The sequence below is a fragment of the Bidens hawaiensis genome, unplaced genomic scaffold, assembly GCF_021521415.1.
Source record: "Bidens hawaiensis isolate Kalapana, Puna unplaced genomic scaffold, B.hawaiensis_p1.1 tig00053798_1, whole genome shotgun sequence".
Classification (NCBI taxonomy): domain Eukaryota; kingdom Viridiplantae; phylum Streptophyta; class Magnoliopsida; order Asterales; family Asteraceae; genus Bidens; species Bidens hawaiensis.
This window is the reverse complement of record NW_027499660.1, coordinates 3,003-75,091: the sequence shown is the minus strand read 5'-3', so window position 1 is coordinate 75,091 and position 72,089 is coordinate 3,003. Positions and strand designations below refer to the sequence as shown.

Genomic DNA, 72,089 nt, shown 5'->3' with positions numbered 1-72,089 from the left:
ATGTCATGGTGCAAGACACCATGGCTATGGCAATGATCAAGTCCATTAGCAGCTGTTTCATGTAGCATTTGACCTGTAAATTAATAAAATAAAAAGCTCAGTAATGATCAAAATATATTAAAAGAATGATCGATATGACTATGTAATAAACTAACAGTACCTGTGGTTCGGTGAACTTAACGCCAGGTAGTGTTACAAGTCCAGTTAAATCATGTTCCATATACTCAAAAACAAGATATAAACTACAAGAAGTTCTTGAAGTGATCAATCCTTCAAGTTTAATAATATTCGGATGATCAAGCCTTCGCAAGATAAGAATCTCCCTCGCCATAAACACAACACTCTCCAAATCTTTATTATCAAACCGCACCCGCTTCAAAGCAACATACTTGTTGCTTATTAGATCACGAGCTTTGTACACACTGCTATACGTTCCTTGACCAATCTGCAACAATTAAAAGCTATAAACACAATAAGCAATGCCATCAAACAAGTATATGTTCGATGAAATCCCATGCACATACCTTATCCAATTTCTCAAATGTATCTGCTTTACGTGGCAACCATCCGTTGATCGCTTCACCTGCCACCTCAGCAAGCCAAGAAGGCCAGCCTGCAACTACCTGTTCACCCACTACAGACTTTGGAATTGTCCTAATACTTGAAAGACTATCAAAATGATCATCACGCACGCGCCGAGAAGAATTCAGTTTTTTGTCAATCGACCCCGTTCGAACTTCAGCTCGGATTTTCACCCGAAAACTTTCTGCCCTACGGGACTGCGATACCCGTGACTCCGATGACAGTTTACTTGACCTCCGGTCCCACGGGCTCCCGCCAGACGGCTTAACACAGATCCCGCCCATCGATTAATCAACAAACCGAAAATTATCCTGCTTTCTTTGTTCTTAGTTCTTACAGAACTGAAAGATTATGATTTCACAATAAATTAAAAACAAAAAAAACCCTCTTTTCTTACTCAGATGGCTAATAATTCAGTTGTATCTATTCAATTTGAATATGAAGTACTAAAATGGATGCTTTTGAATATGAATTGAAGGAATTAAAAATACCCTTAAGCTGATTCAAGTGAAACACCAAGATTAGGGTTTGGGCGGCAGAAGCAAATAGCGGAAGTCAGCCGGCGGGACTCAGTCAAACAAATGGTATTCAATTGGAATTGGATGGTTTGGATATGTGGAATTGGATGATCCGAAAGGGATGAAAAACAGAGAGATGATTATTATTATTAAAGATATAAAGAAAACCCTAGATAGAAAAGAGGGTGTTAATGGTGGCAGTGAGTGTTTGTGTCTGGAATCAATTATGGCTGTTTTTTTGTTTAGGAAACCAAGATACTTTCTTTCTTGGCATGCCAAAAGAATCTAGTCTTCTCCTTACTAAAACATTTTTTTATTTTATTTTATTTATTTTAAACCAAAATTCAACCCTTGTTATTGGTGGATATTCTACTAAGAATATTATTATTTTGTTTAATTAGAAATGTTTTAAACATATGCAATAACAATTAAGTGTTAAGAGGTTGTTTGATATTTTTTTAATTATTTTATTTAAAAGTTATATATGAATCGCATAGACGTAGAATATGTTTGGTTTAATGAAAAGAAATCTTTTATACTGCGTTCTCAGGTTTAAAATATAAAGAAAAGAAATAATAAGATAGGATAGGGGAAGAAAGGAAAAGAAATTATATATTTAAAAGACATTCTCGAGTTAAAATAAAAGAATAGAAAAGAAAATGTTGATTAAATTCTTGAGTTAGATATGAAGAAAAAGATAGAAAAAAAATTGTAACTTTACAATCATATCCTTATTATTTAGTTAGATAGGGAAGGAAAAGATACGGTAATTAGTATTATTGTACATGACTATAAATTTTCCTTCAGAATTAGGCCATATTTGGCTGGAAAATTTTGGAGGAAAAAAACCCTAACTTTTCTTTTCATTCTCTTTCTTTTCTTTTAACAAAAAAACTTAAGAATGAAAAAAAAATTTTTCTTATCTTATCTTTTCCAAACCCTTAAATAAAAAACTCAATAATGTAGTATTAATGATTCATAAAGTCTAATGGTTAAGTACAAAAACATGCTAAATGATCCAGATGCTATCTCTTAATCAGTCAGCCATCTTAAAGATACAATACAAGGTTGTCAAACGACCCTTAATCTTGTTTCAAAACTATAATTATTGCAATTTTATTTTTAACTAGTTTATAATTGTGACTTAAATGAAACAATTTTGAAAATTATGTTAATTTTTTACTTCATAATTACTTTACGAATCAGATTAATATTAAAAAGAATAATCAGTAAATAATAATCAAGTTTTATAATTGTTTTATTTAGTCACTTAGTTTTAAGATTTATAAAAGTTTTCACACCGGTTGAATAATATTAGAAGTTGAGCACCTTTTAATTTATCAAGATTTTTAGTTAGTTTAGTGAAATAATGTAGAAACTTGATTACTATTAGTTGTTGTCGCGTTATGTTTAAATAATAAAGCTATAAATAGAACGAGTGTTATCAATCTTAAATTCTTAATAAAAGTTATCAATATATATGTTTGAAAAAAAAATGAGTATTTATAATTATCTACTTATTAAGAAATGAGTAACATAAATTTGGTAAGATTTTGACAGCAATTGATCTATTTCTTAATATCTGCCTTGGTTTTAATAAATAATATTATTAAATAGAAAATGGTCATTAAAAACAAATTGAGTGGTTCGAGCGGGACCGAAGTGGTTCGTCCAACTTCAATTTCAAACTAATTCAACAACGTTTGATCATCTACTTAGAGTTGAATATGCAATTAAATAAAGTTATTAATTAAAAAAATAATCTAAAAAGTACTTGAAATGAAAAGGTATTAGTTACATAAGTAGACAAAATGTTTTTGTGTTTAAGATAACTGCAATAAGACATCTAACAAAGTATCTTCTATGCATTCATTGGATTGATAGTGGAACCACGTTGAATATAAAAGTTAGCCATTCATGATACAACTTGAAATTTTTTTTGTAACCTTAAAAGTTAAAAGATCTCCCCAACTGTAATTCAACATCAGTCAGATAGAACTACAAGGCAAACAAACAAGAAAGTAGTGGGGTGGTTGTAAAGTTGGTTAACAAGAGAAGAAATATGAAGACCCAAAATAGACTTTAAAACAACCGTCCCACTAAAATCAAATTATCATCTTTTTTATGGATATTGAATTTTTTTTTTACGACCATAATTCATGCTTTCTAGTTTTACTCCTAAATTATACATTTTTTTTTACCATTACAATACCTAAAACCGCATCATAAAAAGTTTAAACCTTATCCAACATCTTTATGCATTTATATTGTCTGGGTCAAGACCCTTTGATTTTTATGGTTTTAATATTTGGGTTAAAAGTTCACAAGATGCTTGGCAAACATATAAAACTCATAAGCCCTAGATTATGTGATTGACCACATATTTGAAAGCTTGTTGAATAGAGATCTCTATTGAGGTTGCTTCGTGTATTCATTTGTTAAGTATTTTTCCACTATCTTTCTAGCAACCTAGGATACCAAAAAAATTAAAAAAAAAATCATCAAAGGGGGTTTGATCAAGCAATACCAATGTGTTAGATAAAGTTTTTTTTTTTCTCAAATAGTGAGAGTTTAAGTCTCATGGTTTTAAAAAAAATAAATATGTTATTAAGAAGTAGAGTTAGAAAGTGTGTAAATTGTCGTTCTAATGAGAGAAAAAAAGGAAAGTAAAAGATCCACCTAAACCCCCAACCACCTCCAGACCTTTCGCCACTCCTATAGCCACCTCTGGCCACACTCTCAAATGCGCCACAACACGTGATTGAACCTAATCACCGCTGAGATTTCATGTTACAATCAAAATGCTTTCATATGAGTGTTTTCTTATGGTTAATTGACATTTTAGCTCATAAGTTTTCTACCCCACTTTCACAATCTAATCCTTCAATGAAGACACTGCCGAAATAATTATTGTGGCCAAAAAGTGATCCACCTAAAGGCCAAAATGTATCAACTTCTTGTAAAGAAGTTAAACTTGATGTGGCTATGAACATAACAAACCAGATGGCCAGGTTCAAACCCAAACCAAATGGTCGTATTCACACAAATAGACAAAAATTCAAATCTCAAACTAAAATAAAGATGCAAGTTTCAAAGTAACAAACCAAAACAAAATGGTCAAATTCAAATCTTCTCCAATGGTGAAATGATGTAGAAATTCAAATATTTAGTCAAACATGCATTAGTCTTCATAACTATAAATATATGAAATATCATATATACTCAATTCAAATTTAAAACATCATTGGTGTCTTTGAATTATTAAGTAATTAACTCATAGTTGTCATAAGAATTTAGCCCATATTTAATGTTGTTTTTTAGTAAATCTGATTATTCTAGATTAGTATGAGCATTCTCATCCTATCCCCCAAAGTCTTGTGAGGAGAGTTTGCAAATTATAGGGTGAGATTTTGAGTAGTTGTTAATGTAAATTATAGAGTGGAGAGAGAAAATATAGTGATTTCTTGTAAATTTGGGGAAACAAAGTTTGCCCCTATTTATTTTTTAATATTTGTTGAATTGGTTGTGAGTAGAAAAGAGAAAAAACTATAGTGATAAAAGTATGAATATTATTTAATTAAACAGTAGAGAGAAATGTAGTGTTTGTAATTATAGAGATGGGGATGGAGGATAGGTTGAGAATGCTCTAATGGTTTATTTAAGTGATTTACAGGTTTTGATAGACAAGAAGAGATTATAGGAGCTTTAGGGTATCAAGAATCCTAAGCCGGAGGAAGTAACTAAGCAAAACAGTAAGACAGAAAGGGTCGAAAACGTTATAAATGCATATCTCGGGCTAGGAAATAAGTTACGAGAGCCATAATATATGGATTTTAGGTATTTGGGTGATCGGAACCCCAAAATGACCCTTTCACGGTCTATACACATGTGTATGGCCGTGCATCCCAAAAGTCATCAAATTATCCGCTGAGTTATTTTACGCACCCTGGTCCACAATAATCTGCACGGTTTGTGGCACACTTAGTGGAAACGAACCGTATTTCAGCCATCTATTAAATCCCACGGTCATTAAAACTTATAGGAGATTGGCTTTCGACTATCTTGGGTCGATTTCATACGCAAAGAATGAGCTGTTAATGCGTGTGAAAATCAAGAACGAACTATGAGCTTAAAGATTGCAAATTTGGACCAATTATTTGCTACCACGGATCATGCGAGTTCTACATCTACTGTTTTTATCTTATGTTCTCATCAAAACATGATATTTTTGTATGATTTGTTTTTGTTCATTATGTCCGGTTAAAGCCTTAGTAACTATTTTGATGCGATAATTCTAAGATGTTGTGGATATTTTAAATTTTGATTTGTTTATGAGTATAACTTTGGTAGTTTTGTTATGATAATCGTATGACGTATATGTTTGCATGTGATTGTTTATTTTCTATCGAGTGTGTGGTTCAAATCAGTCTTTCTTAGAAGCTATGCTAACTATATCTGGTTTGTTCTATTTCTAGGTTATATTAATGCTTATTAACTTAGGGCTTAAATCCTAGCGAGTAATAGGCAACATGGTAGTCAATTGGTTTAGCGTATGATTTGCCTTCAGGAAAGATCTAAATAAAATGGCCCAGTAACTGGTTAGGGCTTTCTTTGAACCGATCTGTACATGTTTAAAGCCGCAAGACTTTGGTCTATACGAATCTGATTAAGAGGTCTTGAGTCATAATTGTTTGTAACCAAAAAAAACAAAAAAAAACTAGCTTCATTGGGATAGCTTTTAAACATAATATAGTGGGATGTGGGATTAACATGGATATTTTAAATTTTGATTTGTTTATGAGTATAACTTTGGTAGTTTTGTTATGATAATCGTATGACGTATATGTTTGCATGTGATTGTTTATTTTCTATCGAGTGTGTGGTTCAAATCAGTCTTTCTTAGAAGCTATGCTAACTATATCTGGTTTGTTCTATTTCTAGGTTATATTAATGCTTATTAACTTAGGGCTTAAATCCTAGCGAGTAATAGGCAACATGGTAGTCAATTGGTTTAGCGTATGATTTGCCTTCAGGAAAGATCTAAATAAAATGGCCCAGTAACTGGTTAGGGCTTTCTTTGAACCGATCTGTACATGTTTAAAGCCGCAAGACTTTGGTCTATACGAATCTGATTAAGAGGTCTTGAGTCATAATTGTTTGTAACCAAAAAAAACAAAAAAAAACTAGCTTCATTGGGATAGCTTTTAAACATAATATAGTGGGATGTGGGATTAACATGGGTGTCTATGATCCATCTAGCACATTATATGTAGTTATTGATAAGTTATCAGCCATTCTAACAAATATTTCTATCGAGGCGGTTCCATAGATAAATGTCATTAACTCGTGTCAGGCTTGTCTTAGATGATTCAATTCCTGAATAGTTACCCATGCGTCCTTTGAGTTTCGTCAATTCATTTCTAGTCTTGTCTTTAGTTCCTTTCTTAATCTTAGTTCATTTATGTTTAGAGTCGTTTTGTAACACCCGCCGAAAATTTCGTAGCAAATTTGCCAACCTTTAAAAGTTAAAGGGACCAAGATATAATATTTTGATCAAAGAGGAGGCATAAACATGCATAAAGATAATGTTCGTACCTTCGTTTTGATGCTTTATAAGTCAAGAGACCAGATGATAGTTAAACAAAAGTTTAACTTAAGGGTTAAGAATGAAAATAACCAAAAAAGTTGGATGTGTTGCATTAGAATGAAAATAACCAAAAAGTCAAGAGACCTTCGTTTTGCTTGCTTAAGAGCAAGCAAATGATAAGTGTTGAGATGTGATGAATGGGTAAAATAATCAGTTTTAAATGTCTAGTATTGTTTATTTTACTTATTTATATATATCAAACACGATTGGTTCGAATTATGTTTGTATTGAGAAGGTTATAAATAAAAACGTGTTAAAAAATGCAATTATTTTATATATGAGACAAGAAGATTTTTATTTAGACCTGAACTTAAGCTACTTGAATATAATAATTGTCCCAAGGCTCAATTTCAGAGAATAATCATATTCAAAATTTAATATTGATGACACGTAATATAAATAATATCGCTTCTTCGTTTCGTTGATTTGAAATTAATTTACATTGTGTAGAAATAATAATAATGCATGTACTTGATTTAATATGAAGAAGGCGGAGCCCACTAAAAATACAAAAAAGTCAAAATGCCCACAAAGTACAAAGTGTACGTTTGTTTACGGACTCCAGGTTAATTTTTGTAGTGGGCTAAACTCAATATACCACATGGTGGGCCATAGAGAAGAAAGGGCTGAATTTGGAAAACAGGTAAAAGGTAAAAAGGATCGCATAATAGAGGAGGGGTCGGATAATTTGGGATATATCATTGCGGCAGAGGTTTCGCACGAGGGTTCAAAACGACAGCAGCCTTTGGGCTAGCTGCTTTGGTTGTGCATGATGATCGAGAAGAAATAATGATGACGACGCAAGGGTAGTCTCGTTGTAACTCTCTTCGGGTGGACGATTTGTAGGGTTTATGTTAATATTTTTCTCAAATTTATACATGTTTGGATTTGTTTTTGACATTGACAACGTTGTATGAACAATTTGATGTGCTAGTTTATTTAAACTAGTTACATGTGTTATTAATCATTGCTTTACAACTTGTTCGGTTGATGGCAAAACCTAGGAGATTGTTGGCTGACACAGAGTACGTTGATTCACATTAGTAAATAGGTAATTGAACTATAAAAGTCTTATGACATATACCTATTTTTTATTACCAATTAAATTAACCAACTTTCTAACACCATGTCTATGTGGTGTCCAAATAATTGATTAAATTGAGTTTTGTGTGAAACCTAGAACTTGAAATTCGGTGGGGGTTGCATTTTCCTTAAATTGTTTTTAAAATCAAACTAGTTTTAAATTTACCTATACTAATAAAAGAAAATAATTCTGAACACATAACATTCTGAGGTTCATTCTCACTATCAAATTCCCGTCCAAATCACTACTTCTATTGATGAAAAAGAAAAAAAAATATCTTGGTTCTAAATATAGTATTGATTATAAATTCAACATACCGTATTAATTGGTCAATATCCATTGATTGACTTATTAATGCTATAATTATATTTTAAACATACTTAATATAAATGTGTGTGTGTATATATATATATAATTACGTGTCATAAAAATATTATCCTTAAAATTCAAATGTATATAAAAGAGTTTATGTTTAAAGAGTACACTAACATTTAATTTTCGAGACATCTTCATGTTGAAGAAAACTATAATAATTTTGTTTGTTTTTTACAAATATTCAATGCTTAAATTAGTCTTAAAAACCATAGACAAAATTTTCATTTTTTACATTTAGTATAAGACTATTGTGACAATTGAACAACAATGCTTTTATAAGGACATCATGAAAGAAAAATCTGGTGTCTTTTTTGGTTTATGATTTAGTGTTTAAGGTTTAGGGTATGGAGTGAAAATATTTTTGTGAAAGGCTTTAACTACATCTTTCAGATCTAAATGCCTCATTGTTTTAAATGTTGCTTCCAGTGGCATTGCTTCATTATTGTATACCAATGGTAGAATAACCCATTCTTGATTTAAAATTAAATGCAATTGATGATATAAAACGACCATATTTGTAATACAGTTTTTACATAATATAAAGAGACTTAATTATCTTTTATTTTATTTGTATTAAATTATTCATTGTAATTTATACATTAATTTATACAGTGTAACACACGGGTTTCTAAAGCTAGTATATATATAAATGAAACATCCCTAAATTCTCTCAAGCCATCAGATTGTTTTATTTGTAAATGAAGGCTTCTCATGCATTTGACCCAAATTCATGGGTATGGGTATCACCAAACCCAGATAACTTTTAAACGGGTTATAACATCTCATTATATAACAATTAACCTTATCAAATATTTGATATGAAAATCCTATAATAGGGATACGCTAAAAATTAATATCCGATTCTTTTTTTAAGATATTATTTATAATTACTAAAACAATTTTATAGTAAAAAAAGCGGGTCATGGATCTCACAAAGGCCAGATAACTTTTCTTTTAAAACAGGTTATAACATCTTATTTATCTGTGAAACCCTTTCATCATCAAATCTCAAGTATATTATTAACTTCTTGACAATAAATAAAATTGAAATCCTAAATAATATATAAATATTAGAAACGAATAATGTAAAACCCCTAAATTTTCTCAAGCCACCGGATTGCTTTATTTGTAAATGGAGATTTCTCATGCAATTGACCCGAATTCACGAGTATAGGTCTCACCAAACCCAGATAGCTTTTAAACGGGTTGTTACATCTCATTAAATTAAAAATTAATCTTACCAAATATTTGATATGAAAATCCTGTAAAATCGGAATATACTAGAAATTATCCAATTTTTTTTTTAAAAAGATATTATTTATAAGTAAGAAACAATTTTATAATAAAAAAATAAGCCGGGTCATTGGTCACCAAATCCAGATAGCTTTTAAATAGGTTATAACATTCTATCTACTACATTTAGAATTCAAAGCACACCTATTTCCCAACCATTTTCCCAAAACAACTATAAATTTTAATTTAAATTGATTCACATGCCATATTCGTAAGTTTCAATTTGTTTCTCATTTTTAATTTAATTAATTTGTTTTCCCCTCTGGCTTTTTATCTATAAAACCACACTATCTTTTTAGCCTACATTTCAATTTATTTCTTTATCTAAAGTCTAAACACACTGCCATCCTTTCATCAAATTATTAGAATTAGAATATAATAATTCGGTATGTGTTGGATAAGGATAACTAACCGACGCATCGTTTGAGAATTCTAATTCTTATCATGATAAATGTTTTAACAAATAATTAAATACAATAAAATCGAATCAAGTAAACGTAAATGATATTTCTAACACCATTTTATTATTTGCTTAACCGTTTGTGTAATTAGCCACTAACCGTCTTTTAACTGTAATAATCGACAACCGCCATCCCTCCAAACCTATAAATACATCACCATCCTCATTCCAACTACCAATATGATTACAACCTGCTATGCAAATATAACTTATTATACATTCAATCATAATTACAATGGTGGCCGGTGGCAATCAAAGGTGGCCAGTGGCGATCACATGACATCATCTTCGGCATTCCTCCACCCCGCCCCTGTACCAGATATGATACCGGGAGCGCTGGCTACCTTAAGTTACGAACCGGCACCGAAACGTTACAAGACTCCGGACCTTAACCGGCACGTGCTTCTGTTTATTGTTGTCATATACGGGTGACGCCAACTGCCCGCTGAGGCGAGATGATAAGCCGTTTTTATAGAGAGGGCCGTGTTGTGTGCCACAATCTAATTTGTCTTAACCCAAGTTCTCCATGCACATATACAACACAATCATGCAACTCTTGGTAGTTTTCTTTAAAGCAGTGGGTAGTTTATTCGTGTGCTCAGTTTTTTTCTTGAAGGTTCTATATAAAGCCTATTTTGTAAGTAACAGGTATATGACTGAAAAATGATGATTTGCACAGTCAAAGTCTTTCTAAAAATCTATGATTTCTAATATGGTTTCTATCTATTTTTTTTTGGGTCATTTGATTAACAATTCGGTTCGTATCAGGACGATTGATTGATGTATGTGGTTTCACAGAGATCGTTTATGATAGTAAAACACAAAAATGTTGAGATGAAATTTCGGAATTCATTTGTTGTGTGTCGTAAATCCTAAAATAATAATTGCGATGAAAAGGGGGAAAAACAGACAAGCAAGGAAGAAGCAAATTGTTTTAATAAATTGTACATGAGTTTAAACATGTTATTTGACGTCAAACGTGTCTAATGCATGGATTTCTGTTTAAAGTTTGGATTTGGGGATGTTATAGGAGTTGGGAATTTGGTTTAGGATGAAGCAATTATTGAGTAACAAAGCATAAGTAGGTTTTTATTCAAATGATATTTGCTCAACATGAAATATAATTATAGAGTTGTATAATATTTAAAATGGGGTAGGAATTTTTGCTTTTTATGGGTTTTTTTTAACTTTTATGAATTGTCATAATTATTCAATTCAAATATAACTATATTGTATGTAACATATATAATATTACGGTGAATGTAATACCAAATAAAAATTATGTCTTTCACCGAAAAAATTGCACTGTCACAACGCGCGGGTAACATTGCTAGTATCATTTATTTATGAAACTCTTTCATCATCAAACCCTAAGTATATTATTAACTTTTTTACAATAAAAAAAATATAAACCAAAAAGTAAATATTAAATAACGAAAAAATATAAAACAAATCCCGTAATACGGGGGGATAAAACCTAGTTTGATATAAAAATCCTATAAAATAGGAATATACTAAAAATTAATGTCTGATTTTTTTTTAAAATATTATTTATTATTAAGAAACAATTTTATAATAAAAAAAATAAGTGGGTCATGGATCTCACCAAACACAGATAGCTTTTAAGCGGGTTATAACATTTCATTTGTTTGTGAAACTATTTCATTATCAAACCGTAAGTATACTAATAACTTCCTTATAATAAATAAAATTAAAATCTAGAAAAATATATAAATATTAAAAACAAAAAATTGTAAAACAACCATGTAATACGAGGATAATCACATAAAACCAAAGGATACTTGCATAAAAGGAAATGTTGTTACTTTATAGCCTTAAAAAACTCGTCTAAGAAATAGTTCCAAGAAATAGTTCCAAGAAAACACTTCGCCAAAAATTCATTGGATTTGTGCACTTAATGGATGACCCACCAAAAGTGTGATTTTGACTCAGACCACGCAAACTTTCTGACTCACTCACTCACTATATTCATCGCCTTTCTCTCCAAGCCAAGGATTTACCACGAAGTTTCTGGTTGAGCTTTTGTATACATATATAACCACATGATCATAAGTTATCTCAAAACAATATAAATTCTCACAAAATGTACACCAAATTTTCAGTTTTCATTTTTCGTACCGTCAAGATGGCGATCATGTTCGGTTTGTTAAACTGTTTCACGGGTTCAAGTAGAGTCGCCATCGAGAGAGATCAAGGTCAAATTGTCGACGATGAACACAAATTGAAGAGCAAAGGTGCAGCTATCCCGGTGGCTTACTTTCCCATTGGTTCAAACCTTTCAAGATTGTAGAAATGGTATAAACAATCTGTGTGACAACTATTGATGCAAGGAGCAACGATGGCCAATAAATTGATCCACACTTAGTATATGTAGTTTGTAGCTTTTTATGCAGAAGATTTTGTGCTCATTCAAGAATTATTGGCCGCTCTATATATCATTTTTGAGTTGTGTTTTTCTTTGCTACCTTTTTCGGCTTTTACGATGAAATTCGACTATAAAAACATCCACAAACAAATCTAAGATTTATTAGGGATGCAAACGAGCCGAGTCACTTGCGAGCAACCTGATATCGAATCGATAAAAGCTCAAAACGAGCTAAGCCGAGCACGAGCCTCAAATAAAACTCGTTTAGTTATCGAGCCCGAATTCGAGCGTATGAGACCATGAGAAGATAGTTTAGGCTCTTGTTGAGCTTTTTATCAATGTATAACTAATTTTACATTGCATAGCCGAACTCAAACCTAGTTGAGTTGGGGCTTGTAGGTCTCATTTATACCCCTAAAGATAATGAAACAATATACTAAAAAGGTGACAACCCAAGCCTCAACAAGTTAAAATGGTTACGTTTCGTTTACCACATAATTATTCATCGAGCCCCCATCAACAACATTTTTATCTAGGGCAAACCTAAAAAACTGAAACAAGTTTTACATTTTTTTTCTTGTTTTAACAGAGTCAAGGCAAAAAGTAAAACAAACATATATCATTTTTAGTTACAACTCTTATTCTACAAGATTCAATAATTAAATACGTAACAGTTAATATGGTTTTACTACTTTCCTACACCACTTTTTATACTATTGTACTAGCTTGATAGCTTGAGACTCGTGTACTACATGGGTTTTCTGATAAAAGGCAGATATAATAATTAGATAATGAAAAGTTTTACACGAATAATCATAAACATACACAAAATACAATTAACTAAAATATCATTTATTATTATTATAATCACGCTTTACATGGTTATAAATTTAAAGTATTTGCAAATAAATAGGAATTAAATATTTAATTAACTTTTTCAAAACAAAAATGTAAGGTTTAACATCAGAATAATAAATGCAAAAACTTGCATCTTTTCATTAGAAAATAGTCAAATACAGATATAGATTAACTCTCGCTGGCCAATTTCTTTCCCTTTCTACCCAATCCAAGAAATTACTTCGAAGTTTATGGCAAATTATACCAAGACATTTTCTTTTTTTGTAAATATGATAAGAAATAAGTGTATTGGTTCACCTGCATCAAAACAAAAGGAGTTAATTAGGAACGTAGATTATTTTTCATTTGAATATTTAATACATAGATTTTATGATCGATCACGTATTCAATATTCATTTTTGCTCGTGTAAGACTTGATCCGATTAATATATTTTTTTAACCCATGACCTTCTGTTTCACACTTTAATCATTTTACCACCCTATCAAAATGAGAGTGGCTCTTGATCCTATTAATATAAAATACAAATATTATATCGATATGAATATATACCATACGTGTAAAATTATGTATCACGATTCGCTCATTCGATATTAAAATAAATATAATATAACATTACTAGAAAAGAGTTCTTCAATTTGTATATTGTGAACTTAATTGCTAGTATGGTTTGGTCCGTATTAAGTCAACTGTGCAAGACTCAACTGGTCTTCGCTTTATCATTAAAATATATTTTGGATTTTCTCAACACCATCTCGGGTAGTATAAAAATAAAGAGGAAATTAAAAAGCGTTATTTTGAAGGTGACATGGTGATATATTTGGAAAGTCCAAAACAACAATGATAGTGGAAAAACGATTGTTCATCTATCAATTGGTTTAATTGGTGTGATAATTATTTTTCGTCATCCAGTAACCTTTCCTTGGTGCCCAAGGCTAGAAGCACTTTTCAAATGCTTGACTCGTGAGTCTCAAAAATTTCTTCCGTCCCACGCCAAGAATACATTTGGGAACTTCCAAGAAGCTGATTGATTTTTTTTGCATATTGAAGAAGCGTGGATCGACTTACTTGTATACGATCAACGTTCCTCGGGTACGAGTGTGCTATATCACCGATGGTTTTCCGAGATACGAGTTCTTCCACCTACAAAACGAGCAGCACCGTGAGCTTACCCCTCAGAAAGGGACAGAGGGGTCCTCTTTGGGGTAACCCTCCGGTGTGAGAATAAGATATTGTAGGAGAAGATAATCAGAATGCGAAAATGAGTAAAGGATTTAGAATATATTTTCTTGTCTGCCTCCAACTGTGGAGGTGGTGTGGTATTTATAGTATTAGGGTTTCCAATGATTGGGCTCAGACCCAATTAGGGCCTTTTTGGCCTCCTCCTATTGCTTCGCGCCACGTGTACTTAGGACACCTGGTGCTTTTTCATTGATTATTCTCTTACCAAGGTATTTCATCTGAACCCATGTGCCATCACGTGGTGGCACATGGGCTTTGCTGAGTTGTCCACCCTTCATTGGCAGCTGTCAACATCAGCACATTCTTTATTCCTTAAGAGATACCTTCTGGAAGGTTGTCTGATGAGTACAATCATGGTTGTCCTTATCCTGATTTGGATAAGGACGTGGTTGGTTGTGTGCGTATGTGATATGCGCCACGCGCAGATGTTTCATGCGCAGATGTGATATGCGCCACGCGCAGATGTTTCATGCGCAGATGTGATATGCGTGAGCATATGTGATGCGTGAGCATATGTCCACTTGCGCTTTCGCTTGTGGGTTGTATGGTGTGTATAAATCCATATCAGCTTTGGCTCCAGGTGCTATGTGCATGTGTGCGCGAAGCTGTGAACCTCCTGCATGAGTATCTCGCGTCTTCTTCATGCTGTGCACCTCTTTCTCATCACTAATATCAGCTTGTTCGGTGTGAACAGAATGACCGTCTTCCAGCGTTCGCGTCTTTTTTGTTGTTCCCTGAATGGTTTGTTTATCAAATGCGAGCCTTTGCGTTAAATCGGCTAACTTTTTGTGTTTTACCAACTCATTGTATTTGTCCATTAAACGCCGTTGTTCGTTTATGAGCCATTCTTTAGGGTCATTGGTTTCAACTTCCGGGCCCATTGGTCCTTTTTGTTTTGCACCAGTCAGATTTTGGAACGTGAGATCGTCTGGAGGAGTTTCAGTCTGACTATGAGGTGTTGTGTTGAAGGGATGGTTACTGGTGGTGCGCGCAGTGTCACGCGGCGCCCTCAGAACTGATGTCCCTCATTAACATCATCAAGCTCATTATCCTCCAGAACTTGATCATTGTTTCGAACACCAGAAACCATGGTGAAGATTTTCAGAGAGAAAATTGATGAAATAGTGGTTTTGTTGCCGTTGTAACAGGTGATGGCGCCAATGAAGAAGCGTGGATCGACTTACTTGTATACGATCAACGTTCCTCGGGTACGAGTGTGCTATATCACCGATGGTTTTCCGAGATACGAGTTATTCCACCTACAAATGGGACGGGTCCTCTTTGGGGTAACCCTCCGGTGTGAGAATAAGATATTGTAGGAGAGGATAATCAGAATGCGAAAATGAGTAAAGGATTTAGAATATATTTTCTTGCCTGCCTCCAACTGTGGAGGTGGTGTGGTATTTATAGTATTAGGGTTTCCAATGATTGGGCTCAGACCCAATTAGGGCCTTTTTGGCCTCCTCCTATTGCTTCGCGCCACGTGTACTTAGGACACCTGGTGCTTTTTCATTGATTATTCTCTGACCAAGGTATTTCATCTGACCCATGTGCCATCACGTGGTGACACATGGGCTTTGCTGAGTTGTCCACCCTTCATTGGCAGCTGTCAACATCAGCACATTCTTTATTCCTTAAAAGATACCTTCTGGAAGGTTGTCTGATGAGTACAATCATGGTTGTCCTTATCCTGATTTGGATAAGGACGTGGTTCGTTGTGTGCGTATGTGATATGCGCTACGCGCAGATGTTTCATGCGCAGATGTGATATGCGCCACGCGCAGATGTGATATGCGTGAGCATATGTGATATGCGTGAGCATATGTGATATGCGTGAGCATATGTGATGCGTGAGCATTTGTGATATGCGTGAGCATATGTGATATGCGCCACGCGCAGATGTTTCATGCGCTTGCGCATAGGTTTTGGCTTTGTGTCTTCATGACATCCTGATTTCAAGCCTCTTGTCTATATCTTGTGGGTTGACCCGCCCCGCTCGATGTTAAGGCGGGTGCATACCCCTTCACTTATAAATATGAAAACAAATTGGGTGTCATTTCATCCACAATATACAAATTCCAAGATTCGTTTAACTCAAAAGTCTAAAATACTCATTTCCTTTGTTTACCTCGATTGAAGATGGCGATTATGTCGGGTTTCTTCAGTTGTTTCTCTGGTTCAAGCATAGTAGAAGACAATTTAAGTGAAGAAAATGTGTTGTCAAGAAAAACACATAACATTGATGAAGATCGTGAAGCAAAGGGGAAGTGTAGAAAAGGTGCACCTATTCCGGTTGCTTACTTCCCAAATGGTTCACCACGCTTGTAAATTAAGTTATTAAACAATTTGATATGAAGCGTGATGGATCAGAAAAATAAATTGAAGGTTCAATAGGTTCTATATCTAATGGATCAGAAAAATAAATTGAAGGTTCAATAGGTTCTATCTCCATGTCATGGTGTAGAACATAGGATCATGCATTATTTTTTTTACATTATTTTTTCGTAGTCTTTATTACTTTCTTTAAATTTATGTTCTGATCTAATTAAAAGGTTGAATCTTTAAGCAACTATGTTTACCTTGTTACGATTAATTCGCAACACTACTTCTGTACTTTCAATGGATTTGTACCTTAAATTTCTATCATTAAAACTATTAAAAAGAAAATAGCGCATGATCATTTTATAAACTAATAAAAGTATAACCAACTATAAGCTATGTTTTTGTTGTGAAAGAATTTCGATAACAAATAATTACGTTTTTTTATAAGAGTATTCGATTACAAACATCAAGCTAAAACCCTCAAATAATTAGCCACGGAGCCAAGTAATGAAAGAATTTCGATAACAAATAATTACGCTTTTGTTGCGAAAGAATTTCAAACACAGATAATAAAGATTTCATTTAAGGGTTAGATCAAAATACAAAGGGTTACAAAATTGAATATGATGAGAAGGATTTGTAGCCTAAAAAAATCCCTAAAACAAGTTCAAGAAAAAAAAAATTATAACTCCAAACTAAAAAAAAAAAACTAAAATGTTTCCCCCTTCATCCTCGTTCAGTAAGAAAAGGACACAATGTCGAGGAAAAAATACATGATGACGAAAATAAATAAAAAACACAGCGATAAATAAAAATGATACAATAGATCGAAAAATATAACAGAATATCGAGGAAAAAAGATACAATGTTGAAAATATACAAAACATAATGACAAATAAAAATACACAATAATTTTTGTTTTTAGAAACATTTTACTTTTTTTATTTTGTCGTTTTTAATTTATAATTTGAGTTTTGATTTATTTATTTTAAAAAATTTTAGAGTTTTTTTTATGTCACAAATCATTCTCTTCTTTCTCCTTTTTATGATCCCTTCATTTAAAATGACTTATTTAGATTTATGTTGCTTATTTAGCTATAAAATAATATTTGATAAGATGGGTTGAGTTATTCTAGAAAGGCTAACAAAAATGAAAAGTGTGAGAAGCCATAATTGATTGACATGTGTCAAGTGGGGACCAAAGGTAAACGGGTATAAAAGTAATAATACACATTTTCTCTCTACGCATGCAAGTCACATGCCAATTCCCCATCATTTTAAAACGTCTATAACTTTTTCATATGATATATGTTTTTAAAACAAAAATCACCATAATAACAATCGTTTTTTATCTTTAATATGAGATGACTTTGTTATATAAAAATTAAAATTTTTTTACATCATTGTGTTATTGTGTCTTTTCGTCATTGTGTCTTTCGGTTTGGTATTGTATCTTTTCATCATTATGTCTTTCTGTTTGTTATTGTGTTTTTTTCGTCATTGTGTCTTTAAATCATCATTGTGTTATTTTTTTATTGCTAAAAATACGGTTGTGTAATAATAATACGTAAATATAATGATAAAATAACAACAAATTATCTAATACATAAACACAATGATGAATACATATTACACAATTACATGAAACGTAAATACGCAATGATGAATACATATAACACAATAACCTGAAATGTAAAACACAATGATGAATACGTATAACAAATGACCTGAAACGTAAAACACAATGGAAACTACATATTATACAATGATATGAACATATTACACAATAACTAAAACACAATGATAAGTAGAAAGAAAATGATGAACACAAAGACAAAATGACAAGCAAAAAGAAATAATGATGTAATCTTTGTTTTAATTGCTATCTTTAATATGAGTATCAATTAATAACACAATGACCAAAATCTATAACACAATGCATAGAAAAGCCTAATTAAAAATCTTAATGAACAACCAATAACACAATATAAAAAACCCACTAATTATTTTTTTTATTTTTATATAACAATATGATACTCATATTAAAGATAAAAAAACACTTGTTATTATGATGAAATTTAAAAAAAAAAAAAACAATGTTACATGAAAAAGTTATGGACGTTTTAAAATGATGGGGGAATTAGCATGTGTCTTGCATGTGGAAAGAGAAACTCAACAAAAATGGGTTGTTACCTTTATACACTTCTCATCAATTTATTTTCTTAAATTAATTTCCATCATTCAAATCTAAGATCAACGAATTAGATTCTTTCTCACTCTTTTTATTTTTGCTTTCTTTTGTATTTTAACTTTACCTTGATTAGATATAGATTAACAAATGAGTCAAACACTTTTAACAAACAAATAAATAAACGGCTAGGTTATTTTGCACATTCTAATGTGTTGAATTTTTAACCCCCTCAACTAAAAAACATATCAAATTAACTAAAAAGGAAATATAGCTCTCAAATATGAGGTAGTAACCTGTTATTTTCATGACAATTCATCTTAATAGCAAAATAAAATAATAATTAATAATAGTAAAAAGAAAACGAGACTAGTGATATCTTTTCTTAAATTTAATAACATCATGTTTACATTTAAAATTTGAAACCCATAATATACAAATTTGAAACACAGTCTCATAATGTTTCATTAAAAATAATTTACAAGGTTATCATTGTTGTTTAATCATTTTTTAACCTTATAAAACATTTGCTGTTTACGAATAGATGTGAGATTGGTGTTGTCTGGTATGATCGCATGAACACAAACACATGCGCTTTCCTCTTTCGTTGACTCCGTCAGTCGGTATATATGGCCATGAATTTCTTTATGTTTTCTGTAGGCATCTATGGCGATGAATTTCTTTCTCTCTTCTTATCGAGAGCTATAGATCAGATTTCTTAACCGAGCTACTGCTTCAAATTAAATCCAATAATAAATTCAATGCTAACTCCATATTTGGTGAAAAAGAGCAGAAGGATAACAAATAATAAAATTTTTGTATGAAATTATACGAATATTAATAGTGAAAACCCAAATAGAACGTTGATAATAATTTCCACATATGTATACTTTTACGTTTCCATCAAGAAATGTTGGACTTGTGCACTAAACAATTTGACCTACTCTCATAACGTTCAATATTGAATCATTAAACAATTCAGTTTGAAATTTGAACACGGACCCTTTTTTCCACGCGCTAACAAATAATTGGAACATTTCATGAAAAAGAAGTTTTAAAGATAACCAATATTGAAAATCAACAAATGGCATTTTTGAATTCAAAATATGGTACGATTATATGTGCATATAGAACGTATACTAATATCAAAATATACATATAAAATGGGTCTTTCACAAAATAAAGTGACTAAATTATACATATACGCATGATATAAATATTCTAGTAAACAACATGAATTATAAATATTCTAGTAAACAACATGAACTTAAGTAACTGCGAATCATCTCGTAATCTATAAGATCTTTTGGACCAAATTTATAGGAACATAAGGTGGATCATAGCTTTTAAAGCATTCCTGGCACTTTCTTTATCTCCATCTCTATAATTACACCATAAAAACATTACATTTTTCTCTCATATACAATTAAATAATACTTTTTTATATTTTTATCATTATCTTTTTTTTCTCCTCCACTCACAACCACTTTCAAATATATTAAAAAATAAACAGGGGAGGATGAATAGTATTCCTCCAAATTTAATCATCTCTTTAAAATTTTCTCTCATCCACTCACAACCACTTGTAATTCTCTAAAAAAAATTTAAAAAACTAACTCACATAATTATAGAGGAGCTGCCAGGAATCCTCTTATAAGCCGATATGATTCTTATAAGTGGCGCCTCAAACCATTTTGAATATCTAATAGGAAATATAAAACCAGAGCCCTTTCTTCAAAAGTTCATAATTATGAATCGGATTTGTACTTCTTGATTTCTATTTAACAAATAAGTTAGGGGTGAATATAACTTAACCATTAACCTAATATGAGTTACTAAGAAGAAACGTATATAAAAAATCTAGTCAATTTTGAAAATTACTATAAGCACTACAAGAAAGTTCATATGATTTGACGACGGAACACTCACATCATGTAGAGACGACATGCCATCATTGGGTTCGCCGGCACAACCTCGATATATTTTTAATTTTATTTTTTGTAATAACTTGCCTTTTATTAGTTATATTTTTAGAGACGTTAATAACCTTTTCTTACATTAATATATTTTTTTTAGTCACACCATACAATCGATCATCTTTCTTTTAGCTTTAAGTTGAGTCTAATATTATTATATAAAAATAAAAAATAAAACTTTTTTGAAGTGTTGAATTGGGTGCGATTATTCTAAAGAGTGTTTTTAATTGTATACATGATGTTTGAAATTAACATCATTTCAACATAGTGTTTTAATAGTACAATATACTAACATAGTTTTTGTACAAGATTCTGAAGTTTATTTTTAGTGATGTTTTAGTTACTACAAGATTGTGTTTCATTTATCTGTGGGGTGGGTTTTTTTTTAAACAAATTTAATTACTTTTAACTCTGACTCTATGAGGATATGTGGCATTTCATTATGGCTTTCTACACTTTTAAAGCATAATAATTGACTCTTTAGCCTAAACGCGCACACCTATTGGGTCTGAAATAGGTAAAAATTTCGTTTAACTTGTGAAGCATACGAAAAATGGAAAAGAACTCAATGAGATTTTCATAAATAGCATAATTATGTTATATAGTGTAATAATAATAATTACGCTAGCTCAACAATTGTTATGCTATAAGGTATACATTCATGTCCTTTAATTCCACGTAAGCGTCATATCATCATCATCTAATATACTCTTTTGACTCCATCTTATCTTATGAAAATGGTTAAACCCCTCTCAATTTAATTTTATGGCAATTCTTAAATAATTGTGTGTGAGTGCATATGATTTTAAAATCCTTTAACATTTTAACTTATCTTGCTTTTAACACTCTTTAACTCATAAAGAGAGTGATGCCCCACTCAAACTCGTTAACCTTTGTCAAATCAACTCTAACACCCTAGACGTTAAGGTACCTGCTGCCTTATCACCAAATTTTGAAAAAGCGAAATATCACACAAATGTTATCCGTTTATTTAATAAAGACAATTACTTGGCGGCCAAGGTTAGATGGTTTGACTTTCTCTTAATTATGTTATTCAACATTTTTGACTCACCAATTATTTGATCGGTCACATTTGGAAAGTGCCTAGGAAGCTGTACGAAAGCTCACTTATAAATATGAGAATACTGCCATGGTTTCATTCACAACACATTCCAGTTTCCAATATATATTTTAACCACCAAATATTCACAACAAATTTCAGTTGTTTTGTATCTCAGGGTTATTCAAGAAAGAAAATGGCTATTGTATCGGGCTTCTTTAGTTGCTTCTCGGGTTCAAATAAAGTAGTAGATAATGGAAATGAAAAAATGGGCTCAATGAGCAAACTTCAAAACAATGATAGCAATCACGAAACAAAGAGCAAGGAAAGAAAAGGTGCACCAATCCCGGTTACATACTTCCCTATTGGCTCAAACGTTTCACGTTTGTAGTTAAACCAATTTGATACGATGTTTGCTACTTTTAGTGTATCGACTATAAATCTACTATCACTATTAATAGTTGAATTTAATTGTTATTTGCTAATTGATGTATTTTTACATTTATATTTATGTATTTAATTTGTTGCTTTCTTCGCATTTTCATTAAAAGTGTTACTCATGGATAAATGTAAATTTTTTTGTTAATACTATAAAAACGAACGTGCTTTGTTTAATCTTTAATATAATCAATGTGTTTTTTATTTTTCTAAATATAACTATATATATATATTGCAAATCCCGACCTTCACTTCTTCTTCTCATTGTTTTCTTGACACACAAAAAATCAGACGAGACTCAATTTGAAAAAAAATTAGTGACCTGATTTGGCAAAATTGCATGAGTGGCCTAATTAGAACAATTTTGAAACTCAATAACTATTATGTGACATTTTCTTATTTATAAAAATCAAGTGTTTATTTGGCATATTAGGGGTTTTTAGTTTTTAAATAATTATGAAATTTCGTTTCAGTATTTCACAATTAAAAAGGCTATACACAAACTATAAGCCTTTCAATACTACACATAAACTCTTAAGGGGAAAGTTAACGTACAAATGAAATTAACATGCTAAACGTGAGAATCAAGTATAGTAATTATATATACAAGTAGAGTAATTATGTAATTACTCATAGAGTAATTACATAATTACTCTACTTGTATATATAATTACTATACTTGATTCTCACGTTTAGCACGCTAATTTCATTTGTATTTGATCCAAGCCCAACTCTTAAAATTATTTAGCTTCAACAAGATTTTATATGTTTTTTTTATTAAAATAATTATATTAGGTTTTTATTTGACCCAAAATGAACATATATATAGTTAATTTAATTATATGATTTTGACCCTTCTAAAACATTTTAAGAATAATAAAACCTTAAAAATTAGAGTAGAAACTGAACTAATGATTATTCATCGTTAACTTTTATTCTACATTATTTTAAACAATTGATAATTATATATATACTAATTACTAATTTGAGACCCGTATATTACACGGAGAATTAATGAAAATTATAATATTTAAATGTTAAACAAAATACAACCAATAACACAATTACCAAGTTGGTAATCTTCCCAGATGCAATCTTTCTGCGACTCTCATTAGTTAGCCTTAGTGTCTTCCGGAAAACTGCATCAATCTTGAAAGAAATCACATATTCAAACAAAAAAGCAAGAAATATAGCATTTATAAATAATGATAATACAAGAAGGGTATGTAAGAATTAAAATGCAACACTTTCCCAAATTATTTTTTTTTGATATTTTAATTAGAAAAGAATGACTCCAATACATAAAGAAAGTTATAGAACTCGTACCACTCCAACAAAAATTAAGAATGTATAGATGTAACCAATCTGAGCTGGATTACGTTCTTGCATAGCCTGAAAAGTATAAACAACTAGAACAGAAATTAGGCACAGAGATTCAGAGATTCAAATGCATTCTTAATAATTTAGATACAGAGATTCAAAAGAACCTAACTCACCAATTTACAGCAGCTAATAATTTAGATACAGAGATTCAAAAACACAAGCTATCTAACTCACCAATAACAGCTGGTTCAAAATCAGTGGCCCGACAAATTGCGAAAGATCATTGCCAATCTTCAAAGAAAAACACCATGTGTAAGCTCATTGTATTACATTCACAAAACCAAAAAAGAACCATTATTATTTTTATCATATCTAATGTTCATTGCTCGGTTCAATGATAAGGACTCGCATGACACATTGAGTTCAAAAGATGTCCATATTGCACAAAACTCATCAGAGAGCCAAAATTCATGATATTCAACAAGTTTTTATTTTCGTAGATTTATATTATTAAGTCAACAATAAATATGTTTCTATATATATTAAAAACATACGAGATTCAAGACTATGAAAATATTTATAGGATACCTTCCAAAAGCCTCCCCACCAAAACCTGTAATCAAACAAACATGAAATATTCAAACTTTCTCGATCTTATAAAAAAATATGTAAAAGGGCCTACAAAACTTTGTACCAAAATGTTATTATACAAACCTTCATCCAAGACTACGATGTAAAACCCTTAAAAGCCATGGTTTAGGTTTACGAAGCTCTTCTGCTCAATAAATAGCATCAGTTAAAAAAATGTAAGCAGAAAGCAAACTCGAATAATAATAATAATAATAACACCAACGATTACGATTACCTTAATAGGAGTAGGCTGGAAGTAGATGAAGAAATAATATCCCATCAACATTCCAATCAAGACTCCAATTCCAAATCCAAACGTGCCGGCAATATTGTAGGAGACGGCGGTGGCGATGACGGTAGGAGATGGCGGTATCGTAGGTGGCGATGGCGGCGGAGAAAATACATGGATTGAACAACTGAAAGTAGGAGACGGAGGTGGCGATGGCGATGGCAGTATCATAGGTGGCGATGGCGTTATCGTAAGTGGCGATGGAAGAGATGAACGGCGGTTGAGATGAACGAGAATTAGGGTTTGACATCTGTTTTGGTGTTGAATGAAAAGAATGAAAGAATAATAAAAATAGACCCGGTTAGTATTATTGGGGCGGGTTAACTCAAAAGAGATCATTTTATGAAAATGAGTTAAAAGTTGTTAGAGTTGATAAGAGGTTAACAAGTGACATATAAAAGTAGTTATTTATTAGAATAGTAAGATTTGAAAAGTGTGTCATACTCACATATTCATTCTATTCATAAGATGTACATATTTTACGACCTAGAGTATTAGTTTGGTAGACACTTGAATTCTGACACGTACACACGTGTCCTAGATTCCTATCTACCTTTTTTTTTATCTTTCCTCCTAAAATTTTTACTGTTTGCAATCTTATTTCAGTTGTTTAATTTACTACTTTTATTTTTATTAAAGTTGAGGCATGGTACTACACTCCTTAATATTATTTTATTAAATACAATAATTAAATGTTTGGTGTCGTTAAATTCAGATTGAGCCACTTGACAACACCTTATTGATCCTTCGTATTTAGTTTTTTTTCTTAGTTTTTTTTTCGTTTTAGTTATGGTATCTTTGTAACATCCGCATTTCTGAAAGTAATGTATAGCAGAAATTCTTACTATTAACTGTGTGTCATTAGTTTAATTGTGTGCGTGTTTATATTTGGAAAATGATTGGGTTTGGTATGGGAAATGGGTGGTGGGGCCCATAGCCCCCTATATAAGGCCATTCTCCCATCCTTTCACCATTTCTTCACCACCATACACACACTAGAACACACACTTTCTCTCTAAACCCGAATCCAAATCCGAGCTGAAAAGAAGGAACAATCTCGTGTTTAAACATCATACGACAACAAGAAACACCACCAAGATCCTCGAGTGGTCCAGATCTGAACCCGAACCCAAGAACAAAAAGGTGAGTTCGGCAAAAAGGTTACGTTTTGTGGTTAAGTTCAACATGCAAACTGAAAGAACGATAGATCGGGTTGTAGAGCGTAAGAAAAACATAAACTTGGTAAGTTATAACCTCACGGGGGTGTTATAGGACAAAAGATGATGTTCGGACCATGAAAAACACGGGTATACAAAGTTGGTATGACTCGAAACCCATAAAAAGAGTAGAATCGGGTCCTAAGGAAGTGTCTTGGAGGAAAATGACCTTAAAATGGTAAAAATAAAGTAAAAAGGGGGTTTTTGCATGAAAAAGAGCTTCGCATCGCATGCCATGCGAAATCCAAGAATTTCTCATCGCACGCCATGCGAAGCGAAATAAGCATGCGAAGCGAAATTGCCATGCGGAGCGATATAAGCATGTGAAGCGAAACCTTCCCATGCGAAATGGCCATGCGAAATTTCATGATTTTTCAGCCAGGAGCTCTGCCCCTTGGACCCTGCTAGGGGCTGCCACCCCTAGACCTCGCTACCAGGGGCGCTGCCCCCGGACCCCCGTTAGTTGAGGGTTTCATTAGCATAGATGTATGAGATAGTAGTAATAGATAATTGACATTTGTAATGTGTTGCACAGTTAGCTGTGCACAGCTAAGGAATGACATTACCATTAACGGCGAGCGAAATCGGCTTCAGGTGAGTTCTAGCCCCCCTTTATCTGTTATGTTTTCGGGGCTGTGTATATACTCCTATGTGATAATGAATACATTTACTTAATCGATTAGTGTATGATACGTGTATGCCTATGTATTGAATGTTATTACTATATGATGATTGTATGAATGAGCATGTATATATATATATATACATAAGACAGGTAAAGTATGCACGTATGATAAAATGGATGATCGACGAGACAGGTATAGTTGTATGGTTGTATGGTTAATCGAGACAGAAGGGACCAGACCCTTATAATATCTGAGATGATAGGGACCAGACCCTTATAATATCTGAGATGATAGGGACCAGACCCTATAATATCTGAGATGATAGGGACCAGACACTCATAATATCTGTGATGTTAGGGACCAGACCCTTATAATATCTGAGATGTTAGGGACCAGATCCTTACAATATCTGTGATGTTTTAGATAGAATAGCTTATGGTATACCATAGGGTTTTATGAAAGAAAGTGTGTAAGTACGTATGCATGTATGTAAAGTATGTTAATTGATTATTAGAACTCACTCAGCGTAGTTGACTTTTAGTATGCACGCAGGCAAATAGGTTGAGGCAGTTGGCTTGAGGAGGGACACATGGCATGAGCTAAAGAGACTGGCATCTACGAAGAAGTGTCATGACTGTTTTAATTAATGTTTATGGAAAGACAATTTGTATGTTAACACAAAAATGAATGTTTTGTAATGTGATGTTTGAAGTTTTAAATTATTCCGCGAAGTTTTAATTAACTCTAATTTTAGAACTGTGTTTATGAGTAAATCCAACACCAAAGTAGGGTTACCAGGAACGGGGCCTTACAACCTTAATGAACATAACGGAAGCTAATTGAACATCAATTTTGTGAAAAAAATTTTAATTCCGGTATGGTAAAGAACATGACGGAAACCGACCGAACGTCAATTTTTTGTTTCTTTGAATTTCGGCACGATAATGAGCATGACGGAAACCGCCCGAACGCCAATTTTGTGTTTGTAACATCCCGAAATTTCCAAGTAATATTAATTATATTACTTAATAATAGAGAGAAAGTTTACCCGGGGTATCAGGAAATAAATAATAGAATAGGAGTTGGTATGGGTCGGGCTAGTGTTGGGTAATGGACGTGGGTTGTGGACTTGGATTAATTAAGATGGGTTAAATGAGAATGGGCCTTAGGTCCATGGGATCTCAGGGATATAAATACCCTAACACCCCAAAATATCTTCATTCTATCTTTATCCAAGCACACTCCACACACACACACACTAACTTCGCCGGAACCGGGCCGAGCCAAGGGAAGAATCGGACTGATCCGAGAGTGAGAGAGGGCGATTAGTTGCGTTAACAAGTTAAAGGAGATCCAAACAAGCCCAAAAAGGTATGATTCTTGATCTTTGAAGTTTAAAGATCCAAGCTTTTTAGTGTTTAAGTGACCGAAAATGGTCGGGAAGCGTAGTGGGTGATATTGAACCATAGCAAGGGTGTTAAAATCGCTCGAAATGTTGGACAGAAACCAAACAGCAGGCTGTCTGGGCAACTTCGCCTTCATCTGGGCAACTTCGCCTTCATCTGGGCAACTTCGCCTTCAAGCGATGAACTTCGCCTGCAAGCTAAGTTCGTCTGATGAACTTCGCCTGCAAGCTAAGTTCGCCTGATGACAAGTTCGCCTGAGGTTTAAGTTCGCCTGATGACAAGTTCGCCTGAGGTTTAACTTCGCCTAAAGCTAAGTTCGCCTGAGGTTTAACTTCGCCTAAAGCTAAGTTCGCCTGAGGTTTAACTTCGCCTGATGACAAGTTCGCCTGAGGTTTAACTTCGCCTAAAGCTAAGTTCGCCTAAGGTTAACTTCGCCTAAAGTCAAGTTCGATTAGAAAATAAATTAAAAATCTAATGAAAAAATGTGTTAAGACGGTTAATGGAAATAAAATTTTTCCAAGCTGACCTGGCAGCTCGACCCCAGCCAGGGGCTCTGCCCCTTGGACCCTGCTAGGGGCTGCCGCCCCTAGACCCCGCTGCCAGGGGCGCTGCCCCCGGACCCCCGTTCGTTGTGGGTCATATAAAGATAGAAATACATTATGAGAAGTGATAGTTAATTGATACGTGTAACTTGTTCAGTCAGCCGAGCTCAGTTAAAGAAGGGATTTACAGCTATCAGAAAAAGAAGCAGAGTTCAGGTGAGTTTCTAGCCCCATTTATGTGTTATGTTTTCGGGGCTGTGTGCATACTCAACATGTTTGTTAATACACTTATCCTAAGAGATAAGTGTATGCCTTATATGGATAATGTGAAATGTATGAATGATTGCTTGATGGTACGTGAACGATCTTCGGATATTGCACGTACTGTCAGGTCGCAGCACTAAGAATAAGGTAAGTATGTTATGTAAGTTTATGCGTATGAACATGATAGAGGTAATAGAAGAAAGAAATGATAACGTATGGTTGTATGGTTGCGAAAAGGGAACCGAGCCCTAATAATACTCGAGGAATGTAGGGCGTAATGCCCTTTATAACGTAAGATATGAAAGTAAGTTATTACAAAAGAAAGTAAGAAAGTATGGAAGTAAGAAAGTATGAATGAAAGGACATAATTTTATGTGTATGTCGTGTATGGTATATGTGATAGATACGATTGATTGCTTGACGGTACGTGAACGATCTTCGGATATTGCACGTATCGTCGAGGGAAGTGATTAGCTCCTTACATGGATAATAAATAACAACTTATAGATAGTGTTCCTTCAATGGAAAGTATAGTGTTCCTTCAATGGAAAGTATAGGGTTTCTTCAATGGAAAGTATAGTGTTCCTTCAATGGAAAGTATAGGGTTCCTTCAATGGAAAGTATAGTGTTCCTTCAATGGAAAGTATAGTGTTCCTTCAATGGAAAGTATAGGGTTCCTTCTATGGAAAGTATAGTGTTCCTTCAATGGATAGTAAAGTGTTCCTTCTATGGAAAGTATACAGAGTGTTCTTCCTATGGAAATTATATATAGTATGGTAATGGTAAGGTTCTTTTAATAGATATTACGTGATGATCCTCCCATGGATATTTATACGAGGTTAAGGTAGAAATGTGTGTCTTCGGATACGTTAAGAAATATATGAGAATAAAATTGTATGTTGCCTGATTAACTAGAACTCACTCAGCGTAGCTGACTTTTAGTATGCACGCAGGTGAGCTGATTATAGAGTTAGCATGAGGATGACACACGGCATGGATTGAACGGCTGGCATCTGAAGAAAGAAGTAAAGATGTTTTAAATATAAAGTTTTGTGTTATGGTATCAAAGAAAAGATTTAATGTTTTGTAACAAATGATTGATGTTTTATATTCCGCGAAAAGTTTTAATAAACTCTGATTTGAAGAACTGTGTTTATGAGTAAATCCGACGCTAAAGTAGGGTCACCGGGTTCGGGGCCTTACAGTGTTCCTTTGAATTTCTGTATTGTAACGAACGTGACGATAACCGACCGAATTAGTGTACACACACAACCTCAACGCTGGACTTTTACCAACACCCGATTGTACCGACCGACACCTCCCCCATTGGTTCACCTCAATTTTTATATTCCGGATTTTTGCACATGTACCATACCGAGCGTAACCGAAACTGACCGAATTTGTGTCGACTTACCGCCTCAATGCCCAGGACCGACAAAACTTGGATTTTACCACCGCCTAAGTTTACAGACCATATAAACGTCGAATATTTTGGTGTTATTTCTGGTACAATAATGCATGTAATCGAAACCAAACGAACTCGCGTCGACTCAATGCTTAGGTTTTATCACCGTCCGAGTTTTTATCGATCTGCCCGGCGCAACACCCCGGGTAAGACACTAGTTTAGAACAATTTGTTAATCTTAAAAAATATTTGTTAAAAGTATATGTTATGTTTCTTTTTGTTTTTTAACGGCCAACAACAGAGAATTGTCTAAGCACTTCTTACGTGATGATACAATGGAAAAAGGTCATCATCCGCTGGCCTAACCCATCCATATGGAGTTTTTAAGCGCCTCCAAGTTATCAGTTCCGAAGAAAACTCATCTGCCCGAAGGCCTGATGGTGGTAAAACCCGAACACCCTCAAGATCGAACAGGAGATCACAAAGAACCCGGTCGTCTTTCATTGAGTCACCCATGCCTTCGCAAAGTATTGTCTGTAGGGATTGAACCTGAGTCTCCATTAAAGAACCTAGACTTTCTACCATTGCACCACATTAAAAAGGACTAAAGTCTATACTTCTAAAACCGATAGTTTGAAATTGTTAAATGATTTTTCAGTTCCCAACAACAAACTTGTATTTAAAAACTTAAATAATATGCATACTGAATTTAAAAACTTTCAAATAAGGCAAATTGGAAATAAATAATCTCAGCTTTTGTGTATTGGCCGATAATAATCTTAACTTTAAATATCACCCTCAACGGTCTAACCTTTTAGCTATTTTTGTCTCAATGGTCCTCCATTAAAAAACACTTAACGTCGTTAAGTTTTTTTGTGTTTCAAACCGATGTTTTAGGGCTTTTGATCCGAAGAATGATACGAGTCAACTGATGTAAATCTTATCTCTAAACGATTATTCAAATGGCTTGATTTTTGTTATTTGGAAATTCAAACGCCCGAATTAAAACACTGTTTCATTGCTTGGATCACAGTTTCAACTTTCGTGATAAATTTTACATCAGTTTACTTGTATCATTTTTCTGATCAAAAGCCATAAAACTAGGAATGTTCAAAGGGTAAGACCCTACCCTTTTACCTAATACCCTACCCAGACCCTTTAGCCTTTTAGGAAGAAATGTGGACCCGAGACCCTACCCTCTAAACAATAAAATGGTCGGGTATAAATAAGGGTTTCAAAGGTCCAACCCTTTATCCTTTAAAGTGGTAATCGCAGCTCCTTTTCTGCATTTACTAGTTGCATCTCATATATGGCTTTAATAAATGAATCCTAGAATAATTATACTTTCATTTAATAACACAGTAAACTCTAACTTCGAAAGTTTATCAGCCATTTGAGCCGATGCAAATACACGGGATTTCTCAAATTTTAAAATTAATAAGATGAATTATTTGAAAGAAAAAAACAACATTAATTAAAGGAAAAGATAAATCTAATATATAGATAAGAAGATTAAAATATAAAATTTACAAATTCAAGAAAATTAATCTCTTACATAAAATTTATGTATTAACTTATTTGTGAAGGTGAACAAATGAATATAGATTGTGTTATATAGATGTATGAATGTAATGTATCCGGATCCAGAATTTGCATTGAATCAGGAATGAAATCATTGATTGAAGTTAACTAATATTGATTGGTGGATAATTTTGATATGAATTCAAATTTCATGCATAATTTATAAATTTATTTTGATTGATTTATAAATTTAATTTAAGCAAGCCTACAAAATCGTCCACCACCGTATTTAACAACAACAAATCAAATTAATCATCAAGATGATTTTTTTCTTTACTAAATTAGTTCCATTATTAAGTTGCAAATTTTCTTCCTCATTCAAAATGATATTGAAATTACCCAATGATTATAGGAAATTTTGTTTTCTTAGATGAGTTTCTTTATTTTTTTTTACTTAGAAGAAAATGTAAATTTATTGACAAGAAAGAAATTAGTGGATTTCAAAAAATCTCTTACTTTCGATAGAATTTTAAGCTCATTTTAGAACAAACATTAGAAATTTTTCTATAATAAAGTATTTTATATATTTGTAACCAGAATGTAAATATAAAAAAATGAAGAATATAAAATTTTTTCTTGTTTATGAACATTTCTACTCAGTTAACTATTCTCATTACTTTATATATACGCACAATCAAATACAATATATGTAGTTTTTATTAATTTAATTAAGTTTTGTGTTTGACTATTAGTAGTAGTTCCCAAATATTGTTTTATTCAATTGGTGTATGATATGTTTAATAGTTTCTTAAAATAAATAGCAATCTTAAATAATCAAACATTAATATCATTACTATAAATATCTAGAATTAAGGATATTGGAGATTAGAATTTAGGAGGGAAAAATGGTCAAGAATCAATATGGGACTGACATGTGGCAACCAATATTTTCTTTTATTAGTATAGTAAGATAAGATAAGATATAGAGAGAACTTCGGTTTTAATCCCTGTGGTTTCTTAAAATTATCAATTTTGGTCCAATAGTTTATTTTAGGCTTTTATGGTACAATAGTTTCAACTAACTATCAGTTTTAGTCCAATCCACTAACGTCATCCACCAGCCGTTTGTTAATACAACTTTGAGGGACTTTTTTATATTTTTCACAAACTTTTAATTCATATCAATATTTCTTTTTTTTTTAACTAAAATAAGTTTTATACCTTTTGTTATTTTCTAACTATTATGATTTATTATATTGTTATATATAAATATAAACTTTTTTATTTTTTTTAATATTTATTTTGAAACCGGAGCTTTTTATGCAACTATGTATTTATTTATTTGTATTTGAATAGTTTTACTTTTACTTTTATTGTCGTAATAATATCTAGGCTTTATAAAACAAAGTATTTATTTTTTAAAGTTCCCCATTTTAATTCTACATTTCTACTAACTATAAATGATTGAAAAAACTTAACTTTTCGGCTTTTATTTCTCGATAGTAAAAAGAACATATATTATATTTATTTTATATTGTTTTTTTTACTTTTTAAATGACGGAGGGTTTTTAAAAATTTGTTTATTAATTTTAATTTTTGGTTTGTATTTTGTTTCGAACAACTAATTTTTGTACTCAATAGAGTTTGAAACAATTATTTCACATGTTAATCACCTTGCTAGCCCATCAAAATGGGAAGGATATCTTAGTTTGTATTTATTAAAAATATGCACTTGCATAAAAACGCTAGTTTTGAAAAATTAAAAATAAAAAGTGTATAGATATTTATATACAAACAAATTTAGGAAACCATAATACTAAAAAATAACAAAAAGTATAAAATTTAATTTTGGTAGAAAACCCAAAAATTCATATGAATTAAAAAGTTTGTGAAAAATATAAAAAAAACCCTCAAAGCTATATTAACTAACGATTGGTAGATGACGTTAGTGGGTTGGACTAAAACTGATAGTTAATTGAAACTATTGTACCATAAAAGCTTAAAATAAAATATTGGACCAAAATTGATAATTTTAAGAAACCACATGGACCAAAATTGAAGTTCTCTCTAAGATATATATATTTCCAATTAGTAGTATGACCTTTTATTTTTATTTTTTTTAGTAGTCGGGAAATTTACGATGAATCATATATAAAATACAAACCTCTCCTATATTTCAGATTAATCGCGAATCTGATGTATATCTATCTAGAAACTAGTAAATGGGTCAAGGGTTTGAAAAAGGGTCGAACCCTTGAAACCCTTTACCCTTTAAGGTGAAATTTAAATACCCTTTACCCTACCCATATTATATATTCGGGTCTAATTAAGAGTTTTATGAGTCGGGTAAAAGGGTTTCAAGGGTCTGACCCTTATCTTGCTCACCTCTACCTAAAACGCTCGGTTTTAAACTCGGAAAAAACGTAACGTCGTTAAGTGTTTTTTAACTGGAGTCCATTGAGACAAAAATGGCTGAAAGGTTGGACCTTGGTAGTGATTTGTAAGGTTAGGATTATTATTGGCCAATACACAAAAGGTGAGATTATTTATTTCCAATTTGCCTTCAAACAATAAGCTTGTTTAATAGATAATCTCGAGCCCAAACAACCTCCTATCTATATAATTATTATAAAATGTATTAAATTTATATAATGTCCCGTCGTATGTGAAGTTATGATAAGATAAGCAAGCCGAGCTCGAGGCTTGTTGACACACCTAAGACCGGGACAAGACCCCAAATCCGCACAAAAAAAAACCGGACCATAAAAGTTCACAGTTCAACAGATTTGATGGTGAACCCCAAATCTTCGAAGTAAATAATCAATCTATAGATGATGATAAAAAAAACATACTTTTAATATAAATAATAATACCAAATTACCAACCAATATTCAATCTATGTCCCATAAGCAAGTAATTCAGTTACTATCACATTGAAATAACCTACTTTTTTAGTTTTATCAAGCTACTTCTTTTCGCTATGCCATAAGCAAGTAATTCAATTACAACTATATTGAAATAACCTGCCTTTTTTAGTTTTATCAAGCTACTCCTTTTCTTTAAAACGTTAAGCGTTTTTTCAAACTTCAATAATTTTTAAAATTATATATTGGGACCCTTACCTTAAAACTATGAAAAAAGTTCAGCGAGTCGTGTACAGTAATTCATCAACGACGAATTACCATAACTTTGTTTTTAGTATGATCAGCTTTGTCATTCAAAACAGGTTTGCGACGCAGCTTGTTGTCTTCTTACCTATTTTTTCTTCTTTTTTTATTGGATCCTTTTTATCCGGAAAAAAGTTATACCATAAATCAAATTTTTTTTATATATTTAATTTAAGTTTAATGATGTCTAGCTCAGTTCGTCTTTTGGCCCCACCATCTCCTGTTTTGAGAAAACATGTTGCCCAAAGACTCACTATGGTAAAACCCGGTTGAGATTGTATACAAACTTGATACCTTGTTGCCTCTAATGAAAATCTTTACTCCCTCTTCAATACCAATTAAGCTAAAACTTATTCACAATTTTTTATTTATGTTGAAATTAAATATTTTTCTCTACGTATCTACTTTTAAAGTACACGTGACATTTCCTGATGACTGTATGTAGTTTTAAACATTAAAGGGTCTCTAAATGAATTTGTTAACTACCTCACACATGTTATCCATTTATTCAATAAAGACAATTACTTGGTGGCCAAGGTTAGATCATTGGACTTATTTAAGTTTTCAATATTTTGACTCACCGGTCACCACAAATATTTGGTCCCATTTGGAACCTAGGAAGCTGTACGAATGCTCACTTATAAATATGAGAATACCGGCCATGGTTTCATCCACAACAACACATTCCAGTTTCCAATATTTATTTTAACCACCAAATAATCACAACAAATTGCAGTTGCTTACTTGCTTTGTATCTCAGCTTTCTTCAAGCTTAGAAAATGGCTATTTTACCAGGCTTCTTTACTTGCTTTTCGGGTATAGACGACGGAAATGAAAAAACTGGTGTATCGAGCAAAGTTCAACACAGTGATAGCAATCATGAAACCAAGGGCAAGGGAAGAAAAGGCGCACCAATCCCAGTTGCGTACTTTCCTATTGGCTCAAACTTTTCACGCTTGCAATAAACCAATTTGATATGATGTTTGCTACTTTAAGTGCATCGACTACAAGTCTACGACTATTATTAAATATTAATAGTTGAATAGAGCCGGAGAGAGATAGATACATAAACGGATCTAATTATTAATTGATGTATTTTTACTTTAATTTTCATGTATTTTAATTTGTTACTTTCTTTACATTTCACTAAAAGTGTCACTCATAGATAAATGCAATTTTTTTTTGTTAATACTCTAAAAAGAACCTGCTTAGTTTATTTTATGCGAAAATAGTTAAAACTAATTCAATTTTGATATATTAGTGCATACCGGATCAAAGGTTGGATCGACCCGGGAGGTCGGGCCGGACATTGACCCGGATGACGTTATAATATATATATATACTAGTGTTTTACTCGGCGCGTTGCGCTGGAGCAGGTCGGTAAAACCTAGGCGATGGTAAAACCCAAGCGTTATTGGTTTCAAGCATTGAGATGCTAAGTTGACGAAACTTCGGTCAGTTTCGATTACGTGGTTTCTTGTACTCAAACTAAAAACAAAAATTATAAAAATTGTGGTGGTCCAATAGCATGACTTCGATTGGCAAAACACGAGCGTTGGTAAAACCCGACCATTTTCGATCCCTAACGTTGAGGTCGGGAGTCTATGCAAATTCGGTCGGTTTCTGTCACTGTCACGTTCGTTATGATACCGGAAAAATCGGCATTTTGTCGATTTTTGTTACGTTCACCAGGATACTGAAACTAAAACAAAACACGATGAGCCTACGCGAATTCGATCGATTTCCGTCACATTCGTAACAGTAACGAACAAAAACATGTCTTGCACCATCACGCCAAGTGGCCTAATGGGATACTTGCGACACAAAAACTCTTATTTATATTAACATATTTAACAAAAAAAGACATAAAATTATTAAAAAATGAAACAAAAAGATCTATTCAAATAAAGATGAAGAAATTTTGGTGTATGTGAATCGAAACCTGCATCCATTGCCTGCTTACTCTTTCTTCCTAAGTGATAACAAACTTAGAACCAACCAACTCAACAAAATATCACAATTGTATATCCATCAAAGTGATATGTATAATAACAAAACTAATAAAATATTCAAAAAAGTCTTCTCTGACACCAAACTACTTAATTATAACAAGAAACTCTTGTTTTGCAAATAACACTTTTTTCTAAAGCCTAAAATTTCATCTTGTCTTTACACAATTCTCTAAAGCAGCATAGCAATAGCCTACTGGTGTGTATAAATTACAAGGTTGGTCCTTTTCAAAAATTAGAATAGTGGTCCCTGTTAGTTACCAAATTGTAAGACGTGATCTTTTTTTCTAACATACATTGTGTTTTTTTTGAAAAGCAATTAAAAACTCAGTTAAATATGTAAAATGACCATTTAACAGTTTACTTAAATGAATGAATAAGTTTACAAAGAATTTCTAATATCAAAAAAATACAATATCTTAGTACCCAAAAGTAATTCCCCTTATCCTTTCAACTTGGTGAGTTGTTGAATTATTTTTTCTATTACAAGGACTAAATATGTCATAGCTTAGTACCCTTGTTATAAATCCCTACACAATTTGGATGAGATCAACTGCATGCAGGGACGTAAAAAAACAAAAACAAAATAGAACCACATGCGAATAGAATAGAATAGAAAAGATAGGATTTGGATGATGATGGTGCTACCCGCCAAAACCTCCTGCAACAATTAACCTCTCGGTTTCCAATCGATACACTCGGTCCTTGTTCCTGCTCAATACAAGTCCACTGAAATCGTTTCAACCGAAGGTTGTTACCTGCATTTTGTCAAAATCAGAGCATCCAACGGTTAGTAGGAGTTCTAATTATCATCGTTGATTGCTTACGCGATGTAGATTAGCCGGTTATGACGGCGGTTTCTCGTTACAACACGTTTCATAATTAGGTAGAAGATATCAAGGAATGTGATCGAATCAGTTAGTTATGAAAGAGCAATATGTTGGAGTGGTTGCCTCCACACAATTAGCTTGCATATAGTTTGTGTTTAATAGCATCCCTAGATATTAGTCACCGCATTGTATTTATATATCTCTCATCGTAATCGAACAATGTGTGGTTTTATAATATATTCAAAAGAAGATACATTTAGTGTTTAAATTTGATTCCGGTTTAGATTCTTAATTGCGTCAAAATCAGTTTAGATTTTACTTTAGGTATGCATTTTTGTCAAAGTTTGAGCATCCAACGGTTAGTATGAGTTCTATTTACACTAGTGTTGTTATCACTGCGTAGTTTTGAAGATGAATCAATGTTGATAGTTTACACAATGTAGATTAGCCGCTTACGATGTGGTTGAATAACGCGCATTTTGTTATTAGGCAGAAAGTACATTTAGTGTATGAATTCGATTCCATTTCAGTTTTCAGATTCGTAATCAGGTGAAAATTAGTTTAGATTTTACTTTAGGTATGCATTTTTGTCAAAGTTAGATCATCCAATGGTTAGTATGATAACTACCTACACTAGTGTTGTTATCGGTGTGTAGTTCTGAAGATGAATTATCGTTGATTATTGACGCAGTGTAGATTAACCGTTTATGATTCATTTCGCATTACAATCTGATAGAATAACACGCATTTAGTAATTAGGTTTAAAATACATTTCGTTTATGACTTCGATTTCGTTTCAGTGGTTTAGATTTGTAATCAGGTCAAAATTAGTTTAGATTTTACTTTCTAGTAGCATTTTCAATCTGACAGAACAACAAGCATTTTGTAATTAGGCTGAATATGCATTTAGTGTATGAATTTGATTTCATTTCAGTGCTTGCAGTAATCAGGTCAAAACTAGTTTAGATTTTTCTTTAGGTATGCATTTTTATCAAAATTAAAGGATCCAACAGTTAGTGTGAGTTCTGCAGTTCTGCTTACAGTAGTGTTGTTATCGGTGTGTAGTTTTGAATGTGCATTTCGAAAAGTTTGTCCCTTTTACATTAATATTGAACAAAAGGATCCAATTACAACAGGGAGGCTGATAAGCGGGCAACAAGCTGAAAAGTATATTTACTGTACGAATTTGTTTCCGTTTCAGTGATTTAGATTCGTAAGTTAGGTTAGATTTTACTTTGGGGATACATTTTTGTGCAATTCTAAGATCCGTAATCAGGACTTTGTCATGTAGGAATGTTCAGACTACCGAAAAACCGAAACCAAATCATGTATGCCAGAATTACAGCAAGGAATTATAAACTTGGGAGCTGCAGTTTCTGCGATTGTTGTTATTGTTCAACTCATATCTCCAGTGCCATTATCCGGATGGGATGCACCATTTCTTCCACCTGCTGAAGCTGTGCTCTATTCACCAGACACAAAGGTCCCCAGAACTGGAGAATTAGCTTTGAGAAAAGCCATCCCTGCAAACACAAACATGAAAACTATACAGGTCCGTCAAACAGTTATTTATTGGTACACTTTCTCTGTTTTGATACATGTTATGCTGAAGTTTTTCATGGTTTCTTGTAGAATTCTCTGGAGGAACTGTCATACTTGCTAAGGATTCCTCTGAGAAAGCCTTATGGAACCATGGAGGGCAATGTAAAGAAAGCTTTAAAGGTAGTTAATCACGTTTCGACATGTTAAAATGAAGATTGACCTGTTTATTTTTTCTCATTGTTCGTATTAGTTGATCAGATTGCAGTTGATGAAAAGGAGTCTATTTTGGCAAGCTTACCAGGTGATCAAAAGGAAAAAGGGTTAGCAATATATGAATCTCTTACTGATGAGAAGGTACTTTGCAAGACAACGTGCCAAATACACACATAAGGTTTTACCACAGGTTCTAGAACCTTGTTTTTGGGCTTGCAGGGTGAATTGCAGACTCTGCTTAGATATATAAAGGATAAGGATCCAGATAGAGTATCAGTAGCTCTATCATCTTCACTTGATTCTATTGCCCAGTTAGAGCTCCTACAGGTACATTGCAAGTAATACAAACGGTTATTCTATCTGAGTGCGCTTTTTTGTAAACAATATTGGACTTTTTATGCTTTGTTGAAAATAATGCTGACTTTTTTGTAATAATTAATTCTCAGTTTGATAAACTCTGAATATGCAAGTTACATCCATTTTTATATATATATGATTGCAGTATTTTGTTTTTGACAGGCTCCTGGGCTATCTTTTTTGTTGCCTGCACAATATTCAAACTATCCTAGGTAAAACTTCACTTGCATTTTTCTATTTTCTTCTTCTTTATCTTCAAATATACTTATATTTTTTAGGCTCACGGGGAGAGCAGTTGTTGAATTTGTGGTTGAAAAAGGAGATGGCTCAATGTTCACTCCACAATCTGGTGGTGTACCAATAAAAGCTGCTAAAATCCAGGTGAGCTGAACCTTAAACATCATATGTTGTTTTGTGACCTCAAATGATCATTAACTGTATTCACAGGTTGTCTTAGATGGATATTCAGCACCACTGACAACAGGAAATTTTGCAAAACTGGTAAGGTAGTGTGACATTACATCATCTGTTTAACTTGTCTTTCTAACTTCATTAATCACTTATACTTCATGTAAATGTAATAAATGAGCATTTTAATAAGAAAAGGAAAATAGGCCTGTAAACGAAAAATAAGCAAACGGATTTTCTTGTTCATGTTCGTTCGTTAGAAAATTGAAAATGTTCATTTGTTAACATTCTAAACAAACAGTTCATGAACATAAATCAACAAACAAAAATGAAGTAAATGAAAAAAATATAAGTGAACATAAACAAACAATCATAAACGAACACCTATTGAAGTCTAATACATTAAGTATACAATAGTGTCAAAAGTTAATAAACGAACGTAAATGAACAAATGAAGCATGTGCTCATGTTTGTTTGTTTAATAAAATAAAAAAAATTGTCATGCTCAATTATTAAATAAACGAACATAAACGAGCATCCCACTGAACAATTCACAAACGATTCACTAAATGTTCATTTCGTTTACAGGCCTGCTTATAAAAAATTATAACTTTAGAACAAAAGGATAAGCTAAGTGATTGTTCAGGTAACTGATGGAGCCTATGACGGAATGAAGCTAAAATGCACCGACCAAGCGATTGACAAGAGCATAGGTTACAGTGTTCCTCTAGAGATAATGCCATCTGGACAGTTTGAGCCGCTGTATAAAACAACTTTAAGCAAACAGGTTGGTGGCTGGTTCTTGTTTGGTCAAAAGGCCAATGTTTCTTTCTATACTTGTTTTTCAATAACGTTTACAAAATGGAAGGATGCAGAGCTGCCTGTGCTTCCGTTATCTGTCTATGGCGCAGTTGCTATGGCCCACGATGAGGTGTCTGAGGAATACTCGTCTCCAAATCAGTTTTTCTTTTATCTTTATGATAAAAGCTACGTGAGTATATAAAATAATCGTAAGTGTTTATATTTACCTAAATTATGAGTGTGTATAGTTAACACCTGGTTATGTGTTAACAGTCTGGCTTAGGAGGTTTATCTTTTGATGAGGGTCAGTTTTCTGTATTCGGGTATGTCTTTTAAACCTTTTTTACTCTTTGTATTTCATGAAACTTAGAGATAAAAGTTTTATAACCATAAATCTGCATATAAAACTAATAACTTAATAAAAACAAGTATTCCTTTGATATCTGTATGGTTTAACAACATTCTTATGCCCATTGATACGTCAACAACGTACTTGAGCTTTTTTGTATGTCACTTTAGAAAATATTCGGTGAACAATGTCTCTTGACTGTCAAATACATAAATATTACATGAAAAACAAGTATTGGATTCTACATGTCAAATATGCATATTTTTTAGCGATGTCATGTGATCCCTAATACATGGATCCACTCGTACATCAAGTTTTTAGTCATTCATTGACTCGATTAATGAGATTTTTAATTTTTAGAATCAACTTCATAAAGTGTTTTCTATGCGCTATGTCACATTAATATATAATTTTTTTATTATTATTTTGTCAAACTTCTACCGATATAAGTTTGAACTTAGGACATCTAATTTAACTTATACCAAAAAGCATTTGGTCAAATCACCAAATGAAATTTTGATGTCTTATTATAAGTTATAAGGTGTTTCCTTCTTTTAGACACCCAAGGTTTGGATTTCATAATATTACTAGAATATAGCCTGTCTGATACACAGATGGTTAAAAGTAAACAAAAAGTTAAATTTAATAATATATCCTCTGAAGCCCTGACTCTTCCATTCCTTCTCCATCGCCCTCATTCTAAATCGATTCACCTCTGAATCACCGATCTACTCTCTCAAATCTGTCAGCCTCTTCGGGTGGTATCTGAATTCTATATATGCTACTTCATATTCTATAAATACCTATACTATACATCTATCTCTGCATATGCAATCAACAAGTCTCAACAATCTGTAAGTTTTCTATCTCTTTCTATTAATTATTATATTAGGGTTTGTATAATTGATTGGGTAGAACCCTAAATTTAAATGATAAAAGTTTGTTGATTTCAGTTATCTAATAAAAATTTGATTTTGTTATTTCTTCAATCTACTGTAAGATCGCAGCAGAGTCTCTTTCTCTCTCTCTCTCTCTCATCAGTAGGTACGCTTCTTCAAATTCTTCATCAATCCATATGGATTTACAATCTTTCAAGTAGATTGTGAGTTCAGTTCATGTTGTTAATTATTTAGTTTTAGGTTTCCAAACTCATGTTGTTAATTATTTAGTTTGACATATATATAAATTTAACATAATACTAAACAAAATCAATGATGTTATATGATGTTTGATAAGAATTTTATTGTTTTTTTTTTAATTTCATGGGCATTATACGATCATGTTGTTAAGTATATTGATTATTGGCACCTAACACCTCCTCAACCCTTGATTACTTTAAACCTAACCGTTCCGAATTTGATTCGGATTGCTAAAGTTCGAAATTCGACTCAATATCACCATCTGTTATGGTTTTTAATGTATCTTGATTGCGATGAAGCAGTTGGAGATTTGAGTGTGGTAAAAGCGAAAGCAAAGTTGAAACAGGCTCAAGAATCTGGAAAAGATATCAGATTTATTGTAAATAAATTGAAGGGTATGCTTTTATGGATTGGTCAAACTCTAAGAACCATTGCTTCAATGAGCAGGTTCAAGATTCTTCTTTTGTCGCTTTCCTAATTTACCCTTTTGGTTTACTCACTGTATACAACACGGGAAGGATTGGGTGGTAAAGTTGCATCAATAGAAAGATGAAATCAAGATTGCAATTCAACATTACTGGTTAGGTATGAGACTTTTTTGGGCTGATGTTCGAATAAGCTCTCGGTTGCTGTTGAAGTTAAGCTTTGGAAGAAGTATTACCAGAAGGGAAAGACAACAACTCATGGTTTACCCTATCGTTCGTCAGTGCAATAAAAAAAATCCAACTGTTATCATAAACTGGGTCACAACGCGGACTATAAAGAAAGCAACAACATATATGGTGTTTTTTAAGGTTCCAGATCTTCCTAATCCAGGTGCCCAACTTCCATAAACTGTCACCGATCTCTATTGTGGGGATTTGATTTTTTAATGCATCTTGATGATTTAATCTGGTTAATAATGGTTTGTTGAATTTGTGTCGGTTTGGATTTTGGGTATGGTTAAAAAAAATTCAAACATGAACAAATCCTTTATGCTACATAGTGTTGTTTAATTTATTATAAACATGTTATCTTTGAGTTATTCACATCGAAATAAATTATCGGAGTTAGAGTTTAATGGTACTTGGTAAACTTTTAGAGTTAGTGGTACCCACAAAAAAGATTGTTCTGTCAAACATCAATGTCTTACATCCAACATCGTCGTTCCAACCGACAGATGCGTTTAAACTTCACCGGCTTACTTTCGCCGCCTAAGATGCAGATATGGAATCCGGAAACAGCCGACCGCCTCCTAGGATTCGATATGGTATCTGGCGACATCAGAATGCATGAGCATACATATAGAGAGAACTTTTTCAAAAATGGTTGAAGAGAAGAAAAGTTACAGGGGCATAAAGAGAGAGAGAGTCAGAAAGTATCTCCACAAATGAACATGTGTTGTGGAACATGTGTAAAGTAAAGGCCAGCGTGTAGCCCATACATCATAACTCAGAGGGTACAATAATCAGTGCCTAAAGCACAAACAATCGATGCGATAAAGTCAATGAATAGTAACATTAAGGGTGAGTCAAGATTTTGCAATTTAAAATATATGATAATATGTAAAGTTATGATAAACAAGCCAAGCTCAAGCTTGTGCTCGGCTCGTTTACAACCCAAAGTCGGGTCATTACCCCTTATCCACAAGAGGATGAACCGGACCACAGAAATGCACTGTCCAACTGGCAATTCAATTACAATAATACTAACCAATAATCAAGCTGTAGATGGTAATCGAGTTGCAGATGATAAAGAAACAATCTGGATGTGAATAATAGCAACCAATAATCAAGCTATGCACAAAACAAGTAATTCAATTACAACAATAATTTAAAAGAGAGCAACCTATATCATGCTAAAATAAGCCGAGTAAAATATCCAATAAAAGATTCAAAAAACAGTTTCATATCCTCTAATTTCACATACATAAGTACATGTGTCACATACTAACCAAAAGAATCAAACCTTCACTGCATATCCACTCCTATACTCCCTTCATCTTAATATCAAACCTGCAAATTTTGCAATCAAATTCAGCACAACACAAATGCAATAATCATTCAAACTGAAAATCATTAAATCACTAAAGATATAAATAAATTACCTCCAATCAAAATTCAGCTCTTTGACTTCTTTCCAACTAAAATCTGGATAATACGCAGACCCCTACTAAACGCATCATTAAACAAGATCCTCGTTTGCATCGACTGGAAACCTGGCATCCATGACTAAACCGCCACCGGAGTCAACACAATCACGCCAAACATAGTATCATACGTGCGGGCCACAGACACAACAGTGCCCCATATTATAGTTTTCTCCAAAACGGGCCTGAACACTTGTGCAATCAAAAGAAACCCCCAACCAGTGGGAATAAACGCCAACAAACTCGTGAACATATCAAGGAACTTAAACTCTGTAAACTCCAACAAAGCGATTATTATCAGTATCCCGAGAGCAATCACCAGAAACTGAACCAGCCGATAATAAATATGTTCTCGTGCAGAATACTTATCGCGCGCATACACTATAACCGAGTACAACCCGAGAGCCACCACCACATAAATCCAAGAAAGTATGTAAACGCAACGCTTTTACTACCCGCAGCAATACCCAGCTGGTAAACAATTCCATACTGAAAGAAGAAAAACCGCAAATCTAAAATAACTTCGAATATTTTCCCAAATAAACCGGTATTCCTCAAATGATCTTGCTCTTCATACCACCATCTTTCCCAACTCTCCTCGGACTTTGCAAACACGCCCCCACAAAACCCGATCCAGTTCATGAAATCATCATAATCATAAACTGTTTTCAACCAATCGAACCCAGACGGATTGAACACAAACGGAGCCATAATCCATGAAACCACAAGAAACCAACTTGAAATGGTTAACGCGATATACGTAAACGTTCCTTTCGCAACGGGACTGTATCCCGCATAAACAGTTAAGATCAAACCGAGCTCGATTGCCTTTATGAAATGGCTTCGAGCGTAAAGTCGGTAATTTTCAGCAAATTTCTTATGTTCCACCACGAACCCACGACCCGTTGCACGATACTTTGCACCACCGTGAAGAATGGTTCGACCGAAATAATGAGAACGGGTTCCTAACGAGAACGTGTAGAATACAGAAGATAGTTGAAGCTGCATTGTTATGAAGTCCCATATGGCTGCAAGAAACCCTAACTCGAGGGTATTTTCGACAATCATCGGTAACGCGGTGAAAAGACCGAGCTGGACGATAAACTGCTGGTTTAAAATTGTCCCTAACGCTCGATTTGTTTGAGTATCGCCTGCAACCGAGTTCTCAACACCGCTAAGTGCGAGATATAACCGACCCCACAAGAACGCGTAAACTGTTAATGAAATCATCATCGTGTTAAAAAAGAAACCAACGGTCGTGTAAAAAAACGAAAGCATTCTGAAAAAATCGAGTCGGTGACCCAATCGATACACGTCTCGACTAAGAACCTGCTCACCATTTCCGCTTGCAACTTTAGCTTCAAACATGGACACTTGATTTAACCCGACATCTCGTCCTTTACCGACTTGAATATACTCGTGGTGGGTCACGTTTCCGCCTCTTAACGTGCAGTTAAAACCCGCAAAAATGTCTTCACTTAAGTTGATCAATCTTGAAGCTTTACTGATTCCACCACGCGTTAAGAACCAAAACCGATCGAACACGTCGGGATGGCCATAATGCAACCGAATTTTCAACGGGTTGGCTAAGACCCGCTGACCCAACGTGACAAAACTCGTTTCTTGAGCTGACATGAACCACGCAAGCGACGAAACAGAACCCGTAAAGATGTTCTCTCGTACACCCAAAATGTTTGGCTTACGAATACCGTATTTACTTTTGTATTCTTCAAGTAAATTCCTCATTTTAAGAGCTTCTTCAAAGTAATTATCTTGATTCATGTCAATAGTTTGAACCGCATCGCCACGAGTGAAAATAAGAGCATGGTTTTGGTTCTCGGGTTTTCCTTCTCCAAGCTTTAATGGGCCTGGTAACTTCACCCGATAAATTTCAACTTCTTTTTCCAGTTCCTGATCATACTTCACAAGAACAGAATAATAATCCGTCACATCCCGTGTCCCGTCTTTTCTCGGCACCTCATTGACATAGGCAACCCGGAGGGCTTCATTGTTTTTCATCAAGTACAGAATCTCTTCAGCATGGGGATCTTTTTTCGCCTTTTGGGTCCCGTATATCTGACACGCAACAACATAAGTGTACTTCATCAATGCAGTTCCATACTCATGCCCCTTAAACATAGTACTCATAGTACTATCAGCTCTTCTTAAACTCTGACCCGAGCGACTAGAATCATCCCCACTGCCTAACGGGACGAGCTCCCGTGCACCTTCACGGATGTCCATTTCAGAAGCCGAATCAAGAAAGGCAAGCATTTTAAGAGCTCGGTAATAGTACATCATTCCGCGAACTGTACGGGCCAGTGTTTGACCCCTGTACGAAGCCCAAAGCCGAAGATCTCTCAGCTTAGTGGTCCATAACTCCTTTTCCGACACCATTCCTTCACGTTTCATCCGTTGCAAAAAGTTAACCCATTCATCAGCATATATAGTTTGCAAATAATAAAGAGTCGAAACCCCGTCTTTATTCTCGGTTTTCAACTGTTCTCTATTGTAAACCACTTCTTCATTGTAATACGGTGTCTAAACACTAAAAGCCATCATCTTTTCAACTTGAGGCGCGTGAGGAATGTTCATAAACAACGAGTTGCTAAAGAATGCAATTCGTCGTCTTGCTTCTAAATTCACGGGAATATTATTCATGGAGTCATGTGAAGTAAGAATCGTGTGAAGTCTTCGAGTCTGTCTATAAAAACTCTCATTTTCTGAACCGGGTAACTCAACCGCATTCTCAAAAAGCAAACCCGCTCCCGAAAGTGGTCTGTGTGGGGCCAGCCCGTCTTCTTTCAGCTCATTTATGGTTCGTTTTTCTCTAAAGAAGTCACGAATAACCACCTCGTACAGTGCTTGTAGTATGTTGACCACTTTGTTGACATCTTGTTTGGACTTTATTAACAAACCCACAAGTGTGATCAGATGGGTATGAATCTTGGGAAGAGCATACATGTTAAACGTCTTGGTGAACTTTCCAATATCGATTGAGTTTTTGATTTCTTGAAAGATTGTGGTAATAATCGAGTACTCTTGCGTGTTCTGCTGTACAATTCTGAGCAGCAAGTGTTGGACACTATCATAAGTTTCAATAACAGAACAACGTCTGTACTCGTGTTTCTTGATTTTGGACCATAGCCACTTGTCGGGAGCATCAACCAATTCCTTTGCTTGACTTAAAGCAAGAAGTAACTCATTAGATAATAAGAAGCATGGCCATCTTACAACACGAACACTCCATGTATTTTGAGGCAATTCAAGAAGCTCCACTTCACGGTCACTAATAATATCTTCTTCTCTAAATGTCGAGATTATTTCATTCCAAATCAATGCAAACTTATGGGCCTTAATTTGATCCGAATCAAGTTTCTTGAACGGTCTTCCGAGACCATATCTTAACTTCAATCTATGAAGGGTATCTTTAAACTTACTCCTTAGCGTCCCTCTTGTATTCAACAACTGTTCTTCAGGCATCAGATTAAACTGCATTGCACTAGCAAAAAACTGAAACCGTAACCTCAGCTGCTGCACGTTTCTAATCTCACCCAAATGGCTCAATAACCCGACTCCCGCACCCACAAACGAAGAGTAAATCGAATACCAGATTTGTAAATCCATTAAGTAGATCAACACAACCGGTAGCCATAACAGCCCTACAGCAAACCGGTTACTATTACCAAAAAACTCATGCCATTCATATCTTACATCATCAAGGTCTAAAATGGCTTTAGTGGGCTGAATCATAGGTTTTATCTGCAAGAAGTAACTGAATATAAACTTGGTAGCGAGAACCACGATCCAAAACAATGTATACTTTACGTTATCCACTAGACCTTCTCTAAGTCCACGACCCACAAACTGTAATACCCGTAAATTTTAGTTTTACAAAATATGATATAATAATAATAATAATAATGGGAATAAAAATAATAATAATAATAATAATAATAATAATAATTTAAAATTGAAACCTAGATGATTTCAAACTCATGATTGAGCATATGTTTATTATTTTATATTCCAATCATCATCTAGATCAACTTGTTTCAAATTCAAACGTGCTGGAAAATTTGGATTAACTCCGAAGCCTCGTTACTTCACAAACGACCTCCGTTATAAATTGCAACAAACTCCATCGCACCCATCTATCATCTACTCTCATCACACCTATCTCCACCTCCCTCATTGTGACTCTACGCTGTTGTTGTTACAAGTGGCTGACGCCGACTCCATTGCCGACGAACCGTCACGAAACCACAACCACCAGTCCACCACCGTCTATCAGTTGTTACCGGAGGTAACCATCATCATCACGTGAGTTTGCCGCCCCCGCTTGTCACGCCACTACGGACGCTGCGTGTTGTCACTACTGCTACAGCCATCTACTGCCGCCGCACATCGAGCGCTACCGCCATCGCTGCTGCAACCTCCGCCACCACTGTCTTATTCCTAGGAATTTTTATCGCTCATCCGTCGAGGTATCGAGCACGTTCTCTATTTCTATTTCGTATATGTTTTTAATCATAGCCTATTTGTGATCGTTGATCTATTTCCCGCGACGTAAAACCTTGTTTATTTAGAAGAACCAAAAGTTAATATATACAGAGGTGCTCATGCATGTTGTATATACAACTTGTTCGTGTGTGTGGGTGTATATATATATATATATAATTGATTTTTAGAGTTAAACGTAATAGCCAAAATAGCCATAATGCAACTAATATAAATTTAATATATTTGGTATGTATACCCAGTAACCAAACTTATGAATTTAAATTAAGAATGATTAAGTGTATAAAGAGTTTTGTTGGTTTTGATAAGAAGTTGAGTAAAGTTAGTTTTGTTCCTATATAATGAGCTAGTAAAGGTTAGTGATTCATGATATATTTAAAGCTTAAACGTTTTTGGATAATTACTAAAATGATCTTATGACAATGAGTTTTCAACAATAAATTGTGAATTTTAGAAGGCATATGTCGTGGGCGGAAATCAACGAAACAACCCATGTAAATTAAATTCGTGTATCTAAATAATAAAATTGTAAATAAACCGTAGGTTCTCATAATTGTTGAAGACAAGCCAATTTGTTTGCTTTTGCTTAATCATTAAGGTACGGATTCTGGTTTCTGTCACTCATAGTATAAATTTTATTTTGTTACTTTGTAGTACGGTTTCTGTTTTTGTTTCCTCTTAGTACTATTTATATTCCGTTACTTTGTAGTACGGATTCTGTTTCTTGTTACTTTGTAGTACGGTTTCTGGTTTCTTTCTCTAATAGTATTAATTATATTCCATTACTTCGTAGTGCGACTTTTGTTCTCGTTTACTAATAGTATTGAATCTATTCCGTTACTTTGTAGTACGGATTTTCGTTACGCGTCGGTTATATTTTGAGTTCAGTTATTTTATATGATATATTTTAGTTATATGTTTTTAGTTTTAGTACTCTGTTACCCGAGCATTTTCTGACTTGTCGTTGGGGCGTCAACGGGAAGGCACTTATCGTGACAGTGCGTAATCAAAGTTCACGGCGTCTCTAACTAGTACTTTTGAAGTATTAGGGCCACTTGGAGGCATATAGATCGATCTTAGCTCTGACTCCTGACTCCTGACTCCTGACATGGCACTTATCGTGACAGTGCGTAATCAAAGTTCACGGCGTCTCTGAAAGTACTCATGTAGTACCTTGGCCACTTAGAGGCGTATAGATCGATCTTAGCTCCGACTCCTGACTCCTGACTCCTGTTTGAGATGGAACAATGTGTGCACGCCACCCACACCGTCTCCTTGGTGCATGGACTAGCTAGCTGTGTACCCCTCTGTTTAGGCTCTGGGTGCTTCCGTATTACACGACCTATTTATTTTAACATCGTCGTCGTGTATTTTAGTAATTATATTTTGTTTCGCTATATTTCTGGTCCGTTTCGATATGTGTATATGCATTTGGTTAAAGTTGAGTATATTCAGATTACGTCCCGATCGTGTATCGGATTATGTTTCGCATCTAATTATAGTTCGGTCTAAAACGTGGTTTTATATCCGCAATAGTTTCAGTTTTATTTCAGTATGTGTTTTGTCTTATGTATGCCTTTACCTATACTATTGTTCTTTCCGTTACTGGGCAAATTTTTGGCTCAACCGTATTTTCTTGTTTTGTTTTTCTTATTTTGTTTTCAGGTAATACGGGAAATTAGTGATGAGATATAATAATGAAGTTCAAGCTTTTTAAAGGCTATTCATTTTCGGTTACCTGAGTAAATATAATTTGACTTAGGCTTATTCGAATTTTGTTATGATGTCTGTAATAGTGACACGTCAGCCTGCTCCGGGTTGGGGTGTTACACAAACGTTTTACTTTGAAACCACCAAGTTATCAGGTAAAAGACTCTCCAGTTTGTATTTTCAAAAAAGTTACGAACCCACGGAATAATAAACAAAGCAAGTGCTAAAATCTCGGGCAAGATGAACACGAATGCAGCTTCAACAAAATCCACCACTCGCTTATTATCAGCACTCGACCGACGCCCATCATCATTCCTTTGATTCCAAATCCTGGTGTACAACACCAGGAACACAATAATCCAAACAACCGAAGTAATAATCTTTAACACCATTCTAACACCTAGCCACATCGTCTCTCTCGACACCAGCTTATACTGCATCACAGCATCAAGAACCGCTTGTAAAAGCCTCAACGCGCTCCACGTAATAAACACACTCAAAACCTTCGCTTGAACACTCCTATCCTCCAACGACTCCCACGGATATGTCTTCTCGTCTCTCCACGCCACAATAATCGCAGCCTGTAAGAACATAAACAACATAATCCATAGCTTGTCAAAGCTCCTGAACAAATTCAAAAACGACCTCTGCTCCACGAACCCCGTCTTCCCGACCCACTTCCCACGACTCGTCGTCGCGAAAAAATTACTCCCGATATCAATCGGCCACTTCAACTTCTCAAAACACCTCCTACTCCAAAACTACTCGTTTAAATCATCATAATTCCGCCAGTCTGAATGCGGTGCCATCCCGTTCCTACCAAACTCAATCTCGGTTTTAACCGTGTCGTAAATCGGCTTAACCACGCGATCTAAAAACGCGTTTTCCCCCGAAATCGAGGGCAAAGCCGGCCTCCCGGTATTCTCATCAATATAATCTTCTAATATTCTATTCAACTCCATAGCCATATGATGGAATACATAACAAATACATTCCGGCATAAACCTTAAATTAGCTGACTCACCCCATATCAATAAATACAACGAGACGTACAACAACTCACGACGTTGGTCGGATTCAGAGTGCTGGCGGCGGGATTCGGAGATCCATATGTTAGATTTAGTACCGAGGAAAGAACACCAGTGGGTGTAGTTGTTCAGAAGCTTCCGGCGGAACTTACGCAGGACGGTGGGGTCGAGCTTGTCGATGTTGTCGGGCGGCGGCTGGAGGCGCATCTGGGCGTTGGATAAGTGGAGGACGATGTGTTCGCGTTGGTTGGAGACGTTGTGAGACTGGAAGCCGAAGAAGGCTCCAAGCCAGTCGAGGAGGTCGTAGTGTGGCTGCCATGGGATGAAGGGAGGTCGCCGGAGGTTACCGACGGAGCCTATGGCGGCGGTGGCGGCGCGTACCTCGGGGAAGCGGAGGGAGGGGTGGTCGGTGAGGAGGTTGTGGATGGGGATGATGTTGTAAGTGGAGTTGGGTGGTTCGGGTGGGTGGCTTGACGGTGGAGGACGTTGCCGGTGAGTAGTCATGTGGATCTGTTGGTTGTTTGTGGGGTTGAATAATGGGTTTGAATTGGTAGGATTTGATTTGAAACAATGGGAATAATAATAATAATATATTATTATTATTATATTATTATTTGGATCTATGAAATGAAGGTAACGTTAAAAAAAAAGAATTATGTTAAATTTCCTATATTATAATATATTATTATTATTATTTGGTAGGATTCAGATTTTTAAATTTCCTAGTGTTTGCCACTAGCTAAAAAGAATTATGTTAAGGAAAGAAAAGGTATTTTATTTATTAAGGTAGTGTTTAAGGTATTGTTTGATATGCTAAATGTCATAATGAAATGGATCATCATGAAAAAATAAATAAAAAAATAGATTTTAGGTTGCTCAATCGAATTGAATCATGTATTACATAAAAATCTTATTTTATCAAAATTATTTCGTCCTTGTCTTTTTTTTCTTTTATTTCATTCTTCTTTTACCGTACTCTCTCAATACTATTGTCGTCACAACCACCACTATGACACAATAGGTTAACCAAACAATACAAATGAATGGTAATGACGTATTTCATTCTGGTAATCAATTATTTCTTCATTCCATTTACTCCCCATGCCAAACAGACTCTAAAAATTGTGTTTTGTATGTGGTAATGGAATCAAATGGACAGGGAAATCAAATTAGCAATATAAGGGATCATTCATTCCATTACCAATGGTAGTGGCAGCCAGAGGTTGTGTTGGTGTCCAGGAGTAGTGACCAGCATGGTAGTGTTGGCCAATGATGTTGGCGGCGGTGGTGATGATGGTAGTGGCCAGAGCCGGTGGTGCCGATGGTGGTGGGCAATGGTGGACCTACTCCTTGAGTAGGGGTGTCGGCCGTCCCTTGTGAAAAAAAATAGTAGTGTATAGGTGTGTTAAAATATCAACCAACCCCTGCGAAATTTTGACACCAACCCCTGTGGAATTTCAAAAACAACAAAAAGACCCTGTAAAATTTCAAGAACAACCCTCACGAAATTTCAAGACATGCCATAATAATAAATAAATTTACATATTTACAATCTATATATCTATTAAAGCAATTCATTTTACTACATTCCTATTGAATGAGTTTAGTAATTTTCATAAATAAGAATGCATTTTTAGAATTTTCTTCTAATTTAATAAATAAAAAATAAAATTTAATATTCAAGATTGGATGGCCTTTAAGCTTCTAATAAATTTGGCTAAGTTTTTGCTTTACAAAAAAGTATTTATGATATGCATAAAATGTTCACTAAATATAGAATCCTAGCCGTCCATTTGCAAACGCTTTTTAGCATATTCACCAAATTAATATCTTTTTTTTAGTTTGATGTTTTAAGTTGTAAATATATATTCAATAACCATTTAATAACACTTTCACAACTTGGATGTTTTAATATAAATATGTATTTTTAAATGTTTTTTTTCAATATTATGGTATATGCTTTAACTAACAATTTATATCATATCTTAATTTTTTGTTACTCAATTTGTCTTTGCATGTTGCTTTGGTTTAGAAAACACAGGAATTATATGGATTGCAGTTTCAATAAACTAATGCAATAGCCTTTTCATTAATATTCATATTAGTAATATCTTATAATTATTAATTTCAAAAGTATAAATTAATAAATTTTCATCTATGGTAATCTTTTTCATTTTGACAGACTTATGTAAAATAATCCGTTTATTGGAAAACCATTATCATTACATTTCTTCAAATAGTTAGATAATATGTATGTGTGTGTGTGTGTTTTCAATTGACGAATTTTCTATTTCCACCCATGTAGCATACGGGTCAATAACCTAGTTATAATTATATAAGTGTTTATAAATAATTTATTCCACAAAATTTGAGTTTAATATATGCAAGTTTGATACAAATTTAGGCCGAAATACTCAATCAATCAATACCTAAATTTTAATACCAAGTCCAAAACTATTAACCCACACCGCAGTTAACCTATTAAAAAATGGTTATTATGACGCAAGTAATATGTCAGGTGAGTCCAACGGATTCAGAGTTTTAATCTTAAAAGAAAATTTTTTTGACTCATAGGCAAGAATTGATTCGATTTGAATTATCCGGAGAATTCTTTATATAGATGTCCAATGATATGTACAATGTTTTGCTTACCAACTTAATTTGCATTGATGTATCCTTTATCAAAGTTAGTTCTCGCATTACCCATTGCAAGTGCACGCATTGAAAATGCTTTTCGGTGATGAAGTACGTGAAGTTCGATTTGCGTAATCAGATGGGTGATAAAAATTTAAAAGATAGTTTTATTTGTTTCATTGAGAAATACTTGCCTGTGAATGTCAGACTAATGTTTAGATTAGATTTCAAAAAATGAAATCCGTAGAGAACAATTTTAGATATATGGTATTTTAATTATGCATTTCTAATGACCGGAATGGCCCAACTGGACCAAAAATAATCATATACCAATTATCCGACCCAAATGGCTGAACCAGAATCGGAAAAAAAATTATATAGTGATAGTCAACTGAATATCGACTTAAAAAATTTCGGTCCCTATGAAAAAATTTCCCAGGTCCCTCACTGGTGGTGGGCGATGGTAGTGGTGGCTGGCTGTGACGGTGACCGATGGTTGTGAGGAGGGAATGGAATAGGAAAAAAAATAGGAGTGGGGGATTATATTTATTTGAGTGTTTTGAGAAAACATGATTTCTTGTAAAAAAAAAATTATTTTATTTTATTAATCAACCAAACACTGTTTTTTTTTTCTTAAATTATTTTCTGATAATGATTTAAGTCATTCCGACTATGATTTTTTATATCAAACACCATCTAATTGTGATTTTATAAGTTTTGGTTTGCGGATATTATGGCCAGAGTTTTATGCCTTTGAATATTATATAGTGTATTATGTAGTAATAATGTGAATATGTTTCGCTGAAAAACCTCGTTGTTGAAATGACACGCTCAGGGCGCGTGTGATGGGCTTTGTTTGAATCTCATGCCAATTACGTGTTACTATGCGTAATATTTAATTATTGGCATACATTACGATTATTACATATAATAAAATTGAAAACTAGGTAACCAACACCAATATCCATACAAACCAAATAATTAAACACTTATGAATTGGTAGAAGGTTGATTAGAGAAATCTTACATCTGCTTTTGGAAATAGAGAGATTGTTCTTAAATGAGATACATATTTTAGGATCTAAAATATAACATCGAGTATTTATTAGTAGCATGAGAAAAAAAATATGAGAATGAAAAAAGATTTCAAACCGCTTAGGCTCACATGACGTGAAAGGTGAGGTGACACCCCTCACGCAATGATAAAATCTGAGAATGTTAATTAAGGATGTTAACATATGTAATAACTATTAATAGACTTAGAAAAAACAAATAAAGTATTATTTATTTTTTGTTGTTTTTTCTAGCTTTAGTTTATGATTTGTATTTTTTTTTAAATTATAGACTAGATAATTTATAAATATTATAATTTCAAATATATACTTTAAATATAAAAATTTTATTAAATAAAAAAGAAAAATAGGAAATGGAGAATGATGGAGAATGGGGAAATGGTTTTCACCCCTAGGTTGAAGGGCGTTGAAGAGTGATGTTGAATGATGCGGAAAAGCTGACATGACGCAGACGTGAAGAGCGAGAAGAATAGTGTTGAGGAGTGTATTAATGTATATCCCTTAGCCTTAGAAAGTAAGTAGCACCGATACCTATAAAGAAAGACAAACAAAGAGAAAGGCAAGCTAAGACACATGACTAAGTAAAATAACATCGTCTTAAAACCACCTTAACATTTATCTAATGTCTTTAAAAAATTCTATAACTTATCACGCCCTCGAAAAAATGAAAGTCCAACAAACACAACTTAATTTGTTCATATCACGTCAATTTGGGTAGATCTTTGCTCATCCTCCATTTCGCTACGAAAGGTTTTCACATTTCTTATATATCTTGTCATATTTCTAATCCAAAATGCATCACCCCTTAATTTACCTCAATCTCCCCCTCATATCATCGTATTCAAAACGTGCCACCCTAATTTATCCAAAAAAAAATCTTCTTTTTTATTTCCAGTTCATTCTTGTATGCACACAATCACACATGTTCATTCAAAATTCTTAACTAGGTAAAAATACAAATAAAAGATAAAGGGGTTTAATTAATTAATGAACTTAAGTAACATAATCCATAAACTCTTACACATATCATGTTGGTTAAAATATTTAAAATATATTGTGAGTAATTATTGATATGGCTAGAGCATTCTTTTATATCTATTACAGTTTTCTCTCTCCTTCACTCATAACCAATTCAAAAAATTTTAAAAAAAACGAAGAGAGGCAAACAAATATTTCTCAAATTTACAAACAATCACTACATTTTCTCTCTCCACCCTATAATTTACATTTACAACCATGCATAATCTCATCATATAATTCACAAATTCCCCTCACATAATTTTTTAACACCTAAAATAGACTGGTTTATTCTCCAAGTTTTCTATATATTTCATTGTATTATTGTATGTAGTTTGTAACACATCTGAATAATAAAATCTCCTTCTTTCTCTCTACATCCCCACATGTTCATCTTTTATTATCTTGCTACTAGGCTAGTTTCACAACGATTAGAACTAATAAAATCAAATAAAATAAACTATGCTTATAGTTTAAGAAATTAAAAAGGAAACATTCCCAAAATAGCCCCTTTTAGAGAGTGAGTCCCCAAAATAGCCATTTTTTCCTGAAAATTATTTAGAATTTGGACTGTCAAGACGCATTGGGAAAAGATAAAAATAAAGAGGGAGCAGGCCAAATTTCAAAGGAAAGTTAGGTAGGAGACGAGATTTGAGGAAATAATGAAGGTAAAGTCCAAATTTTTTTGTAATCTTGGAGTAAAAGTTCATATTTTTCCAAACCTTTTTTTTCTCAAATACCGTCTTGAGAAACTGTTTTTTTATGTTTCCTACCTTTCCCGTTAATATTTTCAAATTCTTGGAAAAAGAGATTTTGAAATCTCGTCTTGAGAGACGAGATTCTACCACCACCACCACCCACCGTTCGCCTTCTACCGCCACCACCCACCACCACCACCACCATTTGTCACCGCCCACCACCATCCGTCACCACCAGCCACCGTCTTCTCCATTATCTTCGTCATCATCGTCATCATCATCATCATCATCATCATCATCATCATCATCATCTTTTTCATCTTTATCTTCTTCATCTTCATCTTCACATTCTTCACCTTCATCTTACTGTCGGGTGGTAGACAGTTGTGATGGAGGATGGTGGGTGGTGGTGACGGATGGTGGTGGCGGACGGTCGGTGGGTGGGTGGTTGGGGGGGATGTAGGTGGTGGGTGGTGGCGGTAGTGGAGGTGGTAGAAGGCGAACCGTGGGTGGAGGTGATGGTGGTAGAATCTCGTTTCTCAAGACGAGATTTCAAAATCTCTTTTTCCGAGAATTTGAAAATATGGACGGGTGTAACATCTACGGATTTTTCTTGCAAAAACGCTAGTCTTTGGTGCTCGTATTTAATAAAGTTCTCGTATTAATTTCATCGTCTACATTTATTAGTGTTGAATTATGTGTCATTTATTGAATAACATTATCTTTATATGCGTAATTATATGATCCTATGTTCATTTCATCATAAACATGCTTAATCATTAATATAACACGTTGAACCGGAATGCCTAGATTAATATTTTATAACATGTAACAAAATATTTTGTTATTATTAATGTTATCGTAAGTATTTAAATTAATCATGTGATTTAAAAAAGGAACATTCTAGAACCTTCTATCTTAACCTTATTCCTCAAGTTTTAAATTATCTAATTATCTAATTCATTTAATTTTGAAAAAAAAAGAAAAATAAATAATAATATAACAAAAGTGCCGTGCATTTTGTTATAATATATTACAAGTGTTTTTTTTTTAATTTATTATTATCATTATTTTAAAGGAATATTGGTTTTAAATAATCCCAACTATGACCTATTGGTAAATATCAGTCCCAACTTTACAGTTGTCTGCTGACCGTCCCAACTATTGATGTATTTGTTTTTAACGGGCCGCGACTAACGGATGTTAACTCCGTTAGTGATTTGTTGACGCGGACCTTCTTCTCCGGCCGCATCACGCCGGAAACTTGTCGGAAACCTGCAACTCGTCTCCATTCTCCTAACCGACGTGGACCATCTCTCTTTATCTTTCCCCTCATTCGAAACCTAACCGACGTGCCGCCGTTGTTGTCTCCGGCGAAGTTCACCCTCGTCAATCGTGCACCATTCGAGGTAATTGACACATCATTCGACTCGTTTTTATCCTCTTAACAAAAGCCCTATGCTTATTTTGTAAATCGTGTAACATTGATTTCAAATTTTTAAAAATAAAATCGGGTTTGGTATATAGGGATTGGCCATGAAAGAAGATGAAATCTACTTCATTTTCTAATTTCCGATGTCTTTTGAAGAGGGAGGGAGACGGTGTGACGATATTAGGGAGAATGGAGGTGAGTTGCAGGTTTCCGGCGTGATGCGGCCGGAGAAGAAGGTCCACGTCAGCAAATTACTAACGGAGTTAACATCCGTTAATCGCGACCCGTTAAAAACAAATACATCAATGGTTGGGATGGTTAGCAGGCAAGTGTAAAGTTGGGACTGATATTTACCAATAGGCCATAGTTGGGATTATTTAAAACCAATATTCCTAATTAGTTTATCTCTTAATCATTAAACAAGTTTTATCTCTATCACAATTGTATTCAAACCTCCTACTCTCCACTATAAATAGAGCCATGGAAATTTGAGACAACCTTATATGTTGGAGAGATCGTCATGGTGTTTCCTTGTCTATAATCTCCGACCGTGACAGCCGTTTTACCTCCAACTTTTGGCAATCCGTTAAAAAATCTTTAGGGACTCGTGTGGATCTTAGTACAGCTTATCATTCCCAAACAGATGGTCAAACCGAGAGAACCATCCAAACCTTGGAAGACATGCTCCGTTCTTGCATAATCGAGTTTGGAGGAAATTGGGATGATCACTTACCTCTCATTGAATTTTCCTATAACAACATCTACCATACTAGCATCAAATGTGCTCCTTTTGAGGCTTTGTATGGTAGGAAACGTCGAACACCCGTATGTTGGACCGAGATTGGTGACTCGCAAGTTATTGGTCCCGAAATCGTTCAAGCAACCTCCGACAGGATTGCCATCATTCAAGAAAGACTTAAGGCCGCTCGTGACCGACAAAAGAATTATGCCGACAATCGAAGGAAACCACTTGAGTTTCAAGTTGGTGACCGAGTTTTACTCAAAGTTTCCCCATGGAAAGGTGTTGTCCGATTTGGGAAAAGGGAAAACTCGCTCCTAGGTATGTTGGACCTTTTGAGATTCTTGAAAGGATTGGTCCAGTGGCATACAAACTCAAACTACCTCAGGAATTGTGTGGTATTAATGACACTTTCCACGTTTCTAATCTCAAGAAATGATTAGCCGATGACACTCAGCCTATTCTCTTTGATGATATTCGGATTGATGATAAACTACAATTTGTGGAGGAACGTATCGAAATCGTAGATCATGATTTCAAGAAACTAAAGCGAAGTCGAATCCGTCTAGTGAAAGTGAAGTGGAACTACAAGCAAGGACCCGAGTTTACTTGGGAACTTGAAAATCAAATGAAACAGAAATACCCTCATCTTTTTCAATCCAAAACAGTTTCCACTATTTAATTTCGGGACAAAATTCCCTTAAGTGGGGGAGACTGTAACATCTACAGATTTTTCTTGCAAAATCGCTAGTCTTTTGTGCTCGTATTTAATAAAGTTCTTGTATTAATTTCATCGTCTACATTTATTAGTGTTGAATTATGTGTCATTTATTGAATAACATTATCTTTATATGCGTAATTATATGATTCTATGTTCATTTCATCATAACCATGCTTAATCATTAATATAACACGTTGAACCGGAATGCCTAGATTAATATTTTATAACATATAACAAAATATTTTGTTATTATTAATTTTATCGTAAGTATATTTAAATTAATCATGTGATTTAAAAATTGAACATTCTAGAACCTTCTATCTTAACCTTATTCCTCAAGTTTTAAATTATCTAATTATCTAATTCATTTAATTTTGAAAAAAAAAAGAAAAAAATAATAATAATATAACAAAAATGCCGTGCACTTTGTTATAATATATTACAAGTGTCTTTTTTTTAATTTATTATTATCATTATCATTATTATAATTAGTTTATCTCTTAATCATTAAACAAGTTTTATCTCTATCACAATTGTATTTAAACCTCCTACTCTCCACTATAATTAGAGCCTCTCATTCTCATTATTTTTCACACCAAATCTTATTCTCTCTTTTCTCTTTAAGCATAATCAAGTAAGTTTTACATGTTTTCTTAGTTGTTCTTCATATATCTTTGATTTTGATCTTGTTCTTTAAATTTCTTTTTAGTTTATTCTTATGTTCTTAATTTTCTTTTGAATCTTCATAATTGTTCATATACTCTCACCATGATTATCATAAATTATTAATAAAACCTTACTTTTTGCTCTAAAAGATTATGATGATCATATTATTCCAAAAAATCATAATTATTTTCTCAAGATCTTGGATCAAAGTATAAATTTTTTCATGAACAACTATGAATATTCTTATGATATTTAAAAACTCATAAAGTTATCATAACTAAAAATTATATTTACATAATTGGTTCTTATACTCTCATAAATGTCAATAAATATCCTAAATTATAATATTTACACTTTAAACCCTATACTTTCATAAATGTTAATAAACATCATAAACTATAATATTTACACTTTTGTAAGGCCTCGAACCCCGGGTACCCCACAGTTGGTAATCAGTCATAACACTCGTAAAAAAATTAAACTTAAAAACAATTCACTTCATTAAAATAACCATTTCAGAGTATAATTCAGCGGAAAACACAAATAATAAAATAAGTTCCCAAAACCCGGGAATTTTGCCCAAAATCAACATAGTTATCTTTAAATAAAAACTCTTAAAAACAAATGTTTAATAGTGGAACTTCAATTCCCGTATGCCTTTCACCGTCCAAGTAGCTTCGTGCACGTCCAAGCGATAAGGCATCCTCTTCCTAACCTGAAACTCACACTAACATACACACAAAGTCAGCTTGAGCTGAGTGAGTTCAAGTTTTAAGTAAATAACATCATTAAATAATAGTTATGATAGTCATACCAAAGTTTTAAAACGTAAAAAAGTACATCCATCAAATCATCATTACCGAACTAAACATCCTCATACATACATATACAAAATGTATATGTAAACATCCTTTCAGTTACATCTCTATATATATCACAGTATATATATATAACATCCACGTATAACATCAGGGTCGAGCAAACGTACAACCCAAACACGTAACATCAGTGCATGCAAACACAAAGTAGGCATACACAACATCAGTAGTCGAAACGACTACAACATCGCCAGATATAGGCCAAGAAATAATGTATATACATATATATATTTAACATCCCGAGGCCTACCACATGCTAGCAAGCCTATATAAATTCGTTTAAAACCTTTCATCATGTAAGAAAACATTTAGGTGCGCATGCTAGCCCAAATATAAAAGAGTAAAAAGGGCATCATGAACTCACCTGGAATCAATCGAACACCTGTAACGAGCTAGGAAATCCCTAAGTGCACAATCACAAGCAAGGCCCTGTAAATTATACACAACACGTTACTAAACTAGACCGTAAGAACACTCTTGCCTAATGGGCCGTTCAAGCCCAACACTTTGGCCCAAGGCCCAACACTTGGCCCATGGTCCAAAAACTTGGCCCAAGGCCCAACAACTTGGCCCAAGGCCCAAGGGTGATCTAATCGGGTCGAATGCGCGTGTAATAAACATTAAAACCATTGGTTAAACGAATCAGCCCCAAATGGACCAAATTCCATTTTAAATCTTTTCATTCATCAAGATTATGTCACCCGAGTTGATAGGGTTGACAGTTTCTTTTTACAACTCTTACTTTAACATTTAAACGAAAATTCGCACACCGCCGACTCGATTAACGAAGCACTAACCACAACAGCCCCGAGCATCAAAAAAATAATTTTTCCACAGCCCTTAAACCTCCCTAGGGCTGTACGAACTGATTCGGTCGGTCACCCGATCAGTTAACGCATCAAACTCAACAATTTGCAATTCTACACCCGATAAACCCTAGTTTTCGAACTAAAATCGATTGACCGACCTAAACACCTCCAATGACCACGGAATTTTAATATGATGTAAATGCCATACCTGGGGATCTTTCTACACCGGAAACTCTAATTTTTATCCACGGGAAGTGGGTCAATTACACCTTTGCCGAAAATCTGTCCAACGAAAAGTTTCGGCAAAATTGAGCATCAAAACGATTAGGGGTGAACAAAAAGAGTGTTGGGGTTTGTAGTACATACCTTGAACTACTTATAAGAGCTTGGAATCGATCAAAAAGTCGAAGCAATGAAGGGGGGGGGGGCTGTCTCTTGGCCGATCGCTGCAGGGGGTAGGGTAGGGGTTTAGGGTTTTTTGTTTATTGTTATAATATAAAACATTTTCATTCTAGCCCCCGGAATTTAATAATAATGTAACTTGGAAGATATGTTAAGCGATTAGACGTACCAGGATGACATAAAGGCTTCCGAGAAACGTCGGATAAATCCCGAGAATTATACATACTCTACAAGCTTTAGTTCTTGAAACCGGAATTAACGGGCGTTACAAGTCCACCCCCCTTACAATGGGATTCGTCCCCGAATCCCGATGCGACAGGAACAACTGCGGATAATGCTTCATCATCTCGTCATCGGTATCCCAAGTGGCCTCGGAACCCCTACGGTGTCTCCACTGCACCTTCACCTATCTAACCACCTTATTCCTCAAACGCCTCTCCGGACGGTCAAGAATAGCAATCGGTTGTTCAACGTAGTTCAGCTTACTGTCGAGTTCAATATCATCGAGAGGCACATGGGCCTCTTCATCCGCTAAGCATTTCCTCAGATGGGACACGTGAAAAGTAGGGTGAATCCCCGCGAGCTCCTCGGGCAATTCCAGCCTATATGCTACCTGTGACATTCATAACAAAACGAGGTATACTATATTCATTACGTAACAAGTAAACGATAAATCGGTTAATTCGTAGTGCTTAAACGAGTAACCGACCGATACTAATTATGACCCGTATACATACTGAGGGGTCATATACGAGTTATAAATATGTTATAGAGGCTAACATATTGATATTTAGGCCCCAGTACGTTTAAAACTCTTTAAACGAAAAAGGTTTCGTTTATCGATACGCTATAAGCTTAAACGCAATCGTTAATATCAAAACAAGCATTGTAGCATCCGTTAAGCCGAAAAAGATTTATAAAACACTTATATGACATGTTCTAAGCAATCCGTGAAAATATTTTGGAATTTTACAACGAGTCAGTACGTTTTTCTTATTTTACAAAAATAAGCTGAAAAACACTCGTTTTTGCGCTATTTCTCACACCCGAATTAATTTTCTTGCGAAAAACCAAACCCGAACTAAATTTGAAGTGGGCTTTTCATGTTTGGGCTTGTATTATTAGATTAATGGGCCAAAACAGCCCATTAAGGGGCCCTCCAAGGATTCCGATCGCCAGCCACCAAACATCACATTTCTTTTATATAACTTACACCTTAAGTATTCTTATTCATTCTAATTCATAACATTTGAAGTCCAAGCAGCTCCAACTTCTGCTCTATCAACCCTCCTTCAAAACTCTAGGTATCTTGATTATTTCATCATTTTTAACTTGATTTCATTAAGTATAATTAACTTATAAACATGTTTTAGTTAGTTTTAAACATGTTTAACCATCCAAAAACCCTAAAAATCAAGTAAAACCATGTTTTGATGTTAAACATGTTTACAAACCAGGAACATATACTTTTTTGGTCAAAAACGCGGATTAGAACATGAATACAACGTTTTTACGGTTAGAAAGTTCGGTTTGAACCCAAAACCAAAACCCTAATTATCAAGGCTGTTACATGGATGATTTATGCTTGGTTTGATGTTATATGATATGTAGATATACTGAGTTTGCAACCCGAGACCCGGAAAGTCGTTTAAGCTAGCAAAATTCATCGAAAACCGACAAGGTAAACCCGTAACACTCGTTTAGGGGCTGTTTAGTATTAGGTTGTGACGTGCTTGTTGTTAGCTTGTGAAAACTTGCAGGGACATTAGGGATCATATAAATGAGTCCCTGTTCAAATTTGGTAATTTTTCGATAAACGGAGAATATTTGGTGAATTTATTTCCGTTTATGAGCGTTTATTTGGGAAAAATAGCTAAACATATTGAAAAATTATGAAACTTGGTTTTGGAGTTTAATATATGATGGTAAGATCACTGGTAAAGTTTGGGAATCATTGGAAATGTCTAAGTATGGTTAGTGCAATCATGGTTTAACCGAATTTTAACAGCCGAAAAACGCACAAAAAGGCATTTTGTCAAAAGAGTTAGGTTCTGGAAATTTTGCAGGGGCTATGTAATAACATTGAGGCCATTTGTAAAAATTATCGGATTTTTCAGAGGTCGTTTGATATAAACGGGCCATTTATTACACGATTATAACCTATTAAATGAATTTTTATAAATAAATAATTAAGCATAAAATTTCTGAAAATATTTTTATAAAATTCTCCATGTCTTAATGTATTTTTACAAAAATTTACATAATTTATATATAGGTACATATTTAGTTATGATTAATCAAAGATTTAAATTATAATTGTTTTAACGAAACCGGCAGTTTTGTGTTTAACGGACTGACTGGTATGTCAAAATGTCAAAAGTGGTCAAATATCATATTTTTGAATGATATTGATAAAAACGAACTTTTTACGAAAATTCCGGACAATTCGGGTGGATTGTGCGCGTTTTGTATAATCAAACCCGTGTGAAAACGGAAACGAACCCTGCAATCAAACCAGACACCGAAACTTTAAAATTCTTTCATAAATCAAATTATTTTATCAATCAATATATTTACTTAAGTTTGTGTGATCTTACCTAATCCCGAAACGTATAAACAATCAACTGAGCTAGGATCGGGAAACGGTGAAACTGAGCCAAATCCAGTTTTAAACATTTCATAGTATACAACGTCACAATCTAAGACTATGGTCATGTTCTGGGCCTAACAGCTATACCCAGATTATCTATACAGCCCGACTTAGCTTGAACACTGTACTAGTATTAACGATACGATACCGTTTATAGGAATCAGGCTATAAACGAGGCATCTGACTTATTGATACGTAATTTCTGTGCGAACTACGATAAGGTGAGTTTCACGACCCCCACTTTCTAAACTGTTTTACGAACTTTTGGGGTGAAAAGCATGTTTACATATACTGATATACTTGAAAACGTGTGATGATGTGGATTATCTAAGTACTAACACTTGACAAGTCCCCACAAACACAAGGGATTAACTTCGTGCCGGTGACGTGTGGATAGTACTATCGGTTTGACAAACCCAACTGACAGAGCCGGAGGGGTATGCCGGAACATATGTAAACCCAGTTGCACATTGTCATTATATTTTTACATACTGCTATGTGGTGTTAGACATAGTACATACTTGGGGCAAAGTGGCTGTTAAATGCCAACGGGAGTGCATGGGCAGTGGAGGCCATGTGTTTTAGCTCGTTTCGGTTTCACTTGTGGCTTAGTATAATACATCATACACAGACATATATACATACACACTGTAAACTTTACGAACTCGTGTACTGATTTCATTGATACTCGTGAAACTTGAAACTTACCAACTAGACGTAGTTGGCCCGTTTTAACATGCTTTTCAGGTAAAGCAAAAGTGGAATGATTTGCTTACATGCTTGGTGTTAGAAAGAAAGTTGAATAGCTGTGAATAGACGCTGATATAATACTGAATAAGAAGCTCGTAAACCGGTTATGTGTTTTTCACCTAGTTTGTAAACATAGTACCTACCCATGTAATATGATGTAAATTAGTTTATAAATTTCGTTATAAACAATGTTGTTGATACCAGTGTTATCTGTTACATTCCCGTATTACGCTTCCGCAACTACCTAGTCGGGGTGTGACACTACCTCACCTACTCGGGCCAATATACGGAACGGGCCAATAAACCTCGGACTGAGTTTGCCCCTCTTACGAAAAAGAATAATGCCCTTCAAGGGAGAAACTTTTAACATAACCCGATCCCCAGCCTCAAACGCAATAGGCCTTCGCCTTTTATCTGCATAAGACTTTTGACGATCCTACGCGGCTTTCATAAATGCTTTAATCTTGTCGAGTTTCTCAGTCGTAGCCTCGACCATCTCCAAACTACCCAACTGCTTCTGACCAATTGAACCCCAACAGACTGGAGTCCGACACCTCCTACCATACAACATCTCAAACGGTGGCATCCCAATCGTGGCGTGATAACTGTTATTATACGAGAACTCTACCAGCGGTAAGTGACGGTCCCAACTACCACCAAAGTCGATAACACAAGCCCGCAACATATCCTCGAGAGTCTGAATGGTTATCTCGGACTGACCATCCGTCTGCGGGTGATAAGCAGTACTGATGAGGAGTTTGGTGCCCATCTCCTCATGAAACCTTTTCCAAAACCTGGAGGTGAAACGCGTATCCCTATCCGAAACAATAGATATCGACACCCCGTGCCTAGAGACGATCTCACGAATAAACACATCGGCCAGTTGCTCAGAATTAACAGTCTCTCGAATCGGCAAGAAATGGGCGCTCTTGGTCAATCTATCCACGATTACCCAAATGGTGTCATAATTACCCCTAGGAGTACGAGGTAGTTTAGTCACGAAATCCATAGTAAGATGCTCCCATTTCCACTCAGGTATTTCCAATGGCTGAAGTTTCCCAAATGGCTTCTGATGCTCGGCCTTAACTTGAAGACACGTTAAACACTTACTCACGTACTGAGCCACCTCAAATTTTATCGCAGGCCACCAATAATTTTTCTTCAAGTCTTGGTACATCTTGGTCGCGCCCGGATAAATGGAACAGCACGACTTGTGCGCTTCATCCAAAATTTTATCTCTGAATCCCCCATACCTCGGCACCCATAAACGACCATCCTTATACTTCACACCGTCACCGACGTATTCCAACAATTTCTCCTAACCCCAAACACGTTCTGACATAATCCATTCCACCTGCAACGCTTCATTCTGGGTGTTGGCTATTTGTTTAAAAATGTCGGGTTTCAGAATAAGCTGGTAGGATTTCACCCGAATCGGCTTCGGTCTCTTTTTCCGGCTCAACGCGTCGGCCACCACGTTAGCCTTACCGGGGTGGTACATAATATCCAAATCATAATCCTTAATCAACTCCAACCATCGTCGTTGGCGCATATTCAGTTCCTTTTGTTCAAAGAAGTATTTTAAACTCTTATGGTCGGTAAGGAACACCGTACAAATAATGTCTCCACAACTTAAGCGCAAACACCACCGCCGCCAGCTCCAAATCGTGGGTAGGATAATTCGCCTCATGAGGCTTCAACTGCCGTGAGGCATAAGCGATGACTCAACCTCGCTGCATCAAAACACACCCAAGCCCCTGATAAGAGGCATCAGAATACACCACCAAATCATCGGTGCCATCAGGTAAAGCTAAGATCGGGGCGTGCGTCAATCTGTTCTTCAACTCGAGAAAAGCCTCCTCCTATTCCGTACCCCAAACGAACTTAACACTCTTCTTAGTCAGCTTGGTCAGAGAACAAGCAATTTTCGAAAAATCGGGAATAAAGCGGCGGTAATACCCCGCCAAACCCAGTAAACTACGGATTCAAGTTGAAGACTTAGGAGACTCCCATTCACTCACGGCTTCCACCTTTGCAGGGTCAACCAGAATACCACTCGGGTTAATAACATGGCCCAAGAATTGAACCTCACGTAACCAGAAGGAACACTTAGAAAATTTCGCATACAATTTGTTCTTCCGTAGAGCCTCCAACACTTCCCTGAGATGACCGGCGTGATCGGATTCACTTTTAGAGTACAAAAGAATGTCGTCGATGAACACAATAACCGAACGATCGAGCATTGGTCTACACACCCAGTTCATAAGATCCATGAACGCAGCCGGTGCGTTGGTAAAACCGAAAGACATCACGAGAAATTCATAATGCCCATAACGAGTGCGGAAGGAAGTCTTAGGAATATCTTTCTCCCGAATCTTCAACTGATGATACCCGGACCTACGGTCGATCTTCGAGAACCAACTAGCTCCTTGGAGCTGATCAAATAAATCGTCGATCCTTGGAAGAGGGTACCGATTTTTAATAGTGAGCTTGTTTAATTCACGATAGTCAATGCACATCCGCATGCTACCATCCTTCTTTTTAACGAATAGGACCGGGGCACCCCAAGGTGAGATGCTCGGTTGAATAAAGCCATTATCGAACAAGTCTTCCAACTGAGCCATAAGCTCCTGCATTTCATTTGGCGCTAGGCGGTAGGGAGCTCGGGCAACGGGTTTGGCGCCCGGTACAAGGTCTATCTGGAACTCGACCTCGCGATCCGGCGGCACATCTGACAAATCATCTAGAAATGCATCCGGGAAATCCCGAATAGGAACATCACCGACGGTAGCCACCTCGGTATTCACATTCATAGCATACACCAAATACGCCCCGCACCCCCGCTGCATCAACTTCCCCGCCTTAAGCATGGATATAATATGTGGTGTCGCAACATTCCGATCATCGAAGACCGTAATCCGAGTCCCATCCGGGGCCCTTAGACGAACGAGTTTCTGACCACAAATGATCTGAGCATCAACATTCGCGAGCCAATCCATCCCGAGCACCACATCAAAAAAACCAAGCGGCATCAAATACAATCGCACCGGAAATCTATAACCAGACAACTCTATGGAACAACCCTTAATAGCCCTAGACACGGACACGGATACGGATTTTCCTACGGCGATCTCAACCTCAAACCCATCGACTACGCGCTCGGGTGATTTATTCAACAAGGAACAAAAAGCGGTAGACACAAAACTCCTACTGGCGCCCGAATTAAATAAAACTGACGCCTGTAACTCATCCAGTAGGAAAGTACCTGGGACGATATTATACTACTGCTTAGCTACACAGTCAATACGTTTTCAAAGGAACAAGAATTTATAACGGTTGAATGAAAGCTAAATAAGGAAAAAGTACCTGAAACGACATCCGCATCCTCCTTCGCTTCCTTCTTAGAGATGTTGAAAGCCCTCGCCCTGGCCTTCGGCTTCTCATCCATCTTCCCCCTCGAGGAAGTCCCCTGCCCGGACCCCCCCCCCCCCCGCCTTACTGGAAGGGCAGTTTGATGCCAAGTGACCCGAACCCTTACAGCGGAAACAGGTCAATGTCGGACACTCGAAATGAGGGTGTCCAACCTTATCACAACGAAAACAAGTGCCAGACCCAATCCTACATTCCCCCTTGTGCGGCTTTCCGCACTTCTTGCAATTACCGAACTCCGCACCCCTTTTGAACTCAGAAGTCTCAGTCTTTACCCTTTTCTCAGACGAATTAAATTTGCTTGCCCCGGGCCGCTTACCATACGAATTTGAGTTCCATGTCTTCCTATTCTCGGGCGGCGGTAACTTCTCCCTCTGATCATACAGCGTACCTGCTAGAGTGACCACCGAGTGAAAAGAGTTCATGTCGGTAGTCAACACACCCCTACGAATATCCACCGGAAGCCTCTTCACGTACTTCTTAATTGTCACACCCCGTTAAGCGATTTGCGGAAGCGTAAAACGGAAATGCAACAGATACAACTGGTATCAAATACATTGTTCATAAAGTAACATTATTAACTAATTTACAATATATTACATCGTTCTAATCTCTTTTACAAACTAGGTGATACAATCAAACCGGTTCTTCAATTACTTTACTTCTAACTCAAATGCTCACGACATCGATCATCAGTCAGACACGTAACGCACAGGAAATTACTTCTCATATCTGATTACCTGAAAAGCATGTTAAAACAGGTCAACTACAAATAGTTGGTGAGTTTCATAAGTTTAACGAAATCAGTTCTGCGTACCACACAGTCATAATTTGTATGTACGCGCGTATGTAAAAATATGTATTTACGTTTGTATAAATATGTACAGCCATATCCTTGTGTGTGCATATGCACACATGTAAGTTTATAATATAAATTCGAAATTTCGGTAAAATCGTGATTGTTTGTTCGTACTACATGTTTCCAATTTCCGTGTTTAACCAACCACTGTGGACCCCCTTCCTCCCACAACGGTTCCACATAAACTCAACCACTGTGGCCCCCCTTCCGCCCACAACGGTTCCGCGTTAACATCAACCACTGTGGTCCCCCTTCCACCCACAATGATTCCACATAAACTCAAACATTATATAGTGTACACGCAAATAATTAGTATATTCTACACATAGTATTTCCTACAGCTAATCACATAGCATGTATATAGACACATATAGTATTTATCACGTATCACCAAATACTGTGGCTCCCCATCCGCCCACAATACACATAATCACATTATTTTCTTAACATTCATGTCATAATCAAGTTAGTTCGTTTAATAAGTTGCAGCAGAACTTTGCTCATAGGCCATACTCAACTTTAGTTTATAAGTTGCAGCATAACTTGGCTCATAGGCCATACTCAACTTTAGTTTAGTAAGTTGCAGCAGAACTTGGCTCATAGGCCATACTCAACTTTAGTTTATAAGTTGCAGCAGAACTTGGCTCATAGGCCATACTCAACTTTAGTTTATAAGTTGCAGCAGAACTTGGCTCATAGGCCATACTCAACTTTAGTTTAGTAAGTTGCAGCAGAACTTGGCTCATAGGCCATACTCAACTTTAGTTTATAAGTTGCAGCAGAACTTGGCTCATAGGCCATACCCAACTTTAGTTTAGTACTATTGTGGTCCCCCCTTCCGCCCACAATAGCCCCATAATCATCACAGACCACGTTATCCCCATGGCCATTACAGACCACGTGGTCTCCCAGATTAGTTATGTTTAACATTACATAACGTGTTTGTATAAACATGCTGTCACGTGTAATTTCATTATGTTTTGCAATTCGTATTATCTCCACTCAATATATCAATCAACGATAATAATCATCTTTCATCAGCACGTAGTCAATCATTATGTTTGTAGGGACTTTTCATATATAAATGTTCAGATATTTTATATCCTGATCCGTTTTCAGATAGATAACGTGTATAAACATGCTTTCCACCCCAAAAGTTCGTAAAATAGTTTAAAGAGTGGGGTCATGAAACTCACATTTTTGTAGGCACTCAGTGCGAGGTCAGCTCGGGGTTCGTTTTCCTTGCTATCACTTAGTCCCTATAGTCCATATTATAATAATATTAATATTTTAATATTATTATAATCTCAGTACTAAACTGGGCTGTATAACTAATCTGGGTATAGCTGGAACGCCAAGAAAGTGGCAATAGGCTTAGGTTGTGATGTTTTTCAATGTCTAATACTTAAAACCGAACTTGGCTCAGATTCCCGTTTTCCCAGCTGGGCCAAGTTGTTCGTTTACGCGTTCAGAAAATAGTT

At 34.8% G+C, this 72,089-nt stretch overlaps 2 protein-coding genes, 1 non-coding gene and 2 pseudogenes across 5 annotated transcripts in view; 2 read left to right on the top strand and 3 right to left on the bottom strand.

Moving 5' to 3' along the window:
- Positions 1-1,088, bottom strand: part of LOC143600205 (putative serine/threonine-protein kinase At1g54610) — a 2,754-nt pseudogene extending 1,666 nt beyond the window's left edge. Inside the window, exons 1-4 of the transcript XR_013147430.1 lie at positions 1,074-1,088; positions 525-893; positions 161-445; positions 1-73 (exon numbers count right to left, since the gene is read on the bottom strand). The exon at positions 1-73 is cut by the window's left edge and continues 234 nt beyond it. The product of XR_013147430.1 is annotated as a putative serine/threonine-protein kinase At1g54610 (transcript). The remainder of the gene's footprint in view (positions 74-160; positions 446-524; positions 894-1,073) is intronic.
- A 36,441-nt stretch (positions 1,089-37,529) lies between these two features.
- Positions 37,530-41,360, top strand: LOC143600204 (peptidyl-prolyl cis-trans isomerase CYP37, chloroplastic-like). Its single transcript, XM_077077959.1, has 11 exons — positions 37,530-37,615; positions 38,948-39,208; positions 39,289-39,378; positions 39,457-39,552; positions 39,631-39,738; positions 39,931-39,980; positions 40,047-40,149; positions 40,216-40,269; positions 40,823-40,963; positions 41,045-41,167; positions 41,251-41,360. Exons 2-11 carry the CDS (start codon positions 38,987-38,989, stop codon positions 41,311-41,313), a joined length of 1,050 nt encoding a protein of 349 aa, XP_076934074.1. The 5' UTR covers positions 37,530-37,615; positions 38,948-38,986; the 3' UTR covers positions 41,314-41,360.
- A 2,997-nt stretch (positions 41,361-44,357) lies between these two features.
- Positions 44,358-52,356, bottom strand: LOC143600206 (callose synthase 12 pseudogene; annotated as a pseudogene). Its single transcript, XR_013147431.1, has 3 exons — positions 50,947-52,356; positions 44,552-48,460; positions 44,358-44,459 (listed from the first exon to the last, which is right to left on the bottom strand). The product of XR_013147431.1 is annotated as a callose synthase 12 pseudogene (transcript).
- Positions 46,825-46,900, bottom strand: LOC143600208 (small nucleolar RNA J33). The gene has a single exon (XR_013147432.1). It is a non-coding gene; the product is annotated as a small nucleolar RNA J33 (small nucleolar RNA).
- Positions 52,357-59,386: 7,030 nt separating the features above from the next.
- LOC143600207 (uncharacterized) lies at positions 59,387-59,765 on the top strand (the record flags this gene model as incomplete). The annotated part of the gene is made up of 1 exon (XM_077077960.1): positions 59,387-59,765. A coding segment is annotated over exon 1 (379 nt), but the record flags the coding sequence as incomplete, so codon positions are not given.
- Positions 59,766-72,089: the final 12,324 nt, after the last annotated feature.

Bases quoted from the DNA above. Each gene is read 5' to 3' on its own strand.
- LOC143600204 (XM_077077959.1), top strand. From the start codon at position 38,987: ATGCCAGAATTACAGCAAGGAATTATAAACTTGGGAGCTGCAGTTTCT. The intron at 39,209-39,288 runs GTCCGTCAAACA...GGTTTCTTGTAG, and splicing joins CAAACATGAAAACTATACAG to AATTCTCTGGAGGAACTGTC. The intron at 39,739-39,930 runs GTACATTGCAAG...TGTTTTTGACAG, and splicing joins CCCAGTTAGAGCTCCTACAG to GCTCCTGGGCTATCTTTTTT.